General features: G+C 35.8%; 1 protein-coding gene and 1 long non-coding RNA gene across 2 annotated transcripts; both read left to right on the top strand.

Annotated features, from left to right (window-relative positions):
* The first annotated feature begins 5,523 nt into the window (after positions 1 to 5,523).
* Positions 5,524 to 25,825, top strand: LOC123525632 (uncharacterized). The gene is made up of 5 exons (XM_053539107.1): positions 5,524 to 5,740; positions 10,548 to 10,689; positions 18,546 to 18,875; positions 23,143 to 23,266; positions 25,307 to 25,825. Exons 2-5 carry the CDS (start codon positions 10,611 to 10,613, stop codon positions 25,503 to 25,505), a joined length of 732 nt encoding a protein of 243 aa, XP_053395082.1. The 5' UTR covers positions 5,524 to 5,740; positions 10,548 to 10,610; the 3' UTR covers positions 25,506 to 25,825.
* Positions 25,826 to 33,059: 7,234 nt separating this feature from the next.
* On the top strand, positions 33,060 to 37,249 carry LOC128556064 (uncharacterized). The gene is made up of 4 exons (XR_008370418.1): positions 33,060 to 33,189; positions 33,980 to 34,058; positions 35,592 to 35,727; positions 36,224 to 37,249. It is a non-coding gene; the product is annotated as an uncharacterized LOC128556064 (long non-coding RNA).
* The last annotated feature ends 17,903 nt before the right edge of the window (positions 37,250 to 55,152 follow it).

The raw sequence follows: 55,152 nt of genomic DNA, 5'->3' as shown, positions 1-55,152 counted from the left end.
CTTTGCATGATTCCATAATAATATTGTATGCTGTCATTTAGACAGCTCTTGTTTTTAAGAATGCTTATTTTATAGCTACAAGATGTATTTTTTTTCCTGTGTAAAATTTGTTTACATATGGGAATGATTAATTATGGTGGCCCAGTTACCTTGAACATTAGATATTGAGATGAACATGATAAGATAAAAAAAAATAAAGACAGTAGTAAAATTTTTACAAACGGCATGAAATTTATAATGGAAAACACCCCGTCAAATTGATCAGTAGCGCCCTTATGAAAAACCTTCCCTATTGTCAGTGTGTGGTCAGTTTATGTCCAGTGTGTTTCCAGTCAATAATACTCTAAAATCCAGTTACTTGCCAGCCTATTTCCAGAGCTGACAATAAACTGATCCAGTGTGTTGCCACTTAATAACCATCATGTGTCCATGTGCTTGTCAGCTGATTTCCAGACCTGAAAACCAGCTGTAAAATTTAACTTCCAGTCTGCTGTCAGTTTATATACAGTTTGTTGTCAGTGATGTTTGTAATGACGTTTTAACAAAATTTCATTGATTTTTCATATAAAACTTTTTGAAGGAGCTAAATTATATAGAGGTATCTGGAAATAAACACTGACAACAATCTGGCAACAAACTGGTATGCAATGTCAATCTGGCAACACACTGGATACACAACTGACAACAAGCGGCTTTTTGGACTTTCCAGTCTGTTGTCCTTGTATTGTCAGTGCACAGCCAGTCAACTGGAAATATTTTTCTGACAACACACTGGCATATTGCCAGTGTGTTGTCATTGTATTGGTCAGTGTATAGTCAGTCACAACATGCCAGGCTCTCTTACATGGACAAGAGAAACACTTTAGCAAAATATCATTATTTAAAGTTTTAACTAAATTCCTTTATGCAGTACAAAGTTATGAGCACTTATACATTAGTGTTTTTTTGTTTTGGGTTTTAACGCCGTTTTTCAACAGTATTTCAGTCATGTAACGCGGGTATACATTAGTGTGGCAGATGGACTAGTTTTGTTTGTTTGTTTTGGGTTTAATGCTGTTTTTCAACAGTATTTCAGTCATGTAACAGGGGGCAGTTAACGTAACCAGTGTTCCTGAATTCTGTACCAGTATAAACCTGTTCTCTGTAAGTAACTGCCAACTTCCCCACATGAATCAGAGGTGGATGACTAATGATTTCAGACACAATGTCATTTATCAAATAGTCACGGAGAACATAAGCCCCGTCCTAAGATCGATCTCGCGACCCCATGATCCGTAGATCGACGCTCTAACCTACTGAGCTAAAGATGGACTAGTATCCCAATATATCGCTTACTACTCAGTGTTACTAATTTTTTTTATTTCCCCCTAGAAAATTGTCTTTATTACCATTGTATTGTCATAGCATGTCAGTGTATGGGAAGTTTGTTTCCAGTTTAGTGTCAGTATATATTTTTTTCTATTTATCCTTATTAATGTTTAATATGAATTTTAATGCGACTTAAAACCTTCATTTGCTTGTGACTCAATTTTAATACAAATTAAGATTTGCAATATTTCAGTTATCAATAATATAATATTGAAACCAAAGGAAATTTGACAAAGATTATGGTAAATCTGCAAGTTTAATTTTACAGGGTAGCGAAAATACATGACTTTTAAAATTTCTGTATCTGTTTAGCAAAAATACTTGTTGCGGACAGAATCTGTGTTACAATGAAAACAAGTAACTGTAAAATGATGAAAAAGTACCTTTACAATGTGACCATCAGTGCTGGAAAACTATTGAAAACTGAAAATAGTTTTGGAGGGAAAAATGCAACACTCGGCTATTTTGATAAGGTGTCTTGTAATATTTGTTTTGCTGTGAAAATTGCTAAGATGGGTATATTGCCAGTGTATTGCCATTGTGTAGCCAGTGCATTGTCAGAATCTGCTCTGAGTAAATTTATATCCAATGTACTGTCAGACAGACAGAAAATCCATACAATATTGTCACTTATGTAATTTTTATCTCGATTATTCAAAGAATAGAAGTTATTGGACATGTCCCTATGTTTTCTTTTCTTTTTTTTTTTTTTTTTACAAAATTATAGATTGAAACTAATTACACACTTGTTCAATGTCATGACCTGACATGTACTAAGCAGGTCCCATAACTATACTTTTTTCCAAAATTAAGCCCCTTTTTCCACATAGCATTTTTTGCTTAAGTTTTTGTATGCAAGCTGGTATCTCAGTACTCATTCAATTCGATTATAGAAATTATGTTTTTTATTTCCAGTTTCTTGCCATTTTCCAGCCAGATTTCTTCCAGACACTGGAAACAAGCTGACAATATTGTCAGTGTGTTTACATGCTGATTGTTATGAGCCAGTTTATTGTCATATAGTTTGCAGATTATTCCCAGAAACTGGAAATAATATGGAAATAGTGTCCATATTATTTTCAGCTAACTTTTTTTCTTGGAAGTTTTGTTCCCATATAGGAGTCAGATTATTTCCAGTTACCTTTTTTTTTTGACAGACTGTTGCCAGATCATTGACAGTTTCCTTGCAGCTTAATGCCAGCTTGTTTCCATATTTCATTTTCGTAAGGGCAGTTTCTGATGATAAATTCAAAAGGAAGAAAGATATTTTGAAAGTCAAAAAAAGAAATGCTCATAATTACCTCCCTTTAAGTTCTTTAAAATGAAGTTTAGTATTGTCTTATAAAGGAAAAACCTGGTTGCGTCAAATATTGATCTGACAGTAATTTACTGACTGTTGAAATCATCTCAGATTTTGACCAGTTTTTGTAATATTGAACAAATCAAAACTTGTTTGCAGATGTTAAGTTTTACTTTAGTTGTGAACTTTTAGGAAATTAAGAACTTAATTGGATACAATTTGAGAGTGTAGAGCAAAAGGGGGCTAATCTTCATGCAGATAGCCAACTTTTGCTCTGCATCTTCATATCATTTCATAAGGAAGCTATATAGAAAGTAAGTTAATAGAGTTTTAATAGTTGTAATATTAATTTGATCTTGACTACAGTCAAAAATATAACCTATATAGATATGATAACAAATGAAAGTTATTTTCTCAAACTTACAGAGGGGTCTATTTGGCCAATAGGTTAAGGTTCCTCGCTCTCTGACTTTGAATCGCTTGCCACTCACACTGTTGTTGGTTCGAGCCTCACTCGGTGTATTGAATTCTTTATGTGAGGAAGCCATGATTTCAGCTGGCTAAGGTAAGGTTGGTGGTTCTTCTACCCTGGTGTCTACATGATGAAATAATGCATCGGGTGTCACCTGGGATTTTCCTACACCATCAAAGCTGCCCGGAGTCGCCATATATGACCTATAATAATTGTGTTGGTGCAATGTTAAACCCAACAAAACATGTAAAATTAGCTGACCCTTGAGAAAATGTTAACTGCGGTACTGTATTTTTAAAAAAATGCAGGTTAGATGCCAGCTCTCTCAGGTAGTATTGCCATCTTAAAGGCACTGACCTCAGATCATACAACAACAGAAAAAAAGAAATATAGGATATTTGTTTGTTTCAGTGAAATATCAATTTTATTTCACAAGTGAGCATCAATAACTGATATTTTCACGAGTGGCGTAGCCACGAGTGAAAATGACTTTTTGGTGCTCACGAGTGAAATAAAACTGATATTTCACTGACACAAACAAATTTTCTTTTTATTTCATGTGTAAAATCTGTACTTTTGTTGCATAATTTATAAAATGTCTAAAATTGCAGGAAAGATCAACAGAAAGCATAACACAAATGACGTCATTTTTACAACGTCATTGTCTTTATGGTCCCCGGTATTCATAACGCTCGGTATACAATTTGACTTCAGTCGTGACGGAGGACCGGAACTGGTTCGGCAAAAACAGTGAAAAATAAAAATGATAATCTACTGTTTCAAAACTGTGGATTATCACTTTTATTTCACTGAGAAAACTCTATAATTCACTGGAAAACATGAAATAAAAACTTTTATATCAGAAAATTTTTGCTATATTTTTTAAGAATGCTTTAAATCTAAATTTTACTGACATATCATATGTTATGGAAACACACGAGAATATTAGTTGTGTTTACAATTTTTTCCATTTGAAATTAAAAAGAGTTTGTATCCGAGATACTGAGGTAAAACTGCCTTAATTATAAAGCTTTTTATTTAGCAACCACTAAGTATGTATATTCCTCCGCAGTGTATTGGTAAGAACACTGGAAAATTTTTATTGCGGCAGCAACGTTCCCATGGGTTTCAGATTCTCCAACTCTGGCATGATTTTTATGCCCCCCGAAGGGAGGCATATTAATTTTCAACTGTCATTCTGTTTGTTCATTAGTTCGTCACAATGTTAACTTTTTGCATGAAAGCACTTTACTCGCGAACCACTAAACCCAGGACCTTCAAACTTCACGTGCTGATAGTACTTATTGAGTGTACCACGCCTACTGATTTTGGGGTCACCAGGTCAAAGGTCAAGGTCACAGGGGCCAACGTTAACTTTTTGCATGAAGGCACTTTACTCGCGAACCACTGCACCCAGGACCTTCAAACTTCATGTGCTGATAGTACTTATTGAGTACACCACCCCTACTGACTTTGGGCCACCAGGTCAAAGGTCAAGGTCACAGGGGCCAACATTAACTTTTTGCCTGAAGGCATTTTACTCGCGAACCACTTCACTCAGGACCTTCAGACTTCACATGCTCATAGTACTTACTTAGTACAGCAACCCTACTGACTTTGGGATCACCAGATAAAAGGTCAAGGTCACAGGGGCCAACGTTAACTTTTTGCATGAAGGCACTTTACTCGCGAACCACTTCACTCAGGACCTTCAAACTTCACGTGCTGATAGTACTTATTGAGTACACCACCCCTACTGACTTAGGGTTCACCAGGTCAAAGGTCAACGTCACAGGGGCCAACATTAACTTCTTGCATGAAAGCACTTTACTCGCGTACTACTTCACCCAGGACCTTCAAACTTCACATGCTAATAGTACTTACTGAGTACAGCACCTCTACTGACTTTGGGGTCACCAGGTCAAAGGTCACGGTCAAAGGGGCCAACGTTAACTTTTTGCATGAAGGCACTTTACTCGCGAACCACTTCACCCTGGACCTTCAAACTTCACATGCTGATAGTACTTATTGAGTACACCACCCCTACTGACTTTGGGGTCACCAGGTCAAAGGTCAAGGTCACCAGGTCAAAGGTCAAGGTGCTGCGGGGGCATTTGTCACCATTAGTGACAGCTCTTGTTTGTTGTTAAATAATTGGCATTTTTTAGACAGTTTAGAAAAAAAAACTTATGTTCATATGTTCACAATATGACGGAACTAAGATCATTTTTAGCGAAAATCTAGTGGGGGTGTGGGGGGGGGGGGGGGGGCGCGGGGTCAGTGCTTGTGAGATATTTCTGTACATTTTGTTTTCTTTAAATGTTTATCAGGACAAATCCTTTAGATTTGTTTACCAGATTGTTTATCTGATAAGTTGTTAAATGCGAGTGCATGAAACATAAGTTGTGTTTGAAGACAGATAGTTATCGGTAATGCACTTCATATGAAATTTCATAACGCTTCATGAACAGCATAATGTGAAACTGTATTGACATTTTTTTTGTAGGATGGTTAAATACTTTTGAATGTGTCGAAAACTATCAATACATTGTAATGGATTAAGCTTTTATTGGGTATGGATTTGATTATCGCCTGGACAGGTATTATTCACTTCTAACATTCTTTAGCACTGACAAAAAACATCACAATCAAGCCGGGCTTGCGAAATACGTATAATATCAAGCCCAAATTAATGTTCACTGGCCCTGTTTACAATTTATATCATTATGCTAAGATGTGATGTTAATCAGATTTTGGTTTAGTAACAGATTAAATTGTTTGAAAATTTAACATCTGAACATTATATTTATTTGTGTTTGCTTATATAAGTGCTTCTAACCCTTTCCCTTCTAAATTTCTGTAATAAACCTGTCCATCTTCAAATTTGAACAGTACCATTAACTGTTAAAAGGGGTGCTTAAAAAGATACTGACTGAATAGCGAAAATGTAGATCATGATCACTGACTGCATGGATGTGCATGCAGGCTGATCATGATCTACATTGGTATCAAAGGCAGAACCAATGGTGTCCAGCATGGTAAAGGTTAATACAGGTGAAAGTTTTCACTGATGGTGTTTTTAAAATTTTGATTTTCGTATCCTGGTTGCTGAACCAAAATAGAGTTATTTTAGCATAGCTCAGTTAACTGTCTGCATAATGGACGGAAACTTCACAAAATATTACTTCCCCGTCTGACCTGCTGAAACAATGCAATCAGATTACTCTTGATATCTTGATTGAATTTAATGTAAATTATTGCCCTTTTAGACTCTGGGCTTCCCCTGCTTTGCCAATGTGGCCAAATACTAAGTACAGTTTCAAACACTGGCTACAGATTTTTTGAAAGTGGCTACAAGAATTTTATTAAAATGTGGCCAAATTCCAGCAATTCGGATTCAATTTGGCAATTTCTCTCAAAAAGAGGCTACAACTTTCCGAGGCCAGGGGAGACCAGTGAGACTTAAATATCAGTTAAAATCAGTTAAAGTTTTAATTGCATGCATTACTATCTATTTAGCTGTATCTCAGTACAACTGCATTACTTTACACAATACTCAATTAATTTTATGCCCATTTTTTGTCGAGCCCACTTGCAGTGAGCTCGATTTAGCCATCACTTTTGGCGTGTTGGTGCATGTGCGTGCGTGCGTGCGTGCATTCTTGGGTCCGTCCAATTTTGTCCGGACCATAACATTGACATGCATGTACCAATCTTGTTTATATTTGGCATGAATGTTGTTTAACTCAGTGAGAAGGCTTGTCATGCGTAAACCCCATGTTCCTATCTCATAGGTCAAGGTCACAGTTGGAGGTCAAAGGTCAAATTGAAGTTTGTCCGTAGCATTTCTTCTTCATACATGGTGAGATTGTGATGTAACTTGGCATGAATGTTCACCATTATTAGACGGTTGTGCATTTTTAGAACCAGGTCCCTAGGTCTAAGGTCAAGGTCACACTTGACAGCTGGCAGGCTCGACATTCTGCCCATGGGCATACTTGTTTACTTAGAAAATTTGTTTTAAGTCTTGGATGTAGTTAAATGTAACCAAGCTATTTCTCAGTAACAGCTACATGATATTCACTGGATTAAAACTTCAAACAATCCATTACGCGTGATACTGCAAGTACTTTGGTTGAATTATATCAAATTATGGCCCTGATTTGACTTAGGTTTTGCCAGCACATTTAAATTGTAATCATTGCATGCTATGATAAAATGATAATGTAATTTTATTAAAGATATCCATTGCCCATCTTTTACTAAAATATTTCATCTCAAGATATTCACATGCAATGTTACAGTAGAAAATCGATCCTCATCAAATGTATTCATCTTATAAATTACTAAATGTATAATTGATTGTGTATGTACAGCTATATTCATAATTAAATGTAATGCAATAACACTCGAGTTTCTTAAAAAAAAAACTTTCAGTTTATTTAGTGGTAGTACAAATGTATACCGGATTACACTATAATACACATACTGTTTAAGAAATGAAATGATTTTTTTCGGTGTTCTTGCGAAATGAACGACAGAATAGGATCTGCAAATCCATGAATCGCACTAGCGATTCATGTTTAATTTGCCGATCCTGTTCTGTTATTCATTTCGCATGAACACCGAAAAAATTAGTTTCATTTCTTATATTTACATCATTTTTCCTTTCCATTAATTTTGTAAACTATATAAATTATGAACTGCATACAATTTATAGCATTTAACATTAAAATCAGCCTCCTGGCCATTCTGCTCACCAGATGGAACAACTGCGAAGTCATCTAAGGAACTTTCTCCCTGACTATACGCGGACATCATCAAAACAGCGGTCAGTTATCACTAAGCAGCGATGACATAACTTTTAAAGCACCTTTCCTTTTCCTGTTCATACAAAATAAACATCAAAAGTTTCAATGGAAAAGAACAGGGCGAATATTAGAGCGTATACTATACTGGTTGGGAACCTGTTTCTGGACAGGACCAGTTTCCGGACACATGTAATATCCGCTTCATTTCGTTGTTATTCATGTAATTGTTTCATCTAGATCAATTAGATGTTTATTCTTCATATCTACAACAAATCACTATATAACAAGAATATATAAAGGTAGGTTTAATAATGATAACTCACTTGTGTTTAAAAAACAACTTTCTGTCTTAACGGGGCATGAAGATAGCATTGCGCATGCGCAGTAGTTCACACTTGCCAAGGTATCGAGTGGGGAAGAAATAATTAAACTGCATAATGATTGTCTGCTGATAACATGCGCTACTTTTAATTTTACAGAAATAGTTACATAAAATGCAGGGCTGTCAATTTTTGCACTATTTTTAGCTCACATGTCACTTTGTGACAAGGTGAGCTTTTGTGATCACGCAGCGTCTGTCGTCCGTCCGTGCGTGCATAAACTTTTGCTTGTGACCACTCTAGAGGTCACATTTTTCATGATATCTAGGTCAAGTTCGAAACTGGGTCACGTGCGGTCCAAAACTAGGTCAGTAGGTCTAAAAATAGAAAAACCTTGTGACCTCTCTAGAGGCAATACTTTTCAATGGATCTTCATGAAAGCTGGTCAGAATGTTCAACTTGATGATATCTAGGTCAAGTTTAAAACTGGGTCATGTGCCGTCAATAACTAGATCAGTAGGTCAAATAATAAAAAAACCTTGTGACCTCTCTAGAGGCCATATTTTTCATGTGATCTGTATGAAAGTTGGTCTGAATATTCATCTTGATGATATCTAGGTCAAGTTCGAAACTGAGTCATGTGCGATCAAAAACTAGGTCAGTAGGTCTAAAAATAGAAAAACATTGTGACCTCTCTAGAGGCCATTCTTTTCAATGGATCTTCATGAAAGTTGGTCAGAATGTTCACCTTGATGATATCTAGGTCAAGTTCGAAACTGGGTCACATGCCGACAATAACTAGGTCAGTAGGTCAAATAATAGAAAAACCTTGTGACCTCTCTAGAGGCCATATTTTCCATGGGATCTGTATGAAAGTTGGTCTGAATATTAATCTTGATGATATCTAGGTCAAGTTCGAAACTGAGTCATGTGCGATCCAAAACTAGGTCAGTAGGTCTAAAAATAGAAAAACATTGTGACCTCTCTAGAGGCCATACTTTTCAATGGATCTTCATGAAAGTTGGTCAGAATGTTCACCTTGATGATATCTAGGTCAAGTTCGAAACTGGGTCATGTTCCTTCAATAACTAGGTCAGTAGGTCAAATAATCAAAAAACCTTGTGACCTCTCTAGAGGCCATATTTTTCATGGGATATGTATGAAAATTGGTCTGAATGTTCATCTTGATGATATCTAGGTCAAGTTCGAAACTGGGTCAACTGTGGTCAAAAACTAGGTCAGTAGGTCTAAAAATAGAAAAACATTGTGACCTCTCTAGAGGTCATAATTTTGAATGGATCTTCATGAAAATTAGTCAGAATGTTCATCTTGATGATATCTAAGTCAAGTTTGAAACTGGGTCAACTGCGATCAAAAACTAGGTCAGTAGGTCTAAAAATAGAAAAACCTTGTGACCTCTCTAGAGGCCATACTTTTCAATGGATCTTCATGAAAGTTGGTCAGAATGTTCACCTTAATGATATCTAGGTCAAATTCGAAACTGGGTCACGTGCCATCAATAACTAGGTCAGTAGGTCAAATAATAAAAAACCTTGTGACCTCTCTAGAGGCCATATTTTTCAATGGATCTTCATGAAGATTGGTCAGAATTTTTATCTTGATGATATCTAGGTCAGATTCAAAACTGGGTCACATGAGCTCAAAAACTAGGTCACTATGTCAAATAATAAAAAAATTGATGTCATACTCAGTTCAAAACTTGGTCATGTGGGGACAGGTGAGCGATTCAGGACCATCATTGTCCTCTTGTTATTATATATCTTTTGGAATTATCAATAATTTGTGTTAGACGAAATTTGAGTTTTTATAGTCAACCTCAGTTTGCTTTCGTAGCTGCTATTGAATGCCGGGTTATGTTTCATGTGCATTTTTGAAGAGATGAATGATAAAGAAAAGAGTAGAAATAGTTTAATTACTTATTTCGACATCAAATTAACAGCTAAACACCATCAAAATATTTGTCCGGCTAATGGTTTACCTCCATTATTTTTACAAAAGCATTTTCTAGTTGTACACTGAACTTGGCCCTGGTGAAAGCTGCCAAATTGGCATCTTACCATTTATGCGAGAACCTCACCTGACAGGCTTGTTTGTCAACTGCCCCGTTCATTTGGGCCCAAGAGAATAGCTTCCAAGAAGCTTTAGAAAAGCTTAGAAGAAAATCCCAATCAAACAGACGTCTGCCGGAAGTGGAAAAAATATATCATTCTCATTGTCCATACATATTAGGTTTTGTTTCTGTCTATATATTTCAGAAGCTTCAGAGAACTAAGAAGATATGGATGAACTATAACTGTTTCCTATAGGAATATTTCAACATGAGTGCCATGTATACAGTAAGAATCTGGCTAGCATATACTGTGTCATGCTCTGCTGTGTTTGGTTTCTTCTTCGAAGGTAAGTTGACTTAAATTTGAGTATAATTATACCCCCAGATAATAGTATCCGGGGGCTATAATACTGGATTCTGTCTGCACTATTTCTCAGCAATTATTTTCCGGATTTCCAACAAACCTTGTAATTATCATTGGTATATGTACTAAGTCAAGTTGTGCATATGTGAAGTGGGTTCCCTTTGGATGATTTTTCACTTAGTTATGGCCCTTTATTATTTTTTTTATCCCCCGCCTATGAAATCGGGACGGGGGTATTGAAATGGCATTGTCCGTCCGTGCGTCCGTCCACAGCCATTTTTCAGTAACTAGCAGGAAGAATTTCATGAAACTTGAAATAAACATGAACCAACATACTGCAATGATGCCCGTCAAGTTTGTTCTTTTTGATTGGTCAATTTCCCTTAGAGTTATTGCCCTTGATTTAATGAAAAATGCCCAAAAATGTCCGTCCGCAGCTGAACATTTATTATAAACATGTGAAGTTGTGTACCCACACCTGGTCATCACCTTGCCTTGGTCACACACCCTCCCCCTCCCAACGCCCCCACCCACCCCCCCAGCCCACCAAAAAAAAAAAAAAAAAAATTTCATTCCTTTTTTTTTTTTTTCAAACCTTCCATGAATATTTATCAACATGCAAAGTTGAACCGTTCCCCCACCTCACTCCTCCACCCAGTCATGCTCACCACCCCGATCATGCCTCCCCCCCCCCCATTTTTTTTTCTTTTTTTTTTTTTTTCATTTTTAATTTTCCATCAATATTTATAAACAACATGTGAAGTTTTGTACCCTCACCCTGTCACCCCTGCTGCCCTCCCCAACCCCCCAAAAAAAGCATTCATTTTCTGTTAAATTAATTTTGACTAATGAAATTATTTGCTTCTTATAGTAACATCCTTAACTTTTTGCCAGATATAATTTTTTGCCGTTCCTCACCACAAACCCTTTCAGCAGGGGATACCAATTCATCGCATTTGCTTGTTCTTTATATATGTATGGAAAAAATTTGTCTGCGCTATTTCATGGTCCTTATATGCCATACTTAAACTGAAACTGAAACTGAAACTGAAACTGGTTTATTTGCTTAAACGCCTATTTCTACATTTAAAACATATTCAATGGCGTTGTACATTACAAGTTGAAATAAATAAATTTCTATCACTGTCACTAGCATCATTGTTTTAAAACTCCGTCAAAACTTAGAATAATGCAAAGTAGTCTCTGAAGAAATGTGTTTTCAACATTTTCTTAAAGCAGTCAATTGAAGAACTTTGTCTGATGTTCAGCGGTAAATTGTTCCACAACTAAATTTCCATACTTATCAAACATTGTATTATTATCATCCGTACTAAGTGTAGTTGTGCATGTCCGAAGCACATTCCATTTGAATGATTTTATGCTTCCTGAAAGGGGGAGCATATAATCACCTTGTCCGTCCGTGCGTACGTCCGTCCTTCCGTCCTTCCGAGAATGTTGTGTCGTGCCTAGCTCCAAAAGTATTTGACGTAGAGTCACAAAACTTTACAGGAATGTTGGTCAGCATGTGTAGTTGTGCACCTGGGGTTTCACGTCTGGATTCATTAATTTTTGTAGGAGTTATGGCCCCTGACATTGTAAAAATTGGTCATTTTAGTGTTGTGTCACGCCTAGCTCCAAAAGTATTTGACGTAGAGTCACAAAACTTTACAGGAATGTTGGACAGCATGTGTAGTTGTGCACCTGGGGTTTCGCATCCGGATTCATTCAGTCTTATATGAGTTATGGCCCCTGACTTTGTAAAAATTGGTCATTTTAGTTTTGTGTCGCGCCTAGCTCCAAAAGTATTTGATGTAGAGTCGCAAAACTTTACAGGAATGTTGGTCAGCATGTGTAGTTATGCACCTGGGGTTTTGCATCCGGATTCATTCAGTCGTGTAGGAGTTATGGCTCCTGACTTAGTTAAAAATTGGTCAGTTTAATGTTGTGTCGCTCTTAACTCCAAAAGTATTTGACCTTAGGAGTCACCAAAGTTTACAGGAATGAAATTGGTCAGCATGTGCAGTTGTGCACCTGGGTTTCGCGTCCAGATTCATTCAGTCATGTAGGAGTTATGGCCCCTGACTTAGTAAAAAATTGGTCATTTTAATATTGTGCGCGTGCTCCAAAAGTATTTGACCTAGAATCACTAAAGTTTACAGGAATGTTGATCAGCATATGCAGTTGTGTACCTGGGGTTTCGCGTTTAGGATTCATTCAGTATTTTTAGGAGTTATGGCCCCTGACCTAGGAAAAAATTGTCATTTTAATGTTTTGTTGTGCGTAGCTCCGAAATATTTTACCTACATGTAGTCATTACGAAGAGAAATGAGTTAGTTGATCTGTGTCCTTAATTGTCAATGTAGTGGGGGCCCCCTTTGTCCCATGGACACATTTCTAGTTTTTTAAATATTGTTATTAATTTTGACCTTTGAATTACGAACGTCATGTTTTTTATCTACAATATGCTTGAGATACATTCACGGCTCAGTACTAAACAGGGGAGGAGTGAGGAAGAAGATTATCATTTTAATTTTTATTGTTAAATGATGATGATGATGACGACGACCACAACGAAATCGTAAATGCAGAGCCGGAAACTAAGTTTATCATGAAAAATGTTTTATAAGCATGCAACCAAAGTGTGGAGTTGTGCATTAAAAAGATCAAACGAAAAACAACAATGAATCAAATTTGCAGACTTTTCATTCAGTTAAACAGATAAACAGACGATACCATTTACGGATACATAATTGTTAATTATCACCATACTGACGTTAATTGTTTGTTTTTCTGTAAAATCAAACAAAGAAAAGCTCCCAACAAATAATCAGCTAACAAAAATGCATTTACATTGGGGAATTAGCAGAACTTTCATAAACTTTTTTTAATATCATTTTATGTATTTCAATTTACCTGCTTAAGTTAAAGTAATTCCCACAATCATTTTTTATGCCCCCACTTTGGGGGGGGGGGGGGGGGGGGCATATAGATTTGCTCTTGTCCGTCCGTCCTTCCGTCCGTCATACGTCCGTCCGTCCGTCCTTCCGAGAATGTTGTGTCGCGCCTAGCTCCAAAAGTATTTGACGTAGAGTCACAAAACTTTAAATGAATATTAGTCAGCATGATTGTGTAGTTGTGCACCTGGGGTTTCGCGTCCGGATTCATTTAGTCATGTAGAAGTTATGGCCCCTGACTTTGTAAAAATTGGTCGTTTTAGTGTTGTGTTGCGCCTAGCTCCAAAAGTATATATGACATAGAGTCACAAAACTTTACAGGAATGTTGGTCAGCATGTGTAGTTGTGCACCTGTGGTTTCGCGTCCGGATTCATCCAGTCATGTAGGAGTCATGGCCCCTGACTTAGTAAATAATTGGTCATTTTAATGTTGTGTCGCGCATAGCTCCAAAAGAATTTGACCTATAGTCACCAAAGTTTACAGGAATGTTGGTCAGCATGTGCAGTTGTGCACCTGGGGTTTCGCGTCCGGATTCATTTAGTCTTGTAGGAGTTATAGCCCCTGACTTAGTTAAAAATTGGTCATTTTAATGTTGTGTCGTGCGTAGCTCCAAAAGTATTTGACCTATAGTCACCAAAGTTTACAGGAGTGTTTATCAGCATGTGCAGTTGTGCACCTGGGGTTTCTCATCCGGATTCATTCAGTCATGTAGGAGTTATGGCACCTGACTTTGTAAAAATTGGTCATTTTAGTGTTGTGTCGCGCCTAGCTCCAAAAGTATATGACATAGAGTCACAAAACTTTACAGGAATGTTGGTCAGCATGTGTAGTTGTGCACCTGCGGTTTCGCGTCCGGATTCATCCAGTCATGTAGAAGTTATGGCCCCTGACTTAGTAAAAAATTGGTCATTTTAATGTTGTGTCGCGCATAGCTCCAAAAGTATTTGACCTAGAGTCACCAAAGTTTACAGGAATGTTGGTCAGCATGTGCAGTTGTGCACCTGGAGTTTCGCGTCCGGATTCATTTAGTCTTGTAGGAGCTATAGCCCCTGACTTAGTTAAAAATTGGTCATTTTAATGTTGTGTCGTGCGTAGCTCCAAAAGTATTTGACCTAGAGTCACCAAAGTTTACAGGAATGTTGGTCAGCATGTGCAGTTGTGCACCTGGGGTTTCGTGTCCGGATTTATTCAGTATTGTAGGAGTTATGGCCCCTGATCTGGGAAAAAATTGTCATTTTAATGTCATGTAGTGGGGGCATCTGTGTCCCATGGACACATTTCTAGTTTCTGACTGGGGAAAGGAATGACTTATAAATAAATAAATTAATTAATAAAAACTAACGAATTAAAATGACGTTGTGTAAGTCAGTTACGTAATTACCTCTTAGATCGGTGTTCATGAATTGAAAATACCCGCAGTCGTGTGGTAACATCTCAAGCGCTATGCGCTCTCAGTGTCACGATTTGCACGAGCGCGGGTATTTTCAATTCATGAACATCTCCAAAGTACTCGGTTAGTAACCTACACATACACCACAATCTTAATCTAATGTAAAAAATCAAATCTATTAGAAGATACTTTGATGTCAAATAATGTAACTAATCAAAATAGTTTTGATTTAATTGAGACAGCCAAATGTCCATGCCAGGAAAAGTAGCATCATTATTTATTTCAACAATGGAACAAAAATATTTTATGTATCACTTATACAGTCTCCATTAAATCCATTTTTTGAAAATATATGTTAAAAAGTAAATGATACCCAGTTATTTACTACAAACTCAAGTTTTGCTTTAGCACCAAACAAATTGCTTGTAGTGTTTTAACCCTTAGCCTGCTGGCGGCGATTGGTTTTGCATTTGCGACCAGTGCAGACCAAGATTAGCCTGCACATCCGTGCAGTCTGATCATGGTCTGCACTGTTCGCTATTCAGTCAGTAAATTTTCAGTGAAAACCCCTTTGAGTAATAAGTGGTACTGTCCAAATTGAAAGATGGACCAGTCCATTATAGAAATATAGCAGGTTAAGGGTTAATTTGGAATAACAAAAGCATAACAAGGGAAAACAGTATCAGTTTGAATTTCCAGCTTTGGTAAAAATCTAATTACACGAAGTAAACTTATAGGCTCTCATATTTGTTCGTCTTGGCCACTTTCAGGCCTCAGGGAATCGATAAATTGGCTGTGGACTCACTTCAGCTTCTATGCAATTTTGTAAGAGAGTCAAAAAGAAATTTTAGATGGACTTGGCAGACAATTTGCCTGGTACAAGTATTAGAAGTTTTGGCTGTAATTCTTGATCAAGATGATCGAGCACTTCTTGCTCTTATTACATAACTTACATATGTAATACTTAACTTGAAAAAAAACACATTTTTGTTCACTGTTAGGTTTAACTAAAGCATATTGGTAAAGTCAAACAATTTTATCAGTGCAATATAAGTCCAACTCAAGTCAGATGTACATGTGCACACAGACTATACTTTACAGCTGATGTGTTACAACATGAAAGCAATCTGTTTTGATTGATTTTGGGATTAATTAGGTGAAAATTAAATGTTTTTTTTACATATGTTCTTACATTTCTTGTGACGGCTGAACAGTTGATACAATCGGCGAAATGTCTATTGTTTTTGTGCCCCCCCCCACCCCACCCCCACCATTATTGGTGGGGGCATATAGATTTGGTCTTGTCCAAGTGTCAGTCCATCCATGCATTCGTCGGAAGTTCGTGAGTCTTTATCATGATATGAACTTGGCACCTCTGCCCTATATTTTCAGAGTTATGGCCCCTGAAATAGTTAAAAATGCACATTTTCACCTTGTGACACACTTAGCTCAAAAAGTGTATGATATAAATGGATGAAAACTTGCATGAGTCTTTATCATGATATAAACATGCACACCTTTTATTTTTTTGGCTGGCTCCACCCCCTATTTTTAAAGTTATGGCCCCTTGTGACGCGCCTTACTCAAAAAGTATTACATATAAATTGATTAAACTTTGCATGAGTCTTTATCATGATATGAACTTGGCACCTCCGCCCCATATTTTCAGAGTTATGGCCCCTGAAATAGTACAGAATGCACATTTTCACATAATTATGTGCCTAGCTCAAAAAGTATTTGATGTAAATTCATGAAACCTTGCTTGAGTCTTTATCATGATGTGATCTTACACACTTGGCTTTTTTTGAGAATCCTAGTGCTTATTACAGAGTTATGGCCCTTGAAATAGCCAAAATAGTGGATTTTTTGTTTGTGATGCTCATAGCTCAAAAAGTATATGACCTAGAATAATGAATCCGTTTCATAAAATGTTTGTTGAGGCTATACCCCCTTAAGACTGCAAACATTTGAATTATTGCCCCTTATTTGTGACAAATGTACCAGTGGGGGGCACACCCTGTGTCCTACTGATACATTCTAGTTCTCATATTGTAATGTCTTTGATCTGGTTAACATTATTAAATAAGCCGATGATTAAGTCGTTAAATGAAAAATACATCCATTACATTAAGTTTTGAGAAATACAGTTCCAATGTTATTATATAATATTTATCATGCATTAGATTAATGCTTAACTTAAAAATTGCATTATTTAAATTTACAGATAAAATAGAACTATCTTATGAGTGTCTTTTATTATTTTACAGATAAAATAGAACTATCTTAATGAGTGTCTATAAAGTTTATTATTTTACAGATAAAATAGAACTATCTTAATTAGTGTCTTTTATTATTTTACAGATAAAATAGAACTATCTTAATGAGTGTCTTTTATTATTTTACAGATAAAATAGAACTATCTTAATGAGTGTCTTTTATTATTTTACAGATAAAATAGAACTATCATAATGAGTGTCTTTTATTATTTTACAGATAAAATAGAACTATCTTATGAGTGTCTTTTATTACAAGTATGTTTGACTAGAATAGGTTTTCTGCCGTATGTCCGCAATGTGGCAACCCGCCCGCTAAGCTCAGTAGGTAAGAGCGTTGGTCTACGGATCTTGGGGTCGCGAGTTCGATCCTCGGGCGGGGCGTATGTTCTCCGTGACTATTTGATAAACAACATTGTGTCTGATATCATTAGTCCTCCACCTCTGATTCATGTGGAGAAGTTGGCAGTTACTTGCGGAGAACAGGTTTGTACTGGTGCAGAATCCAGGAACACTGGTTATAGGTTAACTGCCCGCCGTTACATGACTGAAATACTGTTGAAAAATGGCGTTAAACCCAAAACAAACATGTCTGCAATGTATACATTTATCCAAAGAAAGATTAAATTGATCACTATGATATACATGTACATGCTTTATGCCCAACCGCCTAGACCGTTCCACTAATAAGACCACCCTGCTATATTAAGGCCATTTTGTGTAAGAACCATTGGTGGTTTTAATAGTGGGATTGCACTGTAAATTGCTAACAGTTTGTTGAGCCTATGCTTTACTATACTAACAGATCACAAAAACAAATATTTTACAGTATTTTCAAAGGAGAGCCAGGAACCAGACGTAAGTCTTTATCCAATGGATCCAGCAGTTTGTGCTTCATCAGACATCACTTTCAGGTGTAATAGTTCTTTGCATAGGAAATCAGACTCTACAGACCGAATAAGATTTTTTACAGGAAAGGACAAGTTCAAAAGTGTAAAAGATCTTATAAAGATTGGGAAAAATACCGCTGAATTTACAGTATATGAAGTCAGTGAAGCAGATCAACATCTAGTTGTTTGTTGCACCCTGGGTAATTCCTGTATTAACTCAAGTGAAACAGTAGTATCTACGCTGAATGTTTTCCGTAAGTGAGATCTCCAATGTGCTTAATGTCAGTATTATGCTTTTAATGTTATAACATGTATTTTCTTCCATGAACAGATCCAGCAAATTTACACAAAGGCACTCTTGTCCCGATAGATCCCGATGTTTGCACCTCACAGAATATCACGTTTACATGTACGCTTCTTAGTACTCCAAATCCTAGCAACTCCATTGGCTTCGCTGTGAAAAATGAAAGCACAAATAAGGAGTTTCTACCTGTGGACGAGGGAAGAATAACTGTGATAAATGAGACCTCATCGGAATTTACGATTTACGACATCAATACCACAAAATACATTTTTGTTGAATGTTTCTACTGGGAAACTTTCGGCGTTGTTAATGATACGTCCCTGCAGCTCGGTGATACATCAACAGCATCTGTTTACCGTAAGCATCTCAAGAGTTTATTCATAATGACAGTTCTTCTGTCACAGTCTACAATATAGGTTTTGTTTTGATATTTCAACACAACAGTTTTCCAGTAATGAACTTTAAGCTTGATTTCCAATACAGGCTTTCAAGTGGCCCTAAAATTCCTAAAAAATCCTTATTTTTTTAGACCTCCCTTAAATTTCTAAAAAGACGCTCAAAAAGAGCCAGATTCCTAAAAAAAGCCCTTATTTTTTCAAATTGTTCCTAATTTTTTGTTAAGTTGCACCCAACTGTATATTTTCTCAAAATTTAGGCCCAAAAATGCACCAGAGGCCACCATTCCATACCTTTATTTCAAAATTTTCCAAGGGGAAACCCCCCCCTGATTCCCTTCAAATGGAGGAGTACCCCTCCAGTCCCTCAAACTTTAGATAGAATATGCATCAGAGACCACCATTTCATACACATTTATTTCAAAATTTTCTAGATGAAGAGTCCCCTTAGCTCCCTAAAATTACAGGGATACCCCCTCCCACACACCAAAATTTAGACCAAAAAATGTACTACAATCCAGCATTTCATTCCTGTATTTTAAAATTGTCCAGGTTGAGGCAGCACCCTGACCTCCCTAAAATTAGGGGACAGTGAGTACACCCTTCTGTACCTCAAAATTTAGAACAAAAAATACATCAGCGCCCACCATTTCATACCTGTATTTCAAAATTTTCCAAGGGGAGAGCCCCCTGACCCCGCTAAACTGAGAAGAATACCTCTCCAATGCTTCATTATTTAGACCAGAAAATACACCAGTGGTTTCAATTTCATACCTGTATATCAAAAACTTTCAGGTAGACTAGAGACCCCAACTCTTCCTAACACAGACAGAGGCCCCTCTCCCATACCAACCCCCTCTCAGCGCTATGCACCTTGCCATGACAAGTCAGGCCTGGTGATGATGAAAAGCATCACTATATATGATCAAAGGGTGGGCTTGACATGTTGCCCGTGGGCATCTAGTCCTAATGTAGCCGTTGTTTTTGGCAAAAATAGCCCTCATTTTTGGTAAAAATAGCCCTATAGTGTTTCTGCCAAATAGTGCTTGAAAGCCTGCAAATATATACAGAAGCTAATTATATCCTACTTGCTCCATCTTCAGTATCAGTGTTTACATCAGTGATAACATTAAAATCTGCGTACAAACTTTCGATCTTCCTTCTTATTTATTTGTCAAAATTTCTTGAATGATTTGCTTCAAACTTAAAAAAGAGTTTTTCTAGAAAGTCACACATATCACATGGCATAGTTAAGTACATTATAATTAGCCACTCCATTGATTCTAAGGTCTTATTTTCCTCACATATGTCTTAATTCAACATCCAGCAATTTGCAATAGTTGAGCATGTTGTCTCCTCGATAGACTGACCTGTTAACATTAAAATTTTGTTTTGTTACTTTCTGACTTCTTTTTTTGTCAAAATCATTTATTCATCCACAATTTCTGTTTTGTATGGGAAATTTAGTATTTTATTGAAGTTTGTATTGAATTGTCAGAAAACTATGTAGTTAATACAGCTTACAAATTGCTAAGGAGATGAAATGCATTTAGTTCAGTATAATAAACACCATAGCTTAGGTAGGTTCTTCTTTAAATGAGCCACACCATGAGAAAACCAACATAGTGCATTTGCGACCAGCATGGATCCAGACCAGCCTGTGCATCTGCGCAGTCTGGTCAGGATCTATGCTGTTCGCTAACAGTTTCTCTAATTGAAATAGGCTTTGAAAGCAAACAGCATAGATCCTGACCAGACTGTATGGATGCGCAGGCTGGTCTAGATCCATGCTGGTTGAGCGATGCACTATGTTGGTTTTCTCATGGGGCATCTCAGATGTTATCTGCCTGAGGAGATAGATAAATCTAGTATTACACAAATTTCATTAAACTTGACCCAAACTTTCTCGGAATTACCTTGCTGCAATTTACTTATCCTATTAAAGCATTTGCCAACTTGTTTGTTAGATTGTGATAAGAATCTGTTAACTAATTTTCTTTTTCTTGGAAATGACTGTTGTTCAAAGTGTTGTTGAAAAGGATTATCAACAAATTTAAAGAGACAGATTAAGGTATCGCACACCTTTGTGTACCCCTAAATGTTTTTTATGTGTCACTTTGCTTTGATATAATGCACCACACTCCTTTGTTTAATATTATTCCAAAAAGATATGAGTCCCTCTATCCTATAATGAAAATAGAAGATTCAATGTGTCGCTTTATAGTCTAGATTAATTATCCTATGCAACAAAAAGTAAACCCTGAAATTAAAATGCACTCAGCTTTTCCATAGCAGTTCTGTGCCTCATAGTCCAGCAATGATGTAAAGCTTCATACATTCGAAACATAATTGTATTTTTTTCATTTACAACTGCATTTATATTTATATAATGTTAAGATTTATTAAATATATTGATTTTTTTCTACAAATTGCCAATATCCTAGTACATGTTTTTAGCTCACCTGAGCAGGAAGTGCTCAAGGTGAGCTTTTGTGATCGCCCTGTGTCAGTCGTCCATCCGTCGTCAACAATTTGACTGTTAACACTCTAGAGATCACAATTTTGGCCCAATCTTAATGAAACTTGGTCAGAATGTTACCCTTAATAAAATCTTGGACAAGTTTGATATTGGGTCGTCTGAGGTCAAAAACTAGGTCACAAGGTCAAATCAAAGGAAAAGCTTGTTAACACTCTAGAGGTCACAATTTTTGCCCAATCTTAATGAAACATGGTCAGAATGTTACCCTTATTAAAATCTTGAACGAGTTTGATATTGGGTCGTCTGAGGTCAAAAACTAGGTCACAAGGTCAAACCAAAGGAAAAGCTAGTTAATACTCTAGAGGTCACAGTTTTGGCCCAATCTTAATGAAATTGGTCAGAATGTTACCCTCAATAAAATCTTGGATGAGTTCGATATTGGGGCATCTTGGGTCAAAAGCTAGGTCACCAGGTCAAATCAAAGGAAAAGCTTGTTAACTCTGTAGAGGCCACATTTATGACTGTAACTTCATGAAACTTGGTCATAATGTTAATCTTGATGATCTTTAGGTCCAGTATGAATCTGGGTCATGTAGGGTCAAAAACTAGGTCACCAGGTCAAATCAAAGGAAAAGCTAGTTAACACTCTAGAGGTCTCATTTATGATCATATCTTCATGAAACTTTCTCAGAATATTAATCTTGATGATCTTTAGGTCAAGTTTAAATCTGGGTCTGGTGGGATCAAAAACTAGTTCACTGGGTCAAATCAAAGGAAAAACTTGTTAACACTAGAGGCCACATTTATGACTGTATCTTCATGAAACTTGGTCAGAATGTTAACATTGATAATCTTTAGGTTAGGTTCAAATCTGGGTCATGTGGGGTCAAAAACTAGGTCATCAGGTCACATTAAAGGAAAAGCTAGTTAACACTCTAGAGGCCACATTTATGACCATATCTTAATGAAACTTGGTTAGAATGTTAATCTTGATGGTCAGGTGAGCGATACAGGGCCTTCATTGCCCTCTTGTTTATTTATCTTATTCTAAGGAAATGAGATTTGTTAGGCCTTTCTTTAAGATGTATTTATTGACATTAAATTAGAAAGCTTCTCATCTTAATTTTAAGTAGATCTGTGGACAAACAGTGATTAAGATTTTGCTAAATACAGTGTTTAAATCCAGAGTTGATTTTAGGTTTGTGATAATCATCATACATAACATAGCACAATTTATGAATATATTTTATACTTTGACATTATTGTTGGTCAGCTTTCATGGATTTCACATGGTCTGAAAGTTTAATCCCAAAACAAAGATTTTAATCTTTTGGGCTTCCGTTGCCCAGCAGTTAATGATGACTTTTAGTCACTTGCACTTCACTGATCTGGCTTTGAGCCCCTCTTCGGGCATTGAAATCTTCATGTAAGAAAGCCATCCAGGTGGCTTGTGGAAAGTCGATGGTTCTACCCAGGTGCCCACCCATGATGAATTAATGCATGGAAGGGCACTTGGGGTCTTCGTCCATCATCAAAAACTGGAAAGTTAATTGTGTCGGTGTGATGTTAAACCCAACAAAAAACAATCTTTAAGCTGGAAATCCATGAATATTATGTAATTTCAAAATAGCTAATTTTGGCAAAACTACAAAAAAGGTTAAATGATTTCATGGTGATATTATTAAGTAAATTGAAAAATGTAAATTAAGTAACTAAAAAATTGAAATAATCACTATTTTTTGCCATTTAGCTATGCCTGAAAAGGTGGAACATGTGGATTGCATTGTGGAAAACTACATCAAGTCAATGAGGTGTTCTTGGAGTTACGGGGACAACTATAAAGGAGGCAAGTCACCAGATGTAGAATTTCATTGGTATGAATCTTTGCTAATTTAATATTTTTGGAGTAAAAGTGCAAAATTCTCTGAACATTTGTAAACTGTTATATTATGATATAATAATTTAAGATTATAGCTGGTTTTGTGAAAAAAAGATGTTTTGAAATATTAAGTGATCAATATTCTGCAATAATAATTTGTCTTTTTTTTACGTCTTCACTTTTTAGCTCATCTGAGCACAAAGTACTCAAGGTGAGCTTTTGTTATCGCCCTGTGTCCATTGTCCTCCGTCCGTCGTCAACAGTTTGACTGTTAACAAACTAGAGGTCACAATTTTAGCCTAATCTTAATGAAACTTGGTCAGAATGTTACCCTCAATAAAATCTTGGATGAGTTAGATATTGGGTCATCTGGGGTCAGAAACTGGGTCACAAGGTCAAATCAAAGGAAAAGCTTGTTAACACTCTAGAAATTACAATTTTTGCCCAATCTTATTGAAATTTGGTCAGAATATTACCCTCAATAATATCTTGGACGAGTTCAATATTGGGTCATCTGGGGTAAAAAGCTTGGTCACCAGGTCAAATCAAATGAAAAGCTTGTTAACACTCTAGAGATCACAATTTCGGCCCAATCTTAATGAAACTTGGTCAGACTGTTAACCTCAAAAAAGTCTTGGACGAATTCGATATTGGGTTATATGGGCTCAAAACTAGGTCACCAGGTCAAATCAAAGGAAAAGCATGTTAACACTCTAGAGGTCACAGTTTTTGCCCAATCTTAAAGAAACTTGGTCAGAATGTTACCCTCAATAAAATCTTGGATGAGTTTGATATTGGGTCATCTGGGGTCAAAAACTAGGTCACGACATCAAATCAAAGGAAAACCTTGTTAACACTGTACAGGCCACATTTATGACTGTATCTTCATGAAAATTGGTCATAATATTAATCTTGATGATCTCAAGGTCCAGATTGAATCTGGGTCATGTAGGATCAAAATCTAGGTCACCAGGTCAAATCAAAAGAAAAGCTTGTTAACAGTCTAGAGGCAACATTTAAGACCATATCTTAATGAAACTTGGTCAGAATGTTAATCTTGATGATTTGTAGGTCAAGCTCAAGTCTGGATCAGGTGGGGTCAGAAACGAGGAAACTAGGTCAAATCAAAGGAAAGGCTTTTTAACATTCTAGAGGCCACATTTATGATATATCTTCATGAAACTTAGTCAGAATGTTAATCTTGATGGTCTTAGGTCAAGTTCGAATCTGGGTCATGTTGGGTCAAAAACTAGGTCACCGGATCAAATCAAAGGAAAAGCTAGTTAACACTTTAGAGGCCACATTTATGACCATATCTTAATGAAACTTGGTCAGAATGTTAATCTTGATGATCTTTAGGTCAAAAAGGTCAGGTGAGCGATACAGGGCCTTCATGGCCCTCTTGTTTCATTATTCATCAATATCAATTAAAACTCTTGGTAGATATTATATTTATGTCTCCCCACAACCCCCCACTGGTGAGACATATTGTTTTTGCCATGTCCGTCTGTCCATCCATCACACTTCATTTCTGATCAATAACTAGAGAACCATTTGACTTAGAAGCTTCAAACCTCATAGTGTGATAGGGCTTACCTAGTAGATGACCCTTATTGTTTTTAGGGTCACTCAATCAAAAGTCAAGGTAACAGGGGCCTGAACATGGAAAACCATTTCTCATTGATAACTTGAGAAACACCTGACCCAGAATGTTAAAACTCCATAGGATGATTGGACATGCAGAGTAGATGACCCCTTATGGTTTTGGGGTCACCTGGTCAAAGGTCAAGGTCACAGGGGCTACAACAGTAGTTATCTTAAAATTATGCCCCTGGGGTCAAAATTAGCTCAACCCATAACTTGTTTTAGATAAACTTGTATTGAAAAATATCTTATTTGTCTGAAACCTTTAGACCTAGAGTTTAGATATTTGGCATGTAGCTTTATTTAGCGGTCCTGTACCATTAAATTATATACCAGTTTGAGTCAGGTGAGTTATGTGAGGGTCATCATAGCCCTCTTGTTTTGTTTCCAGGAGAATTTCAGAATTCTCTGGGTCATGGAACGTATGTAGAGATCTGAACGTTGAAGCAGGCTACTGTAACTGGAACAGCTCACATAGTGGAGATTTTACAATGAAAAAATCATTTGAAATAAAGCTTACGCTTAAAGAGCCATGTGGAGTGACTGTGTCCTCAAACTTCACCATAGACACAAGAAAGATAGGTTTGTAAATTCAGGGTGTTGTTGATCTACTGCTTAAATAGTCTTTTTAAGTTTATATTCAAGAATGTGACTTTTGCAAGACTAGTAGAGGTGTCATGTTAAAGCTAAGGAAAAAATGCATACTCCATATCAGCTGTAATAAATATTTGTAAATTTATCAACGAGTCATATAAATTAAGGGCAGAAACGTTATAGTTAATTTCTTTCATTATACATATAATTGTAATGTTTACTCATGTGCATGTAGATCTAGTTATTTATTATAGTTATATCTGTCCATTAGCCAAAGACATGTTATGTCGATATTGCTAATAAAGTTTGTTGTTGTTGTTGTTGTTGTTAATATGCCAGGAGACAAATTGGGGTGGGGGGGTATATAGATTTGCCCTTGTTTGTCCTTCCTTCCATCCGTCCATCTGAGAATGTTGTGTCGCGCCTAGCTCCAAAAGTATTTGACGTAGATTCACAAAACTTTACAGGAATGTTGGTCAGCATGTGTAGTTGTGCACCCGGGGTTTCGCGTCCGGATTCATTCAGTCCTGTAGGAGTTATGGTCCCTGACTTTGTAGTATTTGTCATTTTATTGTTGTGTCGCGCCTAGCTCCAAAAGTATTTGACGCAGAGTCACAAAACCTTACAGGAATGTTGGTCAGCATGTGTAGTTGTGCACCTGGGGTTTTGCGTCCAGATTCATTCAGTCATGTATGAGTTATAGCCCCTGACTACGTAAAAAATAGGTCATTTTATTGTTGTGTCGCGCGTAGCTCCAAAAGTATTTGACCTAGAGTCACAAAAGTTTACAGGAATGTTGGTCAGCATGTGCAGTTTTGCACGTGGGGTTTCGCCTCCGGATTCATTCAGTCATGTAGGAGTCACTAAAGTTTACAGGAATGTTGGTCTTCTCAGACCACAGCATATTCATCGTTGAGTTCAAGCAACATTAAAATGCGGTGATGGACAGGTATCTTTAAAAAACAAAATTCGGGATTTGGGCTGATTTCGGCGGTCCGGATATTTTACTTGCAATTGATGCTAGGATGGTCCTAGAACACCAAGCAGTGACCTACTTTGAAACATTTGTACCAGAACGGCCTGCAACGGTACCCTGAAAAATCGTCAATTTTCCACAGGTCGGGACCTGTGCAAAATTCGGGATTTGGGCTGATTTCGGCGGTCCGGATATTTTACACCAAATTTATGTACTGAAACTGCCTTAAACATTACCCTCAAAATTACGCACCATAAATTCTATGTCCGTATATTCTTGTAAACATTTTTATTATGGCTTCTTTTCACTAACGCCATCCGGGCTAGCATCATAGCACGGCGTCATTGATGAGAGCATTTAACATTCTAGAATATAAACTGACGATATATGAAAACGCAACAATCATTTGCCTGAATATATTTTGTTGTATAAAAGGCATCCCCTTGAAATGTTCAATACATACACATCTCGATATTCTATTCCCATTGTGTTCAAATTTAATCAACACAACAGACCGCAAAATTAACACAATAGGAATAGAATATCAAGATGTGTGTGTGTTGAACAGTTGAAGGTGTCTCTTTGTGTAGTAAAAATATATTTAGGTATATGTTTGTTGCGTTTTCATATCTCGTCAGTGTATTATCTACTTATAAGAAGGCCAAATACGGCCCAGTTTTTTCGCCACCCGCGGAAAATTTCAGTCTGATACTTGCACACGTAGGCAAACACATGTACACGCACGCATAAGCACACTTACACATAAACACATAAAAGCACACGCACACGCACGTACAGGCATGCACACTCTCGCAACTACGCTTTACGCACATACACACGCGCGTGGTGGAATGAAATATATTGATATTGGAGAATTCCACCCTCATTAGTTTTCTGTTTTTGCAAAATATTTATTCCTTCTAAAGAAGTAACAAAAGGAACAGAGACAATTTAAAGATAGATATTTACGCGGAGCTGAGCAAAACTACACTTCTGATTTTAGCTTAAATTAATGAATACTTATCGTTTGAGAAGAGTGTATGACCTTTATCCAAAACTGTTAATTTCGCTAGTCAGAGTACCCGGGCCAATATTCGTATTTAGCCTAGCTCTATATGTTGACATGCGTTTGATTTAAACTTCTCAGATAAGAACATTATCATCAGAGAAGGAATGACCCTTCAAGCTCACGGTTTACAGCCAGATCAGATCCAAGGACCCATATTGCTTGTTTTTCGTAACGATGTACCCTTAAGCTTAGTCCAGCTGAGACGGACGGTCAGGGTATGTTACTAAGCTCACGGAAAGACTACCTTAATCTATACAGCCTGTTTAAATGAAGATAACTGTTTTTATGATTAGTTATATCAAAGAATTAATAAATCTGTTGGGAAATGGCGTTAGCGTGTTACTAGTTTCCATAAATTAAATGTTTATAAAATAGCGTCTCAATAATTGCCTACTCCATATGTAAATTGTACGCAACTATTTATTTTAAGATATTCCTAGTGTCTTCTTTCAAATACCATTGTGAAAATACTTTCTGTAGTTTTCTGCACCGTAATCTTTCCAACTTTTGGATCCCTTCCTACAGCAGAACAGCACAGATTCTGACGTCATCGAATTGATACACGAGATTTTAGCACAACAAAACAAAACTGATTTTTCTTATTTTACATAAAACATACATTATTTTTCTGAGGATAAGAAAGAACTAACGTAAAGTCGAATCAATTGAGACTTAAATTTTCCAGGCTACTATTTTAAGTTATGAAAACTTAGTAATCAATTATGAAGCACTAATGCACTAATGCCTAAATAAAATCGGCGACATGTATTTTTCGAAATATGCGTAGATTAAGTTAAGTTATTGTAGCATATTTCCGTACAAATTTATTCAGAGAGAGCATTTTTTTTCCGTTAACTGTTTTTTTTTTTACTGAAATATATAAAAGGTATGAGATAAAAATGTACAAGTCGACGTCCTTGAAAATTCACGAACACGCATTCATTACCCATGGATACTATGCAAAGGATTTCAGCTACGCGCCAGCCTGCATGTTTCTAAAAAGTACTTCCATATAAGCTATTCCCACCTTATCTCACATGACGTTACGTTCATTGTTGGCGCACATTAGCGTAACTGACGTTATCGTCGTGTTTAGCCGTTTAGACTTTAAAGGGATTACTTGGGGTGGTTGGACTACAGTTTTCGTAAATCATGTCGTTTCGATATTTAAGGAAATATTTGATATAGATGTACTATATAATATTTATTCAATATAATTATTTGTCAGACAGTGAATTATATTGCGGTCTTCAGATACAATTGTAATACATATACATTATTTAGTTTTCCAACGTAACGTCAACGTTACATTAATTTCACGGCTGTGACATCTCGGCTAGACTTTGCAATTTTCATGTGTTAAATTTAATTCATATTCAACGTAAGACTTATGCATATCAATTTGCAGACAATTGTATGTACTTTCAGACTGTAGTCGCTGTTTTGTAAACAAATACATATTTCTTTAAATATTTCGGCACGTAACAACTTCGTAATTTCATGTTTTGCATTTTTTGACACGTGTGACATCGCGGCTAGATTAAAGTATACATATATTAAACGCCATTATCAAAGTCAATATACGACAAAAACTTACTAATTCAAAAGTAGAATTTATGTACTTTTGTCAAAATAAATATTATAGAAAGCATACAATAGTTAAAGAAAATACAGAAATTTTAACAAATCCGGTCGAGGGAAGACATTAAATCTTACGTTTTAAGTTGGATCTGTCTTTTGCTTCCTGTTTGTTACAGGAAGTATTGAACAGCAAATGACTGCAATGACGTCAAATATAGTTAACGTCACGTCACCGAGTCTTCTTATTTGACGGAACAAATAATTTTATGAATTTACCAAGCCATTAAATAATGCGCATTGGTGAATTATGTTACATCTTACATGACGTCTTAGTGTTGTTTTCTATGATTCTATGTCGAATTAAATTTTTACTAATTGTTAAACGTAAATGCGATCATATTTACTAACAGGGAGATTGGTTTGCCTTTCTTGTGATATAAGAAGATAAACAACCGTATTTCTAAAACGAATTTCATGAAACATTGAAGTGAACGAAACTGAAAAATTTCCGATGTTCGCCAACAGCGTACGCAACGTCACACGTATTTATATTTAAGCTTACTCCTAGCCGCCACCGCTAATCCATATGATTTCAGTTGGAGGATCATGCAACACAGAAAAGACGCTCTAACTTTAGAAGCTTCCCTGGTCAGTCTTTGAAGTCGAGTAATAATTGTATGACTCTATACAAATTACCGGTCCATAATTATAATGTTATTAGTCATGTGTTTTCATATTGGCCTTGTTTTTTGTCCAAGGGTATTCGTACTGGCCCAAGGCCGAAGGCTGAGGGCCAATACGATTTTCCGAGGACAAATAACTAGGTCAATGTGAAATCACTTGATTAATGATGATATTATTAGTCAACTTTTCAATACTGACTAAACTGACACCCCACGTACTTGGTTATTACAAAAATCTATTAGATGGCATTTTTGTCAAAACTGTGGAAAGTATTGTAACTGTCTCATTCTTATGTTAAAAGTGTCGTCGTTTAAAATCAAACTCAAGTCACTTCTCCGTATTGGCCCTCTCCTGATGCTATACACACAAGAAAATGTGAATTTAGACCGGACTCGGTATATTAAGAACACATTCAACTGGGATAATCTTGGTTTGTCAAATGTATGGTTAGACCAACAAGTTTTGTCACCAACTTTGTTTAGGAATATTGTTAACTCCATGCTTTAAGACCAGTTTGTTCAAAAATGGAGAAATACAGTAACCAACTCTAGTAAATGTCTCAGTTATCGTATTTATAAAGAGGATTTTGTTTTTGAAAAATATTTCAGCATTTTGTCATTGGATCCAGCTAATACTTCTTGTAAATTCAGGTGCATGAATCACAAATTACCTATCGAAAAGGGAAGATTCCTTAATATAGATAGAAATCTTAGAACTTGTAATCTATGCAACCAAAATGTTTTAGGTGATGAATTTCATTATCTTTTCAAGTGTAAGCATTTTAGAGTTGAAAGAAGGAAATGAGTGCAGTTTCAGTCCATTCCCATATTAGAACTCACCCCTTCCATTAAATTGACATTATGATTGCAACAAAAAAAATTCTGAAAATTAGCGATGTAGTATGGAGTCTGTTAATGTTTTTTGCTTGATTACTTGTCTTTGCTCAAAATAGAAGAAGAAGAAGAAGAAGAAGAAGAAGAATGTTTTATTTGACTTAAACTTATACAGTTTCTCGTCATACAAATACAATTCATAATTATAATAAATACAAAAATATACAGGTCAAAATCTAAGTAATAACTTATATAAATTCTGAGGGTGGTCCTAAGCATGAACTTCTTTCTATCGTATATAAACTACAGTTTCTCGTCATACCAATACAATTCGTAATAATTATAATATATACAAAAAATACAGATCAAAATCTAAGTAATAAATAATATAAATTCTGAGGGTGGCCCTAAGAATGAACTTCTTTCAATCGTATATAAACTAACACAAAGAGAAAAACAAAAAATAGTAGTCACAGTAGCTAATACAATTTAAGTAATGTAGGCCTATCATTATTAACAAGATTCATTGATTAAATATTTTTACTACTAGATCGTATGCAGTAGCCAATCGAAATATCTGTACTAAATTTGTATTACACAACTATAGTAATCAGTACCATATAAGGAAATCCAATAATCAGGTCGTGCGCACCTTGTGTTTGAGTGGAGCGCATGGGATCATAAACAAGCGGATGTTTTGTTCGAAGGAAAAATTGACTAAAAACTCGGGTAAGTAATTGTGAGAGGTACAAAATGTAAATGTTTTAAATTTTTAAATTGTCTTTTTGTCTCACACTTTCATAGAAAGTGATAAAATATCATTTTGCTTCCGTCACAACAGGGTTGCGTGGTACAGTGCAACACGTGTTTATAATTATGGTAACACATATGTCAAATCCGTCATACACTGTCACCAGATTACCAATAGATGGACTAACTATGCTCCATTTAGATGTACATATATGACAGATTAGATTTACATTCATTATTATGATTTATAATTATAATGTATATATTTTTATTTACAGTCAAATTTCATTAAAACAGTAAACACACTTGTCCATAATGTCATAAAAAGAAGAAATAGATCTAGCACATTAATAATTTGTACATGCTTTCTGTTACAGGATATGATCTCCAGAGTTGTGTATTTGACTGTTTACTGTAAAGATGGATAATTATACAAGATCTTAAATGGTTTAGATCTACAAAGTTGGGATGATAAGGTAGGTAACATTATTAACCAAAAAAGTATAGTTTAATACAATAATGTGTAGATTACAATATTTTTTTGCTTAATCAGGCTGGTAACATTGCCCGATCGGGCTTTCGACATAAAAACTAACATTTCTTGAAAAATAATGAAGATATTTTCTTCAGACTTGGTCCATTTATTAAGCATTAAAAATGATACATATTGAAATAAAAATAACTTGGTCGCTTTCTATTTTGGTAGAATTATTTCCCCTTTTCAGATTTTTATGACGCATAATTTTTGAAGTCCAAAAAACATATGTTTTAATGCTAAGTTTAAAACAAAAAAGGGTTCAATAGTTTTCAAATGCTCTAAATTATTGCGCTAGTACATGAATGTATACATTTTATTGTGCTTTCACTTACAACATTATAGAAAAATGTTAGTTGTAAAAAAATGTTCATACATCTGCACTAGAAACAAAGTATTAACCCTAAATATATAGAATAAAGGTATTGGCGCACAAGTTTGGAGCAATAGAAATCCATTGAACCATTTTCTGTTTTAAACATTGCATTAAAACATACTTGTTTTGGACTTCAAAAATTATGCATCATTAAAATCTGAAAAAGGGAAGTAATTCTAACAAAACTGAAGGCAACAAAGATAGTTCTATCTTAATATGCATCATATGTTATGCTTAATAAATGGGCAAAGTTTATATAATATAACAATTGGCAAATAGACAGTATTTTAAATCTGTAAAACTAGAGCCTTATATGACCATAACCTTCTAACACGTACATGAAACATGTAGGATTCTAACTAATACTATTCATTTCTGAATAGTGAACTGTACATATATCATTATATACACTGGTATTTACATGTATCTTACACTAATAACTAGTGTGTACATACTTAAACAATCTATGTCATGTACAAAACGAACAAAACGAACAAAACAGGAAATGTTTAAAGAGTAAAACTATAATATATTTAGCACTTGGTTTCTCTGGGCAAAAGCTTCATATACATATCTACCTAAATTTCTGAGGATTCTAGGATTTTTTGATTCCATTAATGCGTTAAATTTAAATACACTAGGATTCCTAAAAAAGTATGGCTTAATATATGTCTTTCTTAATTGTTCATATGTTTTACATTTTAATATGAAATGGTATTCATCTTCAATAATATCTCTTTCATTACAGTTTGTGCAGTAACGGAGTTGGCGATCAATTCTATTCCGAGAATACCGGTCAGTTTCAACACGTAGTTTATGGGATGACAGTCTTAACCTTGACAGAGCAATTCGATGTTTGACAGGCAATAAATTAAGGTAATCCGCATAATTAAATAATGTCTTAAAATTCCTATATAGAAACAATGTACCAGTATTTTGTAATAAATTATTGCTCCATGTCTGTACAAAATTATCATAGACTTTTTGCTTAAACACAATTGGAAAAGTTTTCAGGTTTGTAGTATTTGGGTTGTTCCAAACATAAGAAAATCCGTAGTTGTCTAAAAGTAACTTTATTTCATTTGCCCAATTTTTGCCATTAGATGTACCTATCATATTGAATAATTCTGTATACATTGTATTAATAATGATGTTATTGCTAATTTATAATTTTACACCAAAATTTAATCATTCTTACATATCTGTTTATATACAAGGGGTATCTGCCAAGTTCTCCATATACTGCCATGTTACTTGTTGATTTTTTTACATTCAATAATTGCTTACAGAATTTCAAATGAATTCTTTCTATTTCTTTTGATTTGGAGTAACCCCATACTTCACATGAATAATTTAACGTAGACCCTACAAAGGCATCAAATAATTGGCATGCTGTTTTTGGTTTCAGTTGTAGTTGTTTTATTTTTATCATTAATACATTCAGAGCTTTTAGACCTTTTCCAGCTAGATATTCCTGATTTAATGTAAAATTTCCTGTGTAATTAAAAACATTCCCAAGATAATTTAAATTATTTACTAGTTCTAGGTCAGTGCCCCCATAATTCCAGTGTTCATCATTATTAATGTTAACCCTTTTTCTAAATATCATAACTTTAGTTTTCTCTGTATTAACAGCTAACCCCCATTTGTCACAATATAATTTCAGCAAATCTAAACTATTCTGAAGGTCTTCTGGTGTTTTACCAAAGATGACCATATCATCTGCGAACAACATCAGTATAAAGGTAATATCATCTATCGTTAATCCGCAAGTCTGATCATTTTGCAAAAATAATTCTAAATCATCTAAAAATAATGAAAACAGAACTGGTGACATTACTTCACCTTGCTGTAAACCAACAGCACATTCAAAAATTTCTGAGTATGTCTTACAACCCTGTACACAAGATTTGACTTTATGGTACATACTGCGTATAATATTTAACATTTTTCCTGTAACACCTAACTTTGCAAACTTAAACCATAACCCATTTAGATATATGCTGTCAAATGCCTTTTTTAAATCAATGAAAGCACAATACAAACGACCCTTATCACTCAAAAATTTTTGTACAACTGCATTTAACACAAAAATTGCATCGACTGTAGATCTATTGCGTCTAAAACCAAATTGATTATCACTTAAAATATCATTATTTTCAATCCAAGAATTTATTCTAGTATTTAATACACCAGTGAATATTTTTGCAAGACAGCTAACAAGAGTAATGCCTCTGTAATTGTTTACATCGTTAACATCTTTTTTTTTAAACAGCGGAACAATAATTCCCTCAGACCATTGGTCTGGAAAATAACCTGAATTCAAAACAGAATTAAACAGATCAACTAGATGCCCTCCTATGATATCAAATGACTCAATAAAATACTCATTTAACAAACAGTCTATGCCACATGCTTTGCTACGTTTTAGAGTCTTTAAAACTGACTTAATTTCACCAAGAGTAATTATAACATCAAGCTCCTCAAAAATAGCATCATCCGGATCACATTCTCCAGCAGAGCAAAAATCCTCTGCTTCCAGTACTGTTGTGCCTGATAAATCAGAATTTAAATTGGAGAAATATTCAAAAAACTGTTCTACTTTTATGTTACTCTGTTTAGATTTCTTTTTTGAAAATAATTTCCAAAAATCTCTTGGTTTGGCATGTCTCAGCTTTTCAATCTGTTTAAGTTTATTATATTCGTATCTACGCTTCTTTTTTCTGATAAGTGTTTTGTATGCTGTTTTTTTGTTACACATAGCTATTCTATTCTGGTCAGACTTACATATATTATACTGATATAGAGCTGTTGTATATAATGACTTTGCTGCAATACACTCATCATCAAACCAGTCTGCTTTTCTACTTAACGTACAAGAATTATCATAACGAGGCTGAGTATTACTTTTCAATTCTTTGGCAAACAATGGTCACCTACATTTCTGATGATACCTGTAAAAGCATTAACACTATTATTAACAGATTCTTTTTGACTAATATCAATATTTTGTACCACATTATTCAATTCTGGTAAAACTGAAATTAATTTCCTTCTAAAATCATTTCTTAACTGCTCATTCCAGGTAAACTGACTGCGTTTTCTGTTCATCACTGTTGTTATTTGTTATAGAATTATGACAACAAATATCAAAGGAAATAGGCGCATGGTCTGACTGTTCTGTAAATTTATCAATGCTAAAATTAATAACAATATCAAAGTTGTTTTCCTGTAAAAGTAAATAATCAATAACACTAGACCCTGCTGTATTTGCATAGGTGAAAGTACCAGTTTGATCACCAGGCAGACGCCCATTTGCAATTCTCATAGATGTGGATTTACAGAGATCTAGGAGTCTTAAACCATTTGCATTTGTGTGAGAGTCCATTGACATTCTAGGAAGTGGATTATCAGGTATATAAAACTCACCATCTAAATAATCTACAGGTCTGTCAAAGACAATATAATCAGGTCTTGTATTACCAACCCTTGCATTTAGATCCCCACATAGTAATACTTTTCCCAATTCTTGAAAATTAATAATATCTGTTTCTAATAACTGAAAAAAGTCACAATTTATTACGTCATATGCTGGTGAACCTTCCACCCAAATGTATGCGCCTGCAATAAAGATATCTTCATCCTGGCCAAAGAATTCATGCTCAAGTTTTAGCCATATTACAGAGTCATGTACTGATTTTATAATTTTCACACCTTTTACGTACTCATTTCTTATATATACTGCAACACCTCCACTGCAACGTTTAGCTCTTCTATTTTGAAATTTCCTATAGAAATTCACGCATGTAAAACCAGAAATATCAAAAACACTATTTTTACTTGCCCAAGTTTCGTATAGAAATAAAATATCATTGTTTGCTATATATTTAATGAAGTCATTGTCTTCCAGTTTTGCCCTAGTCAAGCCATGTATGTTCCACGAAAGGATACGAAGATCCACCCCCGCAGAACCTCAGTGTCTTCTGCCACGATTATTGCCGCCACGATTTCCACGACCACCGCGTGCGTCTCCTCGACCAGAACGAGCACCGTTTCCACGACCACGTCCGCCAGCAGGTGTACTGGGATTCCCAACTTCAGGGTCACGTGAGGCATGTCTAGCCTGGGATATAGGAGCCTGAGCATTATGAGGCTGGGCAACCCCATCAATATACAGAGTGTCATAACTGAGCCAAGCTCTACTGCCATTGCTTATTGCCTCCTTGAGCTTTGGGATCAAAGCCCTACGTCGTTCATTTACTGCCTTCGGGAATTGCTCGTGCTCATAATAGGACGAACCTTTAAGATTTCTACTGGCATTGCGAACACGCTCTCTGTCCTTGAAAGACGTAAATTTGACAATAATGTTACGGGGCTTGCGTGCTGGACCATAGGGACGGGGACTTTCGTCGGTAGAATCGTCGTCGTATGTGAAATCAGCGCTATTGCAACCATCAGGCGGATATGTAGAACGATGTGCGCGTTCAATATGTATTTGATCTACCACACTTTGTTGGATACCCATGTCTTTGACCATAAAATCACGCACCTTGTTTTCTGTTACGGATTGTTTTTCATTCATAGCCTCTGGGACATTACCTATTATAAGATTATTGCGCATTGACTGTGCACGCATATAGTCCATTTCACTGTTATATTTTTCTTGAACTTCGCTCAACCTGGTTATACAGTCATTGGCCTGCCCTAAGGCAAATTGAAGTTCATCGACTTTATCCATACACGTATCTACTTTTTCATCGTTACTGACAATATTATCTTGAACATATATCCATAATTTCTTTACATCTGAGTCAATACTAGAAACCTTTGATTCCAGCGAATCCAACTTGGTTAATTTGCTCTCTACATTATCTAGCCTTTTGTCAATCCTTTTCAAATATTGCAAAATTTCATGTGATTCATTAAAACTACTGGAAGCACTGCATCCAATAGACAAGCAAATTGTTGCATTTTTCAGTACCCATGTTTTAAAGTGATATTCTAATACAATGTATATGTTTTAACACCTCTTCATAAACAATTCAATAACTTGAGTATTTTTAATTTGTTTATTATAAAAGAGAGATTTGAATTCACTGAAATCATTATCCATTTATGGAAGGCTTAAATATTTTTGTATGATATTAGATGATGCACCACTTGACCAAAGCTGTTTGCAGTATTTTACCATTAGCAGATAACCATTCTAAATATTCTTTCATAAATGTCTGTTGACATTAAAAAATTCAACAGATGATCAAAGTATATTGCACAACAAGATTTAAACCTTTAGCTATAACTTTAAAATGAAACTGTCGCAATAAGACATTAAACTATCATGGACACTGCGATTTATCTTGGACATCGTGTACTGGAGTTTTCACAAAACATGAATACTCATTATCAAAAGTAAATTTATAAAAGAAAGAGTATACAAATAATAAAAAAATCTTCCAAAAGAAGACAAATACAGAAGAAATATTAATTTCGGGGTAATTTTTGTATTTTGACCTTGAACCAACCTTAATATTAACCTTGAAGTGGTTAACATTGTATGTCAATTTGATATATATCATGAAAATAAATAATATCCCTGCAAACATTTAGCTATATCTTTAAAATTAATCTGTAACATTTGAAAATTAATTTTCATGAACAGAGCGGTTTTGGAGCAAATATGGACGCCATGTACGGGTATGAAAAATATTTATTTCCACATTATATGAATACTCTACCAAAAATACAACTTTTAATGAAGACCATGCAATTACAAATTTCGCTATTACATTTGTAACCGAAGAGAATGTAAAAATATTTTAAAATTAGAGAAAAAAATGAGGAAATATAAATTTTTAAGGTATTTAAAGTACTTTGACCTTGAAATGACCTTGACCTTGAAGTGATCACTGCTATATTCCAATTTGAGATACATTATAATATAAAATTATATTCATGCAAATATTTAGCATTACCTTTATAAATGAAACCCCATACTGTTACATACAATTTTCACGGAACTGATTATTTATGGCGGCCATCTGGCAGTTCCAGATATTACAAGCATTAACAATTTGGTATATAGCATGTCTTGTTAACAGAGGGGTCCCACCTCACCTTTTGATATTACGGAAACAGCGAATTATTTGGTCAATTTTAGATACCATGTACTGGTATGAAAAGTATTTGTGTCCACAACATATGAATACTCTTTATTAAAAATATAACTTTTAAATAAAAAACATGCAATTACCAGTTTTGCTATTATATTTGTGATCAAAGTGAATGTGAAAATCATTTAAAATAAGAAACAATAGAGAGGAAATATCATTTTTTAGGTATTTTTGCACTTTGACCTTGAAATGACCTTGACCGTGATGTGGTCTATGCTATGTTCCAATATAAAGTACATTATGAAACAAATAATATCCAGGCAAATATTTAGCATTACCTTTATAAATAAAACTCCAACACTGTTACATACAATTTTCACGGAATTGGCAATTTATGGCGGCCATCTTGGACACCATTTTGGATTTCTCGGAACGCCACCATATTTGCCAATTTATGCCGACAGTTCCAGATACTAAAGATATTGCCAAACATTTTGGTATATAACATGCCTTGTTAACAGCGGGGTCGCACCTATTCCTAAAATAGGGGACTTTTCTGATCATTGTCACTCTACCATACCCGGTGCTACTGAAATGGTTTTACTGATGCATTCTCTTTTTTAATCAACGTGCAAGTGTTCATCAGCTTTTAGTTGCAAATCGAATGCAGACGGAATATATAATAACTTTCATGATATAATAATAACAAGAAAGCAGTGGCCGATGTTGATCTTTAAAAAAATCAACAGCTGTGAATAAAAGCCGTCCGTAGTGTTTTTCACACCGAAACTAACGTATATTTCCGTATTTATACACTGCCAAGAACAAATGCCGTCAATCTCTTTTCACAGCTTGTACTTAAGTTGTTTTTTTTTTTTACATTAGAGTGAGTGTGCCATTTTATTTGAGTTAACTCAGTCTTAATGAGATAAATGTTTAAGAGTATATAAGTTCTTAATGTGTTTGTGTGAAAATTATTTCCAACTATCCTGCAAAAAATAAACACACTTAAAAAAGTGTACAAGTAAAACAAACAATTATGGAAACGAAAAGCGAAATTTATCATCGTCACAACATAGAGCTGTCCAGATTTCATCGAGCTTGCGATCAAATTCTTCAGCTGAATGCAAAACTGGATGAAATCAGTAAACGTTACTTGTCTGCTAAAAACAACAACAACAAGCTCTTCCGGTGTTCATTGCGCAGCCGAAAATTGGTAATAGAAGGCATGTTGACAGCATACTGCAACTATGCTCAGCTGAAGAAAGTGCAAATATTAAAACTCGGGCGAAAACTTCACGACGAGGGTGCCAGCAGCGACGAGGATATCACAAGTGACAACGATTACTGAATACGATTCAAAAACACTTCCGCTATTGAATGCGCATATGCTAAAAACTTCTTCCGGCCGCGCGACGAAAGAAACTGTGTGAAATAGTGAACACTGGCTACAATGAGTTGTACCAAATTCAGGGCGATAAGACGCTTCCAAGTAAATATGGTTGTTATTTTGGAAGAAAAAAGCCTACATGCATAGTTTTAGCTGCGTTTATCGTATTAGTTGAATTTCATCACGGTGTTGACTTAACATGATCTTCTTTTTTAAATCATCTGGAAATTTGAAGAATGTCGGACGGCTCGAGGACAACAGCTATCTCTGTTACTTTGTTTATCATAAATAACACTTATGATTTTTAGAATAACACGTTAGTGGATTGTTTTTTTTTGTTTTTTTTTTAAATTTCCTTGTGGTAATTGTGACGCGCTGTTATGAATTATAAAATATCATTTTCATTCGAATAAAGTCGTTCAAAAGTTTCTTGTCTTAGATTATGACATTCAGTATTTCTTCTTTTTTTAGGGGGAGGGGGGTGGGGGAGAGCACTCCTTTTAACAGTCAATGGTACTGTCCAAATTGAATGATGGGCAAGTTCATTATAGAAATTTAGCCGGCTCTTTTACGGTAATTACTTTTAACCACTTTTCTTTTAGCTCGTTAGGTTTTCTTTAACTATATACAATCAATTTAAAATTACAACGATTGCCGCTTACTATAGATACTTATAAACTTACATTTCCTCGATGACAACATTTTAAGAAAGAAGCTGTGGTGTATGATTTCTTTGTTTGTTTCTAAGTGCGTAATTAAACAAAATTTGGCATTAAATATTCAAATTGTACTCGCGAAACCGAAATGTCTACATAAGTGTCTTAAACTTTTAGACATCCATATAGCAAACTAGACTGAATTAATCTGACAATCTCAAGCAGATGCTATTCATTTTATGAAGAGGCTCAGCACAGTACGTGCGCGCGTACGTGTACGTAGAATTCTCAACCTCTCTGTGATTTCCAATTTGCATTCGGAAAGTGCTAATTTCGTAGAATAAATCAAAGTATATAGTGTACATGTAATAAATCCTTTAATTTTACACTTATATATTTTTAACCAATTGGAAGCTTTTCTTTCTATCATGTCACAAAACTTTAAATTAACCAGTATTGTACTGTGTAATTTAAAACGCATTCGTATATACAGACAAACCTGTGTTAAAGACCACCTTTGAACAGAGACCGCCTGGCTCTAAAGACCACATGTTTTGTTTTCCATTTTAACATTTACAGTGTATTTTAACCTGTGAATAAAGACCACCTCCCAATAAAGACCATATTTTGGCTCTCCCAAGGGTGGTCTTTATAGACAGGTTTGATAACAAAATCTGAAATCTACAATCCACAAACTCTATGACTCCAGTCCCAAAAATCTATATTTTTTTCATATTGGACGGGACAACTCTTCCGATTTCTTATTAAGAGACAATTGGAATTGCCTCCCTTGTATATAGCGACAGCAGTAATTAAAAAAAAAAGAAACGGGTAAGATGAGGGAAAATTAACATAGATATGCGTGTTATCAGAGAAAACGCGTTCGCCTCGTCCAAATATGGATTATTACTGCTTTGTACTCGTCCAATAGAATTCAGTATTGTACTCAACACTGTTAAATTAATCTCATAATACATGCTAGTCAATGGGATTTATGAAAATGGACTTTCGTCATACTGCTTATATCTAATTTTATTCAAGTTTTAAAGTCATTCAAAGAAAATTGAGAAGGTATCTTTTCTCAGCATTTACCGAATTGTTATGTTCCTAGACCGAGAGTTTCTATTCTACTTGTATGGGTACGTATATTATATTCAATGTTTAAAGTATATTAATTCAGAACACTTAAAATTTTGATGAAATTAAGATGTAGATAAACGTAACAATCTCAGTTGGTTTTTCCCTTCTACATAATATACAATATATACATTTGAAGCTCGGTATCTCAAATTTCAAGGGATCGAACGTTTTACTTCGAGATAAGTGGAATTCGATTTAAAATGATATTTTGTGCATGTTTTCTTAGCCGTTTTTTCAAGAAAGCCGTTATTTCGAGATAATTGTTATTTCAAGATAGCCGTAATTTCGAGATAGCCGTAATTTCAAGATATCCGTAAATTCGAGATAGACGTTATTTCGAGATAGACGTAATTTCAAGTTACCCATAATGTCGAGATAGACGTTATATCGAGATAGCCGTAATTTCGAGATAGCCGTAATTTCGAAACAAGCGAGTTCGAGATATCACGTTTTAAATTAATGGTACAATGAACCCTTTAGACTCCACAGCTAATGATGAAATATTATCGGTGAAATGGCACATAGGTGTTCTGGAAAGAAGCCGTATCTTCTTAAGGAAACGGCTTGTTGATTCTGTATGTAGACATGTAGACACTTGAGTCTGCTGCAAACCTGTTTTATAAATGTAGGGACATTTGAGACTGGATTCATTTCCTCTATCCAGACAGTCCTTTATCTTTACTGATAAATCTGTTTTAGATAGGCATTAATTTCTTTTGTGGTAGTGCTACTTGACATTCAAGTTGATTCTTTGATTTAATTCTCTTTACCTTTGAATACGAACATATCTGGGGACTGTATGCATTTGAAAAATGTTCAAGACATCCAAACAATTCCTAAAACAGCCTAGGCTGTTCATACGTACGAACAAATATAGAACTGAAAAAGGCTGCTTTAGAAAATGTTTGGACATCTGAATATTTGTTCAAATGCATACAGTCCCCAGATTTGTTCGTACGTACGAACAATATTCCAAATACATATTAAGGATTCTCTTTTAGTTCTCACATTTGTTCGTACGTATGAAGAGCTCAGGCTGTTATAGAAATTGTTCAGACCTCTTGCATACAGTCCCGAGATTTGTTTGTACGTACGAACAATATTCCAAATGCATAAAGATTCTTTTTCAGTTCTCACATTAGGTTGTTATAAACTTTGTTCAGACCTCTTGCATACAGTCCCGAGATTTGTTCGTACGTACGAACAATATTCCAATTTGCATAAAGATTCTTTTTTCAGTTTTCTCATATGTTCGTACGTACGAACAAATCTGGTGACTGTATGCATTTGAAAAATGTTCAAGACGTCCAAACAATTTCTGTGACAACCTAGGCTGTTCGTACGTTCTAACAACTATGACAACTGAGAAAGAATCTTAATGCAATTTGGAATATTGTTCGTACGTACGGACAAATGTGAGAACTGAAAAAGGCTGTTTTAGAAATTGGTATTACGCCTGCATATTTATCATATATGTTAATTTGAAAAAAAAATCTATGAAAGGAAAGAAACAACTTCAAAACAAAAATCGTTTTAAACGCAAAATAATAATAAAACATTAGTTACATGATACAAACATGGGAGGAAAAGTCCTCTAAAATGTCAAACAGGGATCAACCTCATTTTGTATTATTTTGTAAATGTTTTAACCTCCAGTTGGACCTCCCACGGGAGGGGGACGGGGGTGTAAATATCAAACTGGTGAAGTAAAACCCTGTGGGATTTCTGGAAGTCAAGGAAAATGAAACAGAGAAAAGATGGCTAAGTTTGCGTAATTTCCAGATTTGCAAACTAAATCAAAGCCGGCGTCTCTAATCAAGGGAGTTCTGCTCTTCATTAGCACGGACCTGTTAGTCAACCTAATAACTGTAACAAAAAGTTAGTAAAGAACACAGCGTACTTTTTTACTATAAACTTTAAAATGATACTTATTTTCCTTACTTTACAATTAAAAGAAAAAATGTTGCTGCTCAGACATGATAATAAAAGAAATAGGAAATATATTTAGGAATATATAACAAGTGTTACCGTGTGTTTAGAAAGAAAAGCTTGTTTTAACATTTTAAGTTCTGGCTGGTTGTCTGTTTTACGAGGGGCAGTCAGAAAATATCCAGACTTTTCATGCTCTTGTCTTTCCACGTGCAGTTACCTGCACATATTAAAATGAGCGAAAACTACATTTTATCGTCTATAAATCGGTCAGTTTTTTATTTTCATTGAGAAGTACGTATACATGAAGTTTTGAGCATTTATACAAGGTATGTGTTAGTTCTACAAAGTTCGAGGAACAGAGATCTGTAATAAAATTTCTGCTTTTAGAGGGTGGAAATAAACCTTACCACATTTTTACAAGGTTGCAGAAAAGTTCTTCCAAAGCCTGCATATCCCGTTCAACCTTTTATAGCTGGGTTTTACAGTTTAGGAAGGGCAGGACAAGCATAAAGGACAAGCTAAGGTCAGGAAGTGCCGCTGAGGCAGTGACCCCTACAATGGTGGCGAATGTTGAGGTTTTTGTCAACATGGCCGAACGAAGTTGTAAGATGTAACTGATAAGTTTAGGAATGGAAAAGTCACTGTGGATGAAATGTTTATTCATTATGCTCAACCTGAAACGGAAGTTCAGTCAAAGCAAGCAGTAGAGACGAGCTGGTTCCCCACTTCCCAAGAAGTTTAAGCCGTCTTACTCTGCTGGCAAGGTTATGCTTGTAGAGTTTTGAAATAATACTCGTTCATTTTATACTAAAAGGTCAAACTTTGATTGCTAGGTACTATGCAGTAGTAATTTTGAAAAACAAAAACTCAAAGAAAATACTACAGAAGTAGCGTCCCAGGCTATCCCAGAAAAAAAGTCCTTCTTGCGCATGACAATGCTACCTCTCATACTGCCACTTATCAACTGCTTCAAGAGACAATTGTTATCCACCCTCCGTACAGTCCAGGCCCTGCCTCCTGCGACTTTTATTTGTTTACAGAACTGAAAAAGGCTCACAGGAAACAAATATGAGTCTAGGGCGGCTATGGTTTCAGCCGTAAATCGGTAGCTCAGCAGTAGGTCCATTTCATGGTTTGTAGAGGGAATACAAAAGCTCCGACTAAGATGGAAAATGTATAGACGTAGGTGGGGATTACTCCGAAAAATAATAAAAAAAAAAGAATTTTGGAAAAATATTGGACGGTCCTTGAGAAAAAGGAAAAGGTCCAGATATTTTCCGACCACCCCTCGTTTGTTAAAAACTTTAAGCCTCTAAGAATGATTTTTCTTTCAGTTTTGTCAACATATTCAGATTGAATTCAAATCATTATCTGGTGAATATTTGTTTTAAATATGTACAAATTCAAATAAGTTTTCTAAAGAAAAATATTACTTTTAAATTTTGTTTGTGCTGTCTCCTGAATTTTGTAAAGGACATTTGTCTTGCCTAATTCACATTTGACCCGGGCGCCATGCGGTAAATTAGTCTACAATTTTCCTTGCGGTTTTGGGGGCATCGTAGGTGGCTACGGGCTCACATTATATATGAGCTGTCGAGGAAAGGCCGGGAGAATTCCGTATGGACGCTGCACGGAGATTATACGGAAATCGAGCAGTTTCTGTGCAGTTGTCGTGCAGTCTCCGCAAGCTTACCGCAAAATTCGTACAGCACCCCTATAGCTTTCGTGCAGAGGCTGCGAGGAGAAGATACAGTGATGGTGCAGCTGAAAAATGTTTTGCCCATATCAAGGCCACCGCACGGCAATGGTGCGGCCGCTATCGGGTTGCAGTGCAATGATTGCTCAATATCCGTGCGATTTCACGGGTACTGCACGGGCAACGAGCGGCAACCTTGTAGCAGCTCTGCGAGGGCCGTGCGAGCGTCCCACGAGCCTACAGTCTCCGTGCGATTTCGTTGGGCACCATGTTCAAGGAATTTAGTGCGTTGGCTGCACGATCATCGCGCGGCCTCCTAACGATACCCGTGCGGGAATTTCCAAATTTGTATTACTTATCGCTAAAAAAAATCGAAGAGGCTGTGGAGCCCGTGAATTCGTACGAAAATCGCACTGCCGCCTCCTGTCTCCGCACGGAAAGGAGGATACGGCCAGTCTACGGGCTCCGCAGACGCTCTGCAGGCCAAATGTGAACTAGGTAAGATCTAGCCTGAAGAACTGAAACCCCGTGTCCAATCATAAAGGATGACAAGTAGGCTGGATCCTTATTCCTTTTTCAAATAAGGAATAAGGAACTACCGCAAATCCTTTTTCCCTATTCGGAGACTACTAGGTAAAAGCAGTGAGAAAATAATCCTTACTCACGGTTACAAACGTTCCACAGCATAAAATAAACACGTTAGATCAAAACACGAGTAAATCAGATCGAAAAACCGAATAAGAGATAAGGAACTGGTTCCCCATTCCTTTTTTGAAAAAGTAAGAACAATTACTTGTCATGTAAGCCTTTTTTAAACATGCAAGAGTAACAGCTTTCGAAAAGCAAATACGTTTACCTAGATGCTAAAAATATATCCCTTAAATTATAAATACGAAGTCCAACAATTCATACATTCAGCCACTGAATAGTATTGATCTATGTAATATACGAATACCAAAGGACATATTGGTGAAAATGTGACAATCAATAAATAACAAATATCCTAAACTGGAATAAGGAATAAGGAACTGGTTCCCTGTTTCATTTTATCAACAGTCGGAAGTAGGAGTGGAAATAACAAAAATTAAAACAAATGCTTGTCATAAAAATCTCCTTTAAGATATGCAAGTATTGTTGTTTGAAACGATAAAGCGGTGTTTTGTTCTTCATGTTGAAAGTGTATGCCATTAAATATATAAACCATGACTGAAAATCCATAAAGTCAATTCAAGCAAGAACAAGCGGAACATTTAGAACCTGTTAAATAGAACTATGTAAGACAGCAATTAACTACAAATAGAAAAAATATAACATAGGTTAGATAATCAAAGTCGTGACATCGAATTAAGAATAAGGAACTGGTTCCCTATTCATTTTTTTCAGAAGTCGAATAAGGAATAGAATACAAACAATGAAAATACTCGAAATGCAATAAAATCTTTTTTAAAAGCAGGTATACTTTACCTTAATGAAAAGTCAATCTAAGTATGTAAACGGTAATTTTCACGGATATGAGAGGGTATGCCTCAAAATAGAGGTATAAAATTCAAATAAGGAACTGGACTTTATTCTATAAGGAATAAGGCTTTGCCAAACAGTTTCGCTGAAATGGCTTCAGATATACTGTTTGTATTGTATAATTTCAAAATTTATTTTTTCTTTAATTATGTTCTGTCAGAGATGGCTTAAAATTCACCATTTTGTCTCGTAAAATTTCAAAACTCCTCCAGAGGATCCCAAGCCCAATCTGTACTTGTCCCCAAATTATACAGGTGATGAGTGTGTGCATTTAACCGGATTTGCCCTGATTTTTGTCTGAAAAGCCTTATATACAGTATTGTATAATTTCAATTTTTTTCGCGGAGGACCGCCCTGAGCCCCCATCTCTACTTGTACTGTCATTATACAGGCGAGTTGTGTGTACATATTAACCCGATTTACTTTTAGATTTTTAGGAAATGACTTAGCATGCACCATTTTGTCTTGCAGAGTTTTGAACAAGATTTCTGGGAGAGTTTCCCTGAACCACCAGCCTTACCTATATTCCAATTACCCGAGTATTACAATGCACCTGACAACCTGATTTGTTCAGAATTTATAATCTGAAAATGGCCTCATAGTTCACCTTGTAGAATTTCAAAATATCCCAGGGAGTACATCGGAAACCCCACCTTAACATAGGTCACAATTCCATATTTTCTATGTAGAATGAAGAAAAATATTCAAATTATATGTTGATTTGTAATATCTAATCTTTTACCTAAGCCCTTATATGCAAAACTTTTTTTCCCGAAAAAAGTCTGCATCGGTGTTGTTTCAGGTCATTTAACTATAGTCAATTCGGTGCAACTATATGGTGAAACTATATTTACAATATTAGGCCTAAATCAAACGCTTGATTCGATTCGACATGCATTAGTATTCTTTTACATGAGAGCTGCAGCGGGTCATTTGTCTCTCTAGTGTAGCTTGAAGTACATCTGGAGAAAAAAGTTCTGGATAATTTTATTGCTATATTATAGTATGAAAATAGAAAAGTTGAAAACCACAGGTCGCTCAACACGACATAAACGAAAATGTTGCAGGCTTGGTTCGATTTAGCCTGTTCCTGCGACCGAATGCATGATGCGTGTGACGTAATGCATGATGCGTGTGACGTAATGCATGATGCGTGTGACGTAATGCATGATGCGTGTGACGTCAGTCAATTATCAAATATGATGATGTTGCATCTTAGCAGGAATGTTAATGATTTAATTTGTCGCTGGATTGTTATTAATATATTCCCTTCCAGACGAAAGTATTAAGAAGCTATCTTGCCAAATGTCATTTAAAAATAAATTGTTTTCTTGCGCATCGAGCAATTTAAATGTGTAGCAGATGGAGCAACATATGATAACGACATTCAGAATTTTCTGACGATCTCAAACCTTGCTTACTAGGAACATACACTGTAAGCTGTCTGTTAATTTAAATACCAAGATGTAGGTCACACAATGCTTTTTTGAAACTGTAAGACTTCCTCCTGTTAAGGACAAGTTTTACACACATATTTTGAATACGTCGTGTCTTATTCACTTCACCGTTTGCTACACCGTACAGTATGACATTGCAGTAATCCAGATGTGAAATAACTAGAGACAATACTAACATTTCATCGGCTGCTATGGTTAGATAGTTTCGGATGTTCTTAATTCGTAGGTAATTCAACATGGCTATACAGCATTTTCGATCTTAAAAGTTCACGGTTTCATCAAGAAATTCACCAAGACATCTAATGGTGCTTACACATTTGTTATCATCACCAGCAATATTAATCAAATTTGTAAAACATTTGTTCATTTGAGGCCTGTTACCAAACATAATAAATCAATTTTTGAAGTGTCCATGTGCAGTTTGTCGTTCGAGGTCTTCGATCGCTTGTGGTTCTACGGAAGCATATGTGAGACGAAAGCTTTTATTTTCTATGGTCATCAGCGAACCCGTAGACTGATATGGATTTGGGGATGACATCAAAAAGAGTTCCAGCGTAGATGAGATAGAGCCATGGACCAAAACAACTGTCTTGGGGTACACTGCATTCAAGCTGGCACTCTGATGAATATGCATGGTTGACATTAACCTTACAAGCATGAGGCCTGAAGTAGGAGTCTACGCATTGAAGAGCTGTTTCACAGACACTATACTTTGCTCTAAGGTTAACAAGCAAAATGTGGTCGATAGTGTCAAATGCCGCTTTTAAGTCAATTGCAATAATGGCCCTGACTTCCTGTCTTTTCATACTACTTTGTCATGCTGCAAATATGGCCAAATAAGTAGCTTAGGTAGTAGGTGGTCTATGAATGTGCACATCAACTTCTGCATACCAAAATGTTCGCCAGAATATGTAGTTTTCAGAACTGCCTGACGCCAGTTTCTAGTCACTGGGCAAAGTCCTCAAATTCAAGATGGCTGCCAACATGGCCGCTGATACATGAAAATGATACCCAATGCATAAAATTGCAAAATAAAAAACATTTAGCTGTTGTAAATTAATTTGAAGTTATTATAAAAATGTGAAAGTTATAAATCTGCAAAATTATATGCATTTATCGATATGAAATACAACTTTCTGACACATTTTATACCAATTTTATATGGACTTAAATGTGATGAATACTATTTTCCTAAACATACGGTTAATATGCTTTGTTTGTATTCCTCTATTTACTGTTGTTCCTTACACAATGCAATCCCGTGTTGAACAAGTGATAATAAATTGTAGTAACATTATTATTTTGTTAAGGATACATTCAAATTATTGATAATAATTATAGATATTTAAGTGGGTGGGGTAATTCAATATAGAATATATCTAATAACAGGTAAAATAAAAAAAACAAATTGAAAATCATCTTCACTTATGTATACATCCTACTAAAGTTTCATTTTCAAAACAATGTATAAAGTACGAAATATATATTTAAACGAAACGTACCAAGTTTATTAAAAAAATGGCCGCCAACATGGCTGCCGCAATGTTTTTGCTATGACTTATATTTTATACCGGCAGCAACACCTTTGAAGACTCTGCAATAGCTTGTTGATTTCTTTGCGTTATAACAGTCGTACATATGTTGATTATTTAATTGCATTGTGATTTATAGAGTAAACTGTAATATATTTTTTTATATTTATAAAATAAACGAAACAGAACATAGGTATATACATCCATACCAGATATAGGTTATAAATGTAAATATTCATATACAAATATCTAATAAATGAATCTTTCCCCTACACCAAATACACATTGAATAAGCACTGCTTAATTAAATTACCTAGATCAAGGGAAACTTTCCCTTACACCAAAGTTACAGGAAATAACGAAATTGTCCGCTCTTCTATTGGAAATACAGGGCCCGAGTATTTTTGGCTGTGAGAGTCAAAACACCCGTTGTGCACGTTCCAATAATGTCTGCCACTGTCTGGGCAGTCGTGTCCAACAAATGTTAGCTGCCAAATCTGAAAACCCCCATAAGACAAAATACTGAGCATTCGACACCAGCATTAACAAACTATCGGGAATTTATTATTTCCAGTCGGTGTCCTGGTGAATACTCAAAATGGCCTGGACATTCCCTGCCAACCATGTGGTAAATGCAGGGAGAAATAGATCCTTAAGGACATACACCATACAAAATGGTAATCTCCCTGGTCTAATATCTTATATCATATAAAATTTACGAGGGTAATCTCCCCTTTGTTAAACATCCTAAACTGACCAATCATAAAATAGGCAATTCATGTACATTATATACAATTACAAGTGTAACCTCCCCTGTTTTATATATTCTGAATTGATCGGTTGTAAAATTTCACCTACAACATGTAAAATTTACAAGGGTACTCCCCTGTGTACATCAAAATATAAAAATTAAAACTAAAACTCCTACCGTGATCACGGAGGAAACCCTACCTTATTTGAAATATTGCTTACTCTTGAAAAGTGACCCTCCGGTCAGACGGAGAATCACTCCAGGCTGTCAACTGATTCCTATATTCCTATATTTTCCTATATTTTGGATCAAAATCCTAAATTCTGAAAAACCTCCTATATTTCCTATATTTTCCTATATTTTGAAAAATATTCCTATATTTTTTAGTAAAGTTCTTGCCGATGAATAAGAGAGTAAATCTTGGTTTGATACTGCTTTTGGATTCTTTATTTTATAGGTAAGAAAATTCCCATGTCTGCCACAGCATCACCATACTTAAGATAATGTAGTTTTGCTCTTCTTCATCATCTGTATGGTCACTTTGCAAGGCAGTGAAACAGGACATGGGTCTTTCAGGTAAATCAAAGTCTCATTCAGACATTTTCTTTCAGATACTCCCCAATTATGAAACACAAGGCAAATCTCTGAGATCTCTGACATCAAAAAAGTATAGTAAAGATGACAAACTGGTGCAGAAGTACCATGTCTGTTTTAAATCTACAGTTAATGCAGTTTTACCAAAATTCAAGGTTTTCTTTTACAGAATTGTCAACAGGAAGATTTTCTCAGAGACTGAGAACACTGCCGCGTCACTGCCGAAAAAGTGTTGACCAAGGGTGACAGCCTCTGGAGCATCTAATAAACCAGCTACTGTAGGTTCAAGCGATATTGAGCAGAGGCAAATACAACATGTATTCACAAGTCACCCTTTGAAACATCAAGTCACAGAATCTGAGCTGTTGTGGTGTTTTAAAGTAGCAGCTGCTGATTTTTCATTCAGATCATGTGATGGCCTTGACAAAGTGTTTCAGAAAGATGTTCAAGTGTGATATTGCAGATCGGTTTTCTTTGTCAAGGACAAAAGCATCATACAAAGTTTCAGAAGCCATAAGACCATTTTTGACAGAAGCAATTGTGAAGGAAGTTATAGATGGAAATTTAGGGTATGTTCTTATGTTTGATGAAACTACTACAGCACAGCAATGTAGACAAATGGACATACTGATAAGATTTTGGAGCAATATTGAAGGAGAAGTGTCTGTGAGGTTTTTGAAAGCTTTTCACTTTGGCCATGCAGCAGCTGACATTGTAAGTGAAGCTTTCCTTAAATTAGGGAATGATTTTGAAGTAGACCTACCCATGAAGAATTTGATAAGTCTCTCATCTGATGGCCCGAATGTCAACAAATCCATTCACAGAAAAGTCAATGAAAGTTTGAAAGCAGATGGCAACCTGGGTTTGCTTGTCTTTGAACCCTGCAACCTCCATACAGTGCACAATGCTTTAAGAAAAGGTCTGAACTGTTTTGGAAGTGATGCAGAAGAGTTAACTTTTGACATGTATCAGTTCTTCAAGCAGCAGCCAGTCAGAGAGAAGATTTTAAAGACCTTCAACTGGAGTATGACATGGATGAGAGCCTGTTCCTAAGACATGTACCAAGCAGATGGTTGACATTGTTGCCAGCCATGACCAGAGTATTAACAAACTAGAGGGTAAGTGTGGATTATTTCACTGTCTAACTTCCAAAATCAATGAAATCCAAGTCTGCACGAAAACAGCTTGAGAGCAATGAAAGGTACAGAAGAATATGTTGTGGGCTTTGTATCAGTCTTCTGTCTTGTCTGGATTGTGATGCTGTTGAAGAGAATGGTAGACATTCTAGACATTGATTAATGTAGAAACAGTCAGACAGTAAGTGTACAGGTAAGAGTTGATAGTATATGTACCAGTAAATGAAAATATATGTTGTTGAAAACTCTTATATTATGCCTCAAAACTATCAAAAAACTCCTATATTTGTTGTGAAAATATTCCTATATTCTTCCTATATTTTGGAGAAGACCTGGTTGACAGCCTGGAACTTTGACTGTGTTTAAAGTATGCATAGAGACAGAATGCTAAATTCATTTATGTCCTGATTGAAAACTGCATGGCAATGATTTTATTGTCATGATGAATAGTATGATGTATTAACCTGTAATCTGCTAAATTTCTAAAATGGACTGGTTTGTCTTTCAGTTTGGCCAGTACCGTTTATCATTCGAAGATGTGTTCACTGAAAATTTACTGACTGAATAGCGAACAGTGCAGACCATTATCAGCCTGCACGGATACGTTGCGTATTAGTCCCCTATCGGTGAACACTGGAGGGGACTTTAGAAATGCACTCCATCCATCCATCCGTCTGAGCAAACGAGAGAACATTTGTAGGGTACTGAGGACAGTAGGTAACGGTAAATTCTATTCATTCCGTACTGCTTTTTGGATAATTTCTGTCGCTTGTTGGGTACGTTTTAACAAAATAAATACTCAATAAATGTCCGTTCGTAAGAACGTCTGTCCTTCCGCAGATCTGGATTCTGTAATTTCTCAAAAAGTTTTTAAGCTAGGTTCATAAAACTTGGTTTTTGAATAGAGGGCAATATGTAAATTATGCGCATACATGAAACATGCTTGTAGGTCGAAGGTCGAGGTCACTATTGAAAGTCAAGTAAAAATTGTTTCCGCTCCATAACTTTTATATGCATTGATGGATTATCTTAGTGCTACACACAAATGTTCCCCATGATGAGACAATGTGTCAACACATGATCTAAGCTTGTCAAATAAAGGTCAAGGTCTTAGTTTATGGTCAAGTAAAACTTTGTTTCCACTCCATAACTTTTAATTGCATAGGTGGATTTTTTATTACTACACAGAAATGTTCCCCATGATTAGACTGTGTGTCGCGCACATGACCCATGGTTGTCGGTCAAAGGTCAAGGTCACTATTGAAGGTCAAGTAAAATTGTTTCCGCTCCATTACTTTTATGTGCATTGATGGATTTTCTTAGTTACTGCTCACAAATGTTCCCCATGATGAGACAATGTGTTTTTAGTCCTAACACTGTTGCCAACAATGAACACAAAGTTTTCCACCGGTAGGGGACTTCTGGACTTCTGTATTGCCACTGCAATACTCAGTCACTTGTTCATTAGATTTTTATAGCCCTCATTGTTGAAGACCCGGAAGGCATATAATGTTTGAATTGCCTTTTCACTAATCTTTCCATCGGTCAATATGTAACAGCTTCTTTTGTACTACAAAGAACTCTTCCACCTTTTTACCATCCATTTGAAATGAAACTTGGTACTACAAAGTACTCTTCCACCTTTTTACCATCCATTTGAAATGAAACTTGGTATACATCATCAACATGAAGTCGACAAGGGCATATTTTCAAAACGTTCATGTCCATACATATTTTCTTGAGTTCTGGCCCTTTTTGGACTTTAAAATATGACATGTACATTTACATTGTTAATTTAATTACTCCCTAATTTTCGCTCCAATTTCGATGGAACTTGGTAGTAATGCTCCTTTTTGGGACTTCCAAAATCTATTATTCTATGAACAATTTTATGGTGGCATGTCTCTTACAGTTTTGACATCCTGTTGTTTCTTTCAGGTTTTAAACCAGATGCAATTGTAGGAATTATCATCAGTGTGCTGTTAGCTGTACTATTAGCTGGATTTGAATGTATCTCTTTTATAAGGTACTGTACTCAAGAGGATAGATGCGTACATTGACATTATAACAAAATTCGGTATCATAGTTTAGAATTTGGCTTCAGTTGCTATTCACCTGACAGCTTTATTGCAAAACACCTGAGACCTTGTTTCAGTATAAAATTACCGGTGTAGGCAGTGTTTGAAGTGGCTGTAATACCTTGTTTAAGTATAAAGCTGCCGGCGTAAGCAGTACTTGCACCAACAGAACCACGTGGCTGGCTTCTGTATACAACTGTGTAGGCAGTACTTGCACCAGCAGCACTACCTGGCTTCCATATACAACTGCCTGTGTAGGCAGTACTTGATCCAACAGTATTACCTGACTTCCTTATACCACTGCACAGGCAGTGCATGCCACGCATTAATACCTTATTGCCCTCGTAGCAGTGCTTGCTCCAACAGTACTACCTGGACACCATATACAGCTGCACGTGTAGGCAGTACTTGCACCTACAGTACTACCTGAACACCATATACAGCTGCACGTGTAGGCAGTACTTGCACCTACAGTACTACCTGGACACCATATACAGCTGCACGTGTAGGCAGTACTTGCTCCGACAGTACTACCTGGACACGATATACAGCTGCACGTGTAGGCAGTACTTGCACCTACAGTACTACCTGGACACTATATACAGCTGCACGTGTAGGTAGTACTTGCACCTACAGTACTACCTGGACACTATATACAGCTGCACGTGTAGGCAGAACTTGCACTGACAGTACTACCTGGACACCATATACAGCTGCACGTGTAGGCAGTACTTGCACCGACTGTACTACCTGGACACCATATACAGCTGCACGTGAAGGCAGTACTTGCTCCGACAGTACTACCTGGACACGATATACAGCTGCACGTGTAGGCAGTACTTGCTCCGA

Source organism: Mercenaria mercenaria, chromosome 3, assembly GCF_021730395.1.
Source record: "Mercenaria mercenaria strain notata chromosome 3, MADL_Memer_1, whole genome shotgun sequence".
In the NCBI taxonomy this organism is placed as follows: domain Eukaryota; kingdom Metazoa; phylum Mollusca; class Bivalvia; order Venerida; family Veneridae; genus Mercenaria; species Mercenaria mercenaria.
Note: the sequence above shows the minus strand (reverse complement) of the source record. Positions and strands in the feature narration are given on the sequence as shown.

What these genes read in the sequence shown, in the direction of transcription:
- LOC123525632 (XM_053539107.1), top strand. Translation starts at nt 10,611, where the DNA reads ATGAGTGCCATGTATACAGTAAGAATCTGGCTAGCATATACTGTGTCA. An exon ending in GTTTGGTTTCTTCTTCGAAG is followed by an intron (nt 10,690 to 18,545) that starts GTAAGTTGACTT and finishes TTCCATGAACAG; the next exon opens with ATCCAGCAAATTTACACAAA. An exon ending in ATCAACAGCATCTGTTTACC is followed by an intron (nt 18,876 to 23,142) that starts GTAAGCATCTCA and finishes TTTGCCATTTAG; the next exon opens with CTATGCCTGAAAAGGTGGAA.